The sequence below is a fragment of the Gorilla gorilla genome, chromosome 20 (assembly GCF_029281585.2).
Source record: "Gorilla gorilla gorilla isolate KB3781 chromosome 20, NHGRI_mGorGor1-v2.1_pri, whole genome shotgun sequence".
Taxonomy (NCBI): Eukaryota; Metazoa; Chordata; class Mammalia; order Primates; family Hominidae; genus Gorilla; species Gorilla gorilla.
In genome coordinates, this window is record NC_073244.2 from 40344354 (window position 1) to 40415345 (window position 70992).

Here is a 70992-nt window from a genome sequence, read left to right on the forward strand (position 1 = left end):
GTCTAGCAAAGGGGAAACAGAGCTGTCAACAGAGCCACTCGATGATGGAGACAAGCTGAGGAGGCTTCCTTGAGAAGGGGAGCCTAGACCTAGTCTGTATTTAAAAAAAAAAAGAGAGAGAAGGAAAGAAAGAAAGAAAGAAAGAAAGAAAGAAAGAAAGAAAGAAAGAAGGAAAGAAAGAAAGAAAGAAAGAAAGAAGGAAAGAAAGAAAGAAAGAAAGAAAGAAAGAAAGAAAGACAGACAGACAAAGAAAGAAAGAAAGAAAGAAAGAAAGAAAGAAAGAAAGAAAGAAAGAAAGAAAGAAGAAAGAAAGGTAAATAAGGGACTGTGAGACTAGGTGCCGACCAGACCTGCTTCTTTTGGATCCCATCGATTGGTTGAGTGCTGCCAGAAGGAGCCAGTAAGTGGGGCGGGGTCGGTGCGGGGTGCAGATATAGAGAAGGGGAGAAGGAAAACAAAGGTGTGATTTTGGATGAAGTCCCAGACCCAGCCTAACCCCGTGGGAATCTCTGGAGTATAATTGCACCTCAGAGTTTGACCTGCACGAAGGCAATGATGCTGGGCTTTTTTTTTTTGGAGACGGAGTTTCACTCTTGTCACCCAGTCTGGAGTGCAATGGCGCTATCTCGGCTCATTGCAACCTCCGCCTCCCAGGTTCAAGCAATTCTCCTGCCTCAGCCTCCCGAGTAGCTGGGATTACAGGCGCCCACCACCACTCTCGGCTAATTTTTGTATCATTAGTAGAGACAGGGTTTCACCATGTTGGCCAGGCTGGTCTCAAACGATGCTGGGCTTTTCTTCTCCCAACCAGTGGTTGACTATGGGCTGCTCTGAGATAGACAGGTACTTCTCTGCATGCGTGGGAGGAGGCTCTAGTGCCCAAGAGCAGCGTACAGGAGGTTGCAGGTTGCAGGTGCAGTCTATTAGCAGAAAGCACACAGATGCTTTGGGATAGCTGCATGGAGTTGATAAAAGTGATCCAAGAGGATCAAGGTGGATACAGCCTCCAATCTGTAAACGCCATGTGACTTGACCCTGACCATAAGATGTGGATGGAACGAGATTTGCCAAATTCAGATCTGAACATATAAACCCCAGCACAATTAGCCACTTGACCTGCTCTCTTTCCAGTTAGTGTAAGTCCTCTAACTTAGTTCTTCCTTTTCAAAATCATTTTAGCTATTCTAGATTATTTTACTTGCACATAAAATCTTTAATTAGCTATTTTTGATTCTTTTAGTTCCACATAAATTTTTAAACTAGCAGATCAGTTTCTGCAAAAAAAAAAAAATTTGAATTTTGATTGGGATCATGTTGAATCTGTAGATCAAGTTGGAGACAATTGACATCTTAATAAAATTGAGTCTTCTGATCCATGAACATGGTATATTTCTCCCCATTTTTTTAGATCTCTTTAATTTCTCTCAACAATGTTTTGTAGGTTTCAGTCCACAAGTCAGGTACATCTTTTGCCAAATTTATCTCTAGGTATTTCAAATATCTGATGCTATTTCATTATTCTAAATTTAAATTTCTTATTGTTGATCATATATAGAAAGACAATGTACTTGTGCATACTGATCTTTTTCTTGCAACATTACTGAACTTATTTATAAGTTCCATAGGTTTTTTTAGATTAATTCCTTAGGATTTTTTCCATAGGTGAAGATGCTATCAGCACTATCAGCAAACAAAGATGGTTTTGCTTCTTCCTTTTTAAACTGTATGCTTGTTTTTTTTTTTTCTTTTCATGCCTTATTCCACTAACTAGAGACTCTGGAATAATGTTGAACAGATGTGCTAAGAGTGAACATCTTGTCTTGTTACTGGTCTTATGGGAAAAGCGTTTTGCTTTTTACTGTTAAGTATGATGTTAGCAGACTTTTCATAGAAACGTTTTATCAGCCTAAGAAAATTTCTCTCTATTGCTAGTTTACTTAGGATTTTTATCATGATTGGATATTGGATTTTGTCAAGTGATTTTTCTGTATCTGTTGAGATAAGCATATGATTTTCCTTTTTAGCCTGGTAAAAGTGAATCACACTGATTTATCATCAAGTCTCTCCTTGGTCATGATTTTTAAGTTCTGTTGGAACCAACTTGCTAAAATTTTGCTAAGAATTTTTGCATCTGTGTTTATGAGGAATCTCTGTAGTTTTCTTTTCTTATAGTGCGTTTTTCTGGTTTTGAGATTAGTGGTAATGCTGACCTCATAGAATGAATTAGGAAGTATTGCCTCATCTTTAATATTCTGGAAGAGTTTGGGTAGAATTGACATTATTTCTTTCTCAAATGACTCAAGCCACCTGGGCTTGGAATTTTCTTTGGAGGAAGATTTCTAACTCTAAATTTAATGTCATTAATAGATATAGGGCTATTTGGGTTATCTATCTTTTTTTTAATAAGCTTTAGTCATTTGTGTCTTTCAAAAACTTTGCCCACTTCATCTAAATTGTGGAGTGCTGAGTGTTTTTCCTGATTACCTGTGTATTACAAGGTCTCTCCATTCTGACTATTGGGAATATGACCCAGCCCAGCCCTTGTGATTTCCAGAAATTGTTCTACCTTTTTCTTTCCAGCGTTTTTTCACTGGCCTCAAGCAGCTTCCTCATATGCAGGCATTGATGGGTACTCAGCAGAAGACCTGAGTGGGACCAGCAGATCTCTGAGCACTCTCCACACCACACTGTCTCTGCAACTCAAAGAAACCACTAGACTCTGTCTGGACACCCAGGCACACCCCCATCCCTGTCCTGGAATCTCGCTCCAGACAGTGAGCTCAGGCAATCCAGGCCTCGTCCCATTTGTTTCCTTTCTCTCATGAGTCACTGCCTGATGCTGCCTTTTGATCAATGTCTAAAAACAGTTGTTTCAAATATTGTATCTGCTTTTTTAGTTGTTTATGATGGGCAGGTAAATCCAATGCCTGTTACCTTATCACAGCCAGAAGCAGAAGGCTACTCTGGACATTTTGAATTTGAGGTTCCTGCAGAATACCAAACTGCAGATATCTAGCAAACAGTTGTAAGTAATGAGAGAGGTTGCGACCAGAGATAAATTTTGGAAGCAAATGCGTAAAGCTGTTAGCTAAAACACAGCTGGAGGGAGCTTCTAGTAGAGGAATGATGGTATCTTAAAGACAAAACCCACTGGAGCAGGGTAGACACAAAGGAGAACATGATGTGGAAAAGCAGAAGAAAGCGAGAAATACATGAGAACTCACTGAAGAAGGAGGTCATGGAAACCAGGGCTTGGAGAGTTTCAAGAAGCTGAAAGTATCCACAGTGCCTAATGCCCCAGAGACTATGGGCACGATGTTGGGAAGGCAGGCTCCAGGCACGATGCCATCATGCTGTGAGTGCACCTGTACTGTTGCTTCGTGTGTGCTGGCCCCACTGGTTTTGCTAATGTGACAAACTGGTCCCCTCTGCCAGAGAAGATTGAGGTGGGGTGAGTGAATGAGATGGGAAGAATGGCACAGACCATACTTTCACAAAGCTTGGCTGAGAAGGGAGGGAGAGTAGTAGCTAGTAGTAGTACCAGAAGACCAGGGCAGGCAGTGGCAAAATTTCTTAGTTTCAAAGTCTTAAGCCTGTGAACAGTCTAAGGAAGAAAAGGGAATCGGCAGATAGAGCCTGGGACAGGGAAGGAAGAGAGTTGATGGGGCAAGATACCATGAGATGGGAAGGGGGAAGAGTTTTGCCCTGGGCGGGAGAAAAGAAAATGAGTGCCAAAGTAGAAAAGGTTTCAGGTGAGATAACAAGTCTGTGATCCAACTACCACTCTCCGTATTTACCAAGAGAGGTTGACAACACACAGGCAGGTCACATGCTAGCCTGAAGGCAGCCTAGCCACAGCCTCAGATTGGTTCCCACTAGCTCAAGCCTGCAATGCTGAGAACTGTTTTCATAGCTGGTGGCAGGAAGTCCCATAAATGCACTGAGGTCACAGGCATCTGTGCACAGTGCTCAAGACCAGAGTTTAGGGCTGCCTTGAGTCACCCAAGTGTTGTGACTCATACAAGACACTAAAGAAATCCATCTTCCATAGCATCTGTACCTGAAGCATTAGGTTCCACATAGCAGAGGGGGAAACATCTCGTTTCTTTTTCTTTTCTTTTTTTAACTTTTATTTTAGATTCAGGGTGTACACGTGCAGGTTTGGTACATGGGTATATTTTATGATGCTGAGGTTTAGGATGTGATTGATTCCATCACCCAGGTAATGAGCATAATACTCAATAGGTGGTTTTTCAGCCCTTGCCCCCCTCCTTCCCTGCTGTAGGAGTCCCCAGTGTCTATGTTTGCCATCGTTATGTCCATGAGTCCCCAGTATTTAGCTCCCACTCATCAGTGAAAACTTGAAGTATTTTGTTTCCTGTTTCTGAGAAAATTCACTTAGGATAATGGCCTCCAGCTGCATCCAGCTGGAGAGGACCTAATTTTGTTCTTTTTCATGGCTGCATAGTATTCCATGGTGTATATGTATCATAGTTTTCTTTATCCAGTACACTGTTGGTGGGCACCTGGGTTGATTCCATGTCTTTGCTATTGTGAATAGTGCTGCAGTGAACATACGAGTGTATGTGTCTTTTTGGTAGAATGATTTATATTCCTTTGGGTAGATACCCAGTAATGGGATTGCTGGGTTGAATGGTAGTTCTGTTTTAAGTTCTTTGAGAAATCTCCAAACTGCTTTCCACAGTGCCTGAACTAATTTACATTCCCACCAACAGTGTATAAGCAATCAGTTTTCTCTACAGCATCATCAACATCTGTTATTTTTTGACTTTTTAGTAGTGGCCATTCTGACTGGTGTGAAATGGTATCTCATTGTGAGAACCACATGATTTCTACAAAGTATATCTACTAAATCTCTCACGGTTGACAGAACTTGGCAATCTAAACTGCTTTAAGCCAAAGGGGGATTTATAGGGCTGGATTCAGCTGCAGCTGTATCTGGAACTCAGAAATGCCAAGTCCTGGCCTCTCCCTCCATCTCTCAGGTCTGCCTGATGCACAGGTGGCTATATAGTGGCACGTCCCCCAGCTTTACAACAGTTTCAGAGTTGGCTAGGCATGGTGGCTCACATCTGTAATCCCAGCACTTTGGGAGGCTGAGGTGGAAGGATTGCTTGAGGCCAGGAGTTCAAGACCAGTCTGGACAACACAGCAAGTCCCCATCTCTACTAAAAATAAAGAGGTTAGCCAGGTGTGGTGGCGCCCACCTGTGGTCCTAGCTACTTGAGAGTCTGAGGTGGGAGGATCATTTTGGCCCAGGAGATTAAGGCTGCAGTGAGCCATTGATTGTACCACCACACTCCAACGTGGGTGATAGAGTGAGACCCATCTCTAGAAAAGAAAAGCTCCAGAGTTGATCCATCCTGGTTCTGTGTACCAGGGGGTACAAGGTACAGGTACAGATGCCCTGCACGGATCATCCTGAACCAATCACCAGGGTGAGAGAGACTGAGTGTGCTGACTTGGTGAGCCCAGGATGGAATAAGCCTCACCGAATGCATCTGGGCTGAGAGTGGGATGGGGCAGATCCTCCCGCAAAAATCAGACAAGCTATTATTGGAGAGGAAGCAGATGCCAGGAGGCCAAACTGATGTCCCTTGCAAGAAATCTGCAGGGGCCCACCCCAAGGCAACAGCTGTGGGAGGACTGCCCCAGGATTGGAGCATACAGACCCAAGGAAACTTGGCCCAAATGTGCTTTTGTCTTGGAATTTCATCTTCACAGGGTATCTGTGTGAAGGAGAGACATGGCGAGGCTCAAGCTTGGAAGATGTACATGTCATTCTGGAAACACTTGTGCATCATTATATTAGTCTGTTCTAACGCTGCTGTAAAGAACTGCCTGAGACTGGGTAATTTATAAAGGAAAGAGGTTTAATTGACTCACAGTTCCACATGGCTGGGGAGGCCTCAGGAAACTTACAATCGTGGTGGAAGGGGAAGCAAACATGTCCTTCTTCACATGGCAGCAGGAGAGAGAAGAATAAGAGCTGAGTGAAGGGGGAAGCCCGTTATAAAATCATCAGACCTTGTGAGAACTCACTCAGTATCACAAGAATAGCATGGGGGAAACCGGCCCCTTGATTAAATTACCTCCCACCGAGTCCCTCCCACAACATGTGGGGATTATGGGAACTACAACTCAAGATGAGATTTGGGTGGGGACACAGCCAAACCATATCAATCATGTATGCTGAGAAAAACCATTTTCATTAGCTTCCCCTCGACCTTCCATGTTGCTGCAAATGAACCCACAGTTCCATCTCGAAAATTCAACTGGAACTATTCCCTTTGTTAAATAAACTTCATTTAAGGGCTGACTGCCTTGGGCCCTGGGAGAAAATGCATCTTTGCTTTTGCTGAGACCAATCTAGGTCAGCAAAGCAAAAGCTTTGTATTTTTTAGAGACATGAACTGCAGCTTAGATGAAGGCCAGGGGAAGCATCCACTCTGAAGGTGCAAAGTGGAGAACCGCAAGTAGTCACAGTGGGAGCAGGCTCCAGAGGCCTCCTGCCGCCTCCCTTGCCCCTCAGCCAGGAAAGCCCTTTGAAACAGAGCATCCTGCTTTTGCAAGCCGCACCAGCAATATCTTCAGGGCAGTCTCAGAGCGCTCCCTGCTGCCTGGGGCCTGAAGCAGTGCTTTCCAAAGTAGTTTTTGCAGAGGCTGCTAGTTTGTTCAGGAGGGAGAACAGACATGGGGGAACTGAGGTCTCTGTTCTCCACCCCTGTATCCTTTTGCTAGCAGGAGACAGCCATGCAGTAGCCACCTCCAAAACGGTCCCCAGTGACCCCTGCCTCTTGGTATTGTGGTCCTCTCTCACAAGGAGTAGGACTGGCTCATGCAACAATAGAACATTGCAGAAATGGTGGTGTCTTTGGAGAGCCGTTCATGAAAAACACTGCAGCTCCTGCCTTGCTAGCTCTTGGATCATCCACTCTAGAGAAGCCAGCTGAAGATATACTCAAAACCATCCTCAAATCATGGCAAGGAACTTAGGACCCCTACCCACATCCCTGTGTAGGGGCCATCCTGGGACCAGATGCTGCACCCACAGCCAAGCCTACAGATGAACAAACCTCTGGCTGACATGTGGACTGCAAGTTGGAAAACCCTGAGGCAGGACTACTCAGTTAAGCCATTCCCAAGTTCCTGACCTGCAGAAACTGAGATAGGAAATGTCCTTTTAAGCCACTACATTTTAGGGTAATTGGTTGTGCAGTAATAAATGGTAACACTCCACTTCCAGATGCAGGCGAACAAGTCTTGTCTCCTTGTTAACCCCTGGTACTTGAAAGACTTGCTCTCACTCAGTGCCCTGATCTCACCCTGCTGGGCTGAAGCTTCCTGAAGGCAGGGACCAGGTTGTAATTAATCATTCTTCCTATGTCTATGTCCCTAATATCCCCACACACTGTAAATGCTGCATGAACACTTACCAGATTCACTTGAATTTCTGTCTTTCTGGATGAGAGAAATCCTGGGAGCACAGCTGTGCTTCCTTCTCCCAGAAATTTCCTTCCTCAACTCAAGATGAGAAATACAGCTTTTTAATTAACAGAAACCATCTCAACCCAGATCTCAAGTCATTTGATGTGATTCGGGGACTGCTTCTTGCAGAGACAACAGTTACTTGCAAAAAAAGCCCACAAGTCAATGCAATTGATTTCAGGAAATTGGGTCCAGCAAGCAGCCTCCACATCCAGGAGGGACCTCACTGCAGCACGGATGGGCGGCACGTGTCTGCTCAGCCAGCTCACTGTCCCTGCTGAGCCACAGGCTTCCAGCCACCTGCTGATCAGCAAGGACTTCACATGTGTCCTCTACCTGCCTGCCACTCTGCCGAGGTGTCCAACACAGAGCCCCAGTCCCCAAGAGGCTTTCATTCAGCTAAGCAAGATGTTCATGCAGAAAGATCAGCTACACTCAAATCTGAATTCACCCAGGATTGGTTAGCGTGTCATTGACTAAATGGTCTTGGAGAACTGAGAAAGGGATCTTTGTTCAGGGAAAATATACCACAACCTCGCCTCAGGGCACAGGAACCTCAAGGAGTTCATGGTCTAACGGGGAGAGCTTTCCACAGAGGGAATTTCAAAGGGTGTGCAGGGAGTGGCTGGAAAGGAAGAAAGGATAATCCAAGTTGTTGAGTCTTCATAAACAAACAGCCCAGAGAGACAGGGGTGACAAGGAGTCTGTCATGACCCAGCATGAAGTGTAAGATGGAGTGACGAGACATAAGTTTGGGGCACAAGCCATGGGGATGTTGGTAGATAATTCATAAGTGTCTCACATTTCTGCATATCTCATGAGCAGAGGCACTGTTGGCCCTTGTGGTAGACTATCTTTTCAAGGCTATTTATACAGTGAACAGCTTTGGAAGATAGAGACAGATTTGCAAAGGGCAGGCACACTGACAGCCCACTATTTAAAAAGTAAGGGACACTAAGAGTTCCTTGCCTGGAACGAAACCCCTACATGGGCAGTTTCCCTCAACCCTCTGCATTGCCCTGGGGAATTGGAACTCAGAGACTCAGTACACAAAAATGCTGGTACTCTACTGCTTTTGCTGTGAGAATAAAGCCCTTTGTTTCTGACCCAGGAGCCTTGTGTCTTCCGTCAGCATCCATGAAACTGTGGCAGACTCACCTGTCAGCAAGAAGGGTATAATCACAGATCTGTCTCAGTTCCTGATAGGAGAACCCTGAATTCCAGGTTTTATCCTGCTGGTCCTTGAGTGGAGAAATTACATTTGCCTTTAGCTGTAGAAGGGTGTCATTGGCGCCTGTAATCCCAGCCTTTGGGAGGCTGAGGCAGGAGGCTCACTTGAGGGCAGGAGTTCAGGTGAAACCCTATATCTACTAAAAATACAAAAATTAGCCAGGCGTGGTGGCAGGTGCCTATAATCCCAGCTACTCATGAGGCTAAGGCAGGAGAATTGCTTTAACCCAGGAGGAGGAGGTTACATTGAGCTGAGATCACACCATTGTACTCCAGCCTGGGCGACAGAGTGAGAGTCCATTGGAGGGACATTTGTTGGATTTTTTCTTTTTTTCAAAATGTGCAGAAATCTGTTAAGGATAAAGTTAAATTCCTCTGACCTTCTTTTCTGAGCAGGAATTGAGTGAGGAGTCTACTGGCTAGAAAGAGGAGAAACCTGGTGTGCCTAAGAGAAACTAGAGAAGGAGAGCCCGAGACTCAGGGCCCAGGGCCACTGCCTGGAGAGCTTGGCCAAACTTGCCTCTCAGCTATAGCTGACAGCCTCCTAGCCTAGATCATCACCTTCCTCTGCGGACATGGGGGTCTGAACCTCCCTAGAAAATGTCTTAGGAAGCTCAGGAGGCCACAATAAAATACCACGGACGGGGGCTTAAGCAACAGAAGTTTATTTTCTCACAGTCCTGGAGGCTGGAAGTTCAAGATCAGGGAGCCGGTGGCCATTGTGTCCTCCACGGCAGAGAGAGCAAGCACACACTCTGCTGTCTCTTTTTTTTTTTTTTTTTTTTTTTTGAGATGGAGCCTCACTCTGTTGCCCAGGCTAGAGTACAGTGGCACGATCTTGGCTCACTGCAGCCTCTGCCTCCTGGGTTCAAGTGATTCTCCTGCCTCAGACTCCTACATAGCTGGGACTACAGGTGCCCGCCACCATGCCCAACTAATTTTTGTATTTTTAATAGAGACAGGGTTTCACCATGTTGGCCAGGCTGATCTCGAACTCCTGACCTCAAGTGATCCGCATGCCTCAGCCTCCCGAAGTGCTGGGATTACAGGCATGAGCCATCACACTGGCCCTGCTGTCTCTTCTTAAAAGGACACTACTCTCATCGTGAGGGTCCCACCCTCATGGCCTCATCTCAACCTAATCATCTCCCAAAGACCCCATTTCCAAACACCACCACATTAAGGACTAGGGCTTCAACATAGGAATTTGGGGAAGGGGCACAATTCAGCCCATGGCGGGCTGTCCTGATGCCTAAAAGCTCCCAGGACACTCACACCTACTGACTTATCCCACAGCCCCAAGGGACCCCTTACGTCCTCAAGCCAAGGGGAACCTTCAGCACCGGCAGGCTCAGCCTCCTGCCACTGGGTGGGGAATGGCAGCATTATTGAGAGTGCATGAAAAATCGCAAGGAGGCAGAAACCCGCCTCACCTCTTCCCTCAAGCACCCAGTGCACCCTGAGGGTCAAATTGGTGACATCATCTGAACACATTCCCTTTTGAGCTCATCTAAACCTAATGTCTTACCTTTTTGGTCCCACTACAAATAACACCTGGTTATTACAACAATAATTTCTGCTGGAAAATCCCCTACCCTGTTGCAGTCAAACGGGCAATTGGAAAATGAAAATATTAGGGTGCCCTAGACCCAGGAGTCATAAGATATTCTTCCAAGACAATCAACATCAGACAAATGTGGTAAAGAGGTGAGTTGTCACGGGTACGGGATCTCCCCAACTTAGTGTCTGATAATCTAGAAGTTTCAGCAAAAACCTGCTCCTAGAAAAGCTGCCAGAGCAATGGCCAGGCTGGACTAGAGTCCGTGATTCCAGCTGGACCCACTGTCTGTGGCGGCCACTCCTCGTCTGAAGGGCATTGTCTCAGGTCAACGCGGCAAACTCCACAGCAGAGGCGCTGACACCTGAGAATCCTACAGCCCAGCGAGTGAGGCTGTTCTGATCCACTCTTCCTGGCCAGCTGTCAAAACACTCTGCACCTGCTCTCAGACCATAACAAGTATTACTCATGAAGGTGACAGTTCCTCAGGCCCACAGTAATAAACACACACACACACACACACACACACACACGCATTTAAAAAAATGCAATAGGTCAACAACACTCAATCTAAAACCCTAGGGGCTGGGCCCGGTAGCTCACGCCTCTAATCCCAGCACTTTGGGAGGCTGAGGTGAGTGGATCACTTGAGGTCATGAGTTCAAGACTAGCCTGGCCAACATGGCTAAACCCCACCTCTACTAAAAATATAAAATTAGCCAGACATGGTGGTTCATGCCTGTAGTCCCAGCTACCTAGGAGGCTAAGGCATGAGAATTGCTTGAACCCAGGAGGGGGAGGCTGCAGTGAGCCGAGATCACACCACTGCACACCAGACTGGATAACAAAGCAAGACTCCATCTCAAAAGTAAATAAATAAGTAAATAAATACATACAAATAAAAAATAAAACCCTGGAAGCCTTTGCCGTTGGATTATTTCTGACTCTCTCTATATTTGATGTAGTCAATTTCCATCTTTCAATTTAAAGTTTTCTCACAGTGGTGATAAAACATTGGGTTTGGGAAAGAAAATGCCTGCTGCAGGGGAAGAAGGAGGAGGCTGTTCTCTGGAGCACAAGGAGCCGAGGCTGCTCAAAGTTCTGCTGTGTCATTTTTCCTCCTCATTGCTGCCCAGTGAGCATCAAGCATCACTGGTATTAGGGGATAGGAACGGCTTTTAAACCTCTGTCTTCAGGGCCCGTCTGCCAGGTGCAGTTTCCAGCTTCATGTGTTGAGTAGGTTGGTCAAATCAAATCTCCTGGACCCCCTCCGAGGATGTGGTTGCCCTGGGCCCCACACAGTGATACATCACACAGCTTCATCCCTTCCAATTAGCGCCCGGTACGCGAATTGCTGTACTGAGAATTAACATCATTGATCTTCATCCAAGAATATGGCCAACAAGGCATAATTTTTTTCTGATCAATGTTGCTGATCAATGACCTAATATAAAAAAAGGAAAAAAGGAAGGGCCTCCCTGGGCATCAGGGTGGATTGATGTGCCTCTATGCATGCAGTTCCCATAGACCTCAGGGCCTGTTCTCTGCTGGGGATTCACATTAATAACAGACAGTCTTTCAAGCACAATGAGAAACTTGTGCTCCATGCTTCCAAGGAAATCCCATGTTTCTCCAAGAGAGAGGGGAAATCAGGCACCTCCTATGGCAACCAGCCTCGGGGCAGACAGAACTCAGTGCCTGCCACAGCTAGGTAAGGCCCGGTGGCCCACTTTATAGAAGTGGCAGGAACCAGTGGGCTCCCCACATCCACCCCCTCTAGGCCACTGTCTTTGTGCCACAGTTTATTGGGATCCTTTGTGGGAGGTGGACCAGGGAATAATAAGGAAAGAAAACAATTTACTTCTCCCCAGTTATATCCAACCGAGGTAAGTCAAGCTCTCTGGGAGTCTGTCCACGGCAGAGGAAATTCTAGCTCCAGGTTTCCATTGTGAAGGCAAAAGGGTGAAATTATCCACGTGTTACCAGTCTCAAGTCTCCCTGCTTTTTATCTCCTCCCAGGGCTCCTACTGCCCCCACCCCCTGCCCCCAGCACAACTCCATTAGTCATGCCTCAGCTGCCCAGCAAGAGGCTCACCTTGTCACACTGCAGGGTTTATTTATTACCCACGCTGGGGGTATTTGCATTTCAAAATAAAACCCTGCAGAAAGCAGTGCTCCATCTAAAGGATGACTCTCCATTGTTTGAATGTCAAGCACTGCGGTTCACTGGAGCAGGGGCTCCCAGCTTGGTACACCGTTGGGGTTGGGGGACCAGCATTTATGATACCCTGGAATGACACTGCTTAGGAAGCCACCTTTTTGGTGCCTTTCGGTTGATTTCAGGCAGTCATTCATGCACTCTTTCTCGAACACTGTCTGTGCATCTGCCCGGCACCCACACTACGGATGCACGATGGTGACAGGCAGCACTGTGACAACAGCATGGCAGAGTTTACCATTCCTGCCGTCCCCTCTGCTTTTGGCCTCTCCTCCACAATTACTTGCTTTTCCTTGATAAGGAGGAGGGAAAATTGCAATCTAGTCTCCTAACCCAGATGTCACCAACAAATATCACCAGATAGTCACTAACCTCAAAAAATAAGGCTTAATTGGTGGCAATTTTGCTAAGTAACTTCAGTTCCTTTTGTCTCAGTTTCTACCTTTATATGGAAAAGGACACTTGTCACATGAAATTCATGAGCTCATGTCTATACCTCACTGCCCAGTGTTGTATTATTTACTCTGCGGTATGAGTGTCTCTTTCCATTGTAATAACAAGGTCACTGGGCAGAAAATCACTTCATAGAAAAAGGGGTAAAGGACACCTCCAAAAGAAAAAAAAAAAGGAGTGGAAATCAATCCCTCACCTTCCTCAAAGCAGCCCTGTCTCATAACAGCCACAATCTAGCCGTGAATCCTGCCATCTGGAAGCACCCCCTCCTCTCCTTCTGCCTCGCTGACACACCATCAATTTCCAAATGTCATCGACAATCCCGCCTCTTCCCCAGGGTCTCGTAATTTCTCTCTCCTTTTGCCCTCTATCTTATTTAAACCACTTGACTCTGTCCTGTCTATTCTGGAGGTGTTGATCAAAAACCAGTTACATTGTTTATAGAGAAATGCCCTCAGCTTCTGGATGTCTGCAGTTTCTAGTCATAATGGCTGTGATTCTTTGAAGTGGCCAGTAAACCAGATTTTTGACAGGTGTGGAGGGAAATAATTCCCAGACTGAGGAAAGAAGCCGCAAGCCATTGTCTCATTCCTTGTGTTAGAATGCCATCAAGTGACAGACCAGAGAACACCGCTGCAAACCTTGGGCACCTTTTATGTCTAATATTCCAAGACCTCCCTGGGGGAGAAAATATGTAAACCAATAAATATAAATGCCAAAATAACCCATCATGGTCCAAATGGCCAAATTAGTATTAAAGGCAGTTCTTGTCCAGGTGTCAAGAAGCCTTATTTGTTTATTTATTTATTTATTTATTTATTTAGATCAAGTCTCACTCTGTTGCCCAGGCTGGAGTACAGTGGCACGATCTCAGCTCACTGCAACTTCTGCCTCCCAGGGTCAAGCAATTCTCATGCCTCAGTCTCCCAAGTAGCTGGAATAACAGGCGAGCACTACCACACCCGGCTAATTTTTGTATTTCTAGTAGAAACGGGGTTTCACCATATTGGCCAGGCTGGTCTCGAACTCCTGACCTCAAGTGATCTGCCCGCCTCGGCCTCCAAAGTGCTGGGATTACAGGCGTGAGCCACTGCACCCGCTCAGAGTTCCTTACATTCTTGAATAGAATATAAGATGGTAGAAACCTAACAATCTGATAATTATAACCCAATTTTCAGTGTTGCAATGCTGGGTCATGTTTTATTATTTGGTTCCCGAAGGGAAGAAGCCAGGGGCAACCCTCAAAGCCACCAGGGCTCCAAAAGGAAAGGCCAACGGGGGCCGCCAGGTGTGGTGCTAAAGCTGTATCCTCCATCCAGAGGCTCACGGCTTCTGGGGATCCTCAAGAAGCCTAAAGACCCAAGAGAAACAGGGGAACTTCCTCAAGCTCACAAAGAAAGCAGCTGCACCCCAGCCCCGGCCCCTGCTGCTCCGCAGATAAGTGCCAGGTATGAAATGAGGGCCGGTGCTCGGAATTGTGCATTGACAGGCAGGGTTGAAGCCTCAGGAATGAGGTAATGGTGAATGCCTGCACACACAGATTTAACATTTTTCATTTTTTTTCCCCTCTTAGAGACAAGGCTCACTCTGTCATCCAGGCTAGAGTGCAGTGGCTTAATCACAGCTCAATGCAGCCTCGAACTCCTGGGCTCAAGCGACCCTCCCGTCTCAGCCTTCTGAGTGGCTGGGACCACAGGACTAGTGATAGCATGGAGAAGATGGAAATGACACTGTGTCCAGACCAGAAAGGGGACATTCTACAAGCTGACAATCTCCATGTCCCAGCACTTCAGACAGCTGAAGCCCCTGAAGCCTCAGACAGCTGAGGGCTCCTGGCAGCGAAGCAGCCTTCAGGCCCCAGAGCACCCAGAGAGCTTCTCCCAGGGTCCCTCTCTCTCTAGCACCAGTGGTACCTGGGCTGCAGGGAGGTTGGTAGGGGTCCCCAGGGATTCCTTCATGTGATAAGCTAGACACGGGGCCCCAAAGAGGCTTCAGGGCTTCAGGAAGATAAATATTTATCAGATGATTACAAAGGAAGAGTGTGGCTGGGCAAGGTGGCTCACGCCTATAATCCCAACACTTTGGGAGGCCCAGGCAGGCAGGTCACTTGAGGTCAAGAGTTTGAGACCAGCCGGGACAACACAGTGAAGCCCTATCTCTACTAAAAGTACAAAAATTAGCACAGTGTGATGGCGCATGCCTGTAGTCCCAGCTATTCAGGAGGCTGAGGCAGAAGAATCGCTAGATCCCAGGAGGCAGAGGTTGCAGTGAGCTGAGATGGCATCACTGCACTCCAGGCTGGGTGATGGAGCAAGACTCTGTCTCAAAAAAAAAAAAAAAAAAAAAAGCCAAAAAAAAAAAAAAAACGAAAAAAACATAGGAAGAGGGTATATGGTCTGGGGAAGTATTCTCAGTAGTTATAAAAGTGTTAAGTCTGCCTGGGTGCAGTGGCTGATGCCTGTAATTCCAGCACTTTGGGAGGCCAAGGTGGGAGGATTGCTTGAGGCCAGGAGTTCAAGACCAGCCTGGACAACATAGTGAGACCCCCAATTTTACAAAAATGTTTTTAATTACCCAGGCGTGATGACATGCGCTTATGGTCCCAGCCACTCAGGAGGCTGAGGTGGGAGGATTGCTTGAGCCCAGGAGTTCGAGGCTGTTGTAAGCTATGCTCAAGCCACTGCACTGTAGCCTAGGAAACAGAACAAGACCCTGTCTCTAAGGAAAAAAAAATTGTTAAATCGGAACATGCAGGTATTTGCCATCACAGGGAACATTGAAAGTATTTTTTAGCTTTGAATTTCCATGCCTCTGCTGAAAATTCCTCATCTGCTCACCTGTTTGACCCATCTTTCCCTCTAAGTTTGTTAATCTATTTATAATAGTATTTTAAAGGCCTCGTCTTCCAGTTCAGCATCTGGGTCACCTACGCTTCTGCTCTAGTGACTTTCTTTCCTTGATTGTGGGTCACAGTGTCCTGTTTCTGTGGGTGTCATATACACTGTTTTTTACATTTCAAGCTGGATGTTGTATATTAAAGAACAGCAGAGACTGGAGAAGACCAAAGGGTCTTTCCATCTCCCAGAAAGGGCACCCCTTTTCCTTTCAGGAAGCTTTGCTGAGGGGTTGACCTCTGCACGGAATCAGGTTTAAATAACTCCAGATCCCCTCTGGCTTCAAATCATTTTCGTTTTTTGAGACAGGGTCACACTCTGTTGCCCAGGCTGGAGTGCAGTTGCAATCATAGCTCACTGTAGCCTTGACCTTGACCTCCTGGGCTCAAGCAGTACTCCCACCTCAGCCTCCAGAGCAACTGGGACTACAAGTGTGTGCCACCATGCCTGGCTAATTTTTTATTTTGTTAATTTTTTTGTAGAGATGGAGTCCCACATGTTGCCCAGGCTGGTCTCAAACTCCTGGCCTCAAGTGACCCTCCCACCTCAGCCTCCAGAAGTGCTGGGATTACAAACGCGAGCCACTGCTCCCAGCCTGGCTTCAAGTATCTTGAAGGGGAGGTGTGTCCCCTGCCTGCAGCATGGCTTTGGGATTCAGGCACCACAAAGCCAGATCTCTGTGCTTCCCTGCTGTGCCCCAATTCCAGTTTGGGTGATTTTACATCAGGTCCTTTCTCTCTCTTACTTTCCCATACTTTGACCTAAACAGACTCATACAAATATAAACACACAGCCCCTCGGTCTGGAGTCAATGGCTGCTTTCCCAGAGTTAAGCACAGGTCAAAATAGGCGGCGGGAGGTGCTAGCTACATGCACACACTCCCATGCAGCCTGCAGTGACTTTCTGCAAACCCTTCAAGTGTCTCAGCAAACCTGAGAAATGCAGTGAAGAAGCTCTCTTAGGACCCAGAGAGCCCTACGTTTATCCAGACACTCCATTAGCCGAAACTACGCTTTCCTCAGTGCAATCAGCTCACAGAGTAACACCGGGCCAGGGAGCTGGAAGAAATCTATAGTTGCATTTTATACATTTGGGATCAAGCTAGCCTTAAAGAGTGACTTTTGGAGGCTGAAAGACTAGAAAACTTGGATTTCAGAGACGATATGTGACCAGACACACGAAGTTTTAAGAGTCCCCGCTGTCAGAATTCCAAATGGTTAGTCTTAAACTGACATAGGGCGCAGCGCTGCCTCTTTACAAAGAGCTGATACGCTGTCTTCCAGCAATCACCAGTTCTTTGATTCTTGTAGACAAAGTGCCTATTACCCAGCAGGAGAGGGTTTGACCAGCAGAAGTGTCCAGTGTTAGCACTGGCACCTTACCGCCTATCTCTGTGGCACTATTAGGCCTGAGGAATGATTGAGGGCTGATGTCGCTGTGCCCAGGCTCTCCACCACCACCCTCACCAGCCCTCCTCGTCAATACACAACGTCTGGATCAAGGGCATAGCAGAGCCAGGGGAGCATGTAATCTTGAGCCTCAGGGACTATTCTGTCCTAGTGAGGACACAGATAATGATGGCTACCATCTCTCAAGCTGTATTACCTGTGCCAGGCCCTGTTTAAACATGCATCGTCTTGCTGAGTACTCCAGGCCACCCTGGGAAGAAGGTGCTGTTAGCAACCCACGTTATAGACAAGGCCTTCCTGTAGAAAAAACATACAGGCCTCATCCCTCTCAAACGTACCTGATATAGACACCCAAAAAGCAAGAAAAATACTGTGTATATTTATATACACACACAAATACACACAAACAGATGTGCATATATGTACATATATATACTGACTTCATTGACTTGGTGGATTAAAATTTTCACTGACAATAAAGGCTTCCATGTTCTTATTGCAGGTTTGCTGGTATTCAGGATCATGACCTTTGAGCGGTAAAAAAAACCTACTAGAGGCCAGGTACGGTGGCTCAGGCCTGTAATCCCAGAACTTTGGGAGGCCGAGGCGGGTGGATCATTTGAGGTCAGGAGTTCGAGACCAGCCTAGCCAACATGGTGAAACCCTGTCTCTACTAACAGCAAAATTATAGCCGGGCGTGGTGGCAAGCACCTGTAACCCCAGCTACTCAGGAGGCTGAAGCAGAAGAATCCCTTGAACCTGGGAAGCAGAGGCTGCAATGAGCCAAGATCGCACCACTGCACTCCAGCCTCGGCAACAGAGCAAGACTCCATCTCAAAAAAAAAAAAACAAAAAAAAAAGATATTAGAAATAATGTTTTTCTTTAATCCGAAAGTGGAGGAGAGGGGATACACGAAAAAATACTTCTCCACTATATTGTCAGAGGCTATTAGATAAATGGTTTCTGTAAATTTAGTTGTGTTTATTTACAGAAGTCCTAATTTTCATGGATACCCACTTAGTTAATAGTTGAGGCTTAATCTTTTTGAGCTTACATATGAGATTTTTCTTGAATACTCAGAATAGCAGCCTGAATGTCTCAGAGCAACAATCAAAAGAAACCTGTACAAATACAACAAAGTGTGAATTGTAGAATCAAAGAGCATAGGGTGTTCACTGTTTAAATGTTTCCATTTTTCTGTATATTTGAAGTTTTTCATAATAAATTGCTGGAGGTGGGAGGGGAGTCACCTGCAATGATTCCATCAAACATTGACTTCTCGTGGAACTTTCACAAAGCCACTATTGGGAAAACACATGTGTATCCATGTTTGAAAGTTTATCATTTATAGCTATAAAAAAGAAAAAAATTAAAGTCTTTTCACCAAATGCAATTTAGAAAAGAGAAACAAAAGGAAAAATCTCCCATAACTTCACTTACCCGGTTATACAATCTTTTAGTATATTCATGTAACTATTGTGTATATATTTGGCTTTATTAGTTTGTAAGCTTTTTTAAAATTGTATGTAATTTGTTTAATGGCTGCATGGTATTCCATCATGTTATAGAAATGTGTTAGCAGTGGCAGAGAACCGAGTTACCCCAAGTAACTGGAGACTAATCTGTACGCGTTCGCAGCAACTTCAATCTTTGCCTTGTCAAAAGAAAGAATTTGACTGAGGGGCATAAAGCAGAAAAAGAGACCAAGGCAAGTTTCAGAGCAGGAGTGGAAGTTTATTAAAAAGCTTTAGGCTGGGCATGACGGCTCACACCTGTAATCCCAGCACTTTGGGAGGCCGAGGCGGGGGGATCACGAGGTCAGGAATTCGAGACCAGCCTGACCAACATGGTGAAACCCCATCTCTACTAAAAATACAAAAATTAGCTGGGTATGGTGGCGCGTGTCTGTAATCCCAGCTACTTGGGAGGCTGAGGCAGGAGAATCGCTTGAACCTGGGAGGTGGATGTTGCAGTGAGCCAAGATCGTGCCACTGCACTCCAGCCTGGGAGATAGAGCAAGACTCCGTCTCGAAAAAAAAAAAAAAAAAGAAAAGCTGTAGAACAGTAAGGAAAGGAAAGAAAAGGAAAGTATTATACAACTTGGAAGGACAAGCAGGCAACCTGAGAAACCAAGAGCGCAGCCTGACCCCTTGACTTGGGGTTTTACACGTTGGCCTACTTCCAGGATCTACTTCCAGGATCTTACATTACTTCTCCCCACTCCTGAGATCTTACAGGAAGCTGCTGATCAGTTTCAGGTGTTTTCTATCTGTTAGGAGCCTGCCTGTTCCCTAGCGCCAGCTGTGGCCAATTACTTTAGAGAAACAGTTAACCACCTGACCATCACCTGATGGTGGCCCAACACCCCTGGTGTGTGTAGCGGGGAGCCTTCTCCTGCCCTGCTCATACCTGACTACCTACCTACTGTAACAAATGTACCATACCTAGGAACACTTTATAAAAACAGATTACTGGGACCCACCTTATAAAAACAGATTATTGAGACCCACTTGATAAAAACGAATCTCCAGGTATGATACCAAGAAATCTGAAATGAAAGCTTACCCTGTGATTGTGATCCTGTATTTGATCTGTGGATCAAGCAAATTGTGTGCTAACTAATCAGGTAAATTAATGCATTTAATAACGCATTAATTAGCATAACTAATTACCTAATGAGCACAGTTAATTTGCTTGATCCACCATGATCAAATATAGCACTGTTTTTAAGTTTTTGCTATTATAAACAACAATCACAAACATCCTCACAGGTATCTCTCTGCATACAGAAACAATTATTTTCTGAGAATAATCAAGTGGTTTGTTTGCTTTTTATTTAGTTTGTTTGTTTGTTTGCTTTTTAAAAAATATTTTAGGCTGGGCGCAGTGGCTCACCCCTGTAATCCCACCACTTTGGGAGGCCGAGGCAGGTGGATCATGAGATCAGGAGTTCGAGACCAACCTGACCAACATGGTAAAACCCTGTCTCTACTAAAAATACAAAAATTAGCTGGGCGTGGTGGTGTGTGCCTGCAATCCCAGCTACTCAGGAGGCTGAGGCAGGAGAATCACTTCAACCCAGGAGGCAGAGGTTGCAGTGAGCCGAGATCACACCATTGCACTCCAGCCTGGACAACATAGCAAGACTCCGTCTCAAAAAAAAAAAAATTTTAGTGATGAAGGAACTATGGAGTAATTGCAACTCAAGGATTACCCACCCCACCACCATCAGGGAATTAAAGGGGAGACTGGCAGTTATCCAGGGATCCCAGAAGGAGTCAACTGGGAGTTAAGAGTCCTAACAACCCTAGAAAAAAACTTTCAAAGACACAGGTCTTCTCATTAATCTCCATAATCACAGAGGTCTTGCCTAAAAGGGCCCCCCTTGAGTATACAGCTCTGAAACTGGCTAACATCTTCTGCTGTCTCATTTGATTTTAAAGTTCACATTTGTGAAGGGCTCTATTGTACAACATGGTGACTATAGTTAATAACAGTGAATTTCAGTTAATAACCTGAATTTCACTGAGAGTAGGTTTGAAGTGTTCTCATCACAAAATGAGTGTATTAGCATCGCTCATAGCTCATTTAGCCATTACACAATGTATACACATTTCAAACCATATTGTATACCATAAATACATACAATTCTTATTTGTTAATTTTAAAAATAATAAAAGTTCTCTATCAGTCCCATAAATTACAATTTTCAGGCAACTGCAAAGGCAGCGTGTTTTGGTTTAAATGTTGTCTTTCCAAATTTTATACGTATAAAATAAATGCATAAGTGTACTACATATGCAAAAACTAATACATAAATTTTATAAAGTCAATGCACTCGGGGTCACTGGGATGAACCAATTTCAGTGCCTGCAGTCTAATGTTTAAAATCAAAATGGTACAAGGTCACCACCAAAGAAATTGTAAGCCAATGTTTCTCAAACTAAAACCTTTGGACATACTCCCAGAATCCCCTGTAAAGAAATGTATACTGTACTCAAAGTTGAGAACCACTGACTTAGCATACAGGGACCGTATTTCTTTTCTCTCCCACCCAGCACAGGCCCAGTGCTCAGCAGAAATTGGGGCTCCACAGTTCTGCCCAACACTGGGTCACTCCTGAGAAGTCTGCACCAGGCCTTCCTGCACCTTTCCACTAAGCAATGGAGTTTGTTTATTCATTTATTTATTTATATGGAATTTATTTATTTATTTATTTTGGAGACAGGGTCTCACTCTGTCACCCAGGCTGGAGTGCAGTAGCGCAATCCAGGTTCACTGCAGCCCTAAACTCCTTGGGCTCAACTGATCCTCCCACCTCAGATACCCGAGTAGTTGGGACTACAGGCACGCACCACCACGTCTGGATAATTTTTTTAAAATGTTTTGTAGAGATGGGGGTCTCCCGATGTTGCCCAGGCTGGTCTCGAACTCCTGGGCTCAAGAGATCCTCCCGCCTGCGCCTCTCACCGTGTGAGCCACCTTTGATCTTATTGCTATGATTTTTTTATTGATAAAAACTAATATTCTGAGTCTCAAGAAAGCTTTCTGAAACTATCAAAGGGACCCAGGCGGCGCATCACTACCTGTGAGGCCGACCCCACTCACAGCACAGACTGCAAGTGAGGCTTACAGATGGGAAGTGCCCTAAGCAAGGTTAAACAGCTAGTTAGCAGCAGACACGGAACTAGAACCTAAGCCTGCTGCCCCAGCTTCGGTGCCCGTGCTCACAGCGGAAGCTGCCTCGGCTCATCCGTAAGGGCGCTGATCAGGGACGACAAAGACCTCACCCCACCGTCCCCGTCCCATTTCCGCCCTCCCAGATCCCCAACCTCCTTCGAGTCCTCTCCAAGTCGCCTCGCCTCGCTCCACTCCAGGCCTTAGCAAGCATTCCACATGCCTTTACCCCAACCCTACTGCCTGTCCCCCAAAAGATGCAGGCAGAAAAGGCCCCAGGAAGCGAGCCCACTCCTCCCCACTGCTCAGCAACACCCCCTACGACGTTCTCAGTAGCCGAATTCCTTTCCAGGCGCATGCGCCCCCGAGGTGGGCGCGCGCCGGTGATGTCACGCATAGCGCCATCTCCGAGCTCCGAGAGTCTGCGACAGCGGCTGCCAGTGCGTCATCAGAGAGCGCCGGAAGCGGTCCGAGAATGAAGAGTAAGCGGGGCCGCGAAGTTGGAGAGGGTTGGGGACGTTAAGGGTCGGGGTCTTGGTACTCGTGGGTGAAATGGGTCCGGGCTACCTGTTGCTGCGGAGTCCTAACAGAACCGCTACAGGAATGGGCCCACCCTACCTAAGAAAAACTGAGGGCTGGAGCACGGGTTAGCCTGGCTCGACCTCAGCTAGGGAGGGATGTCAGGGCTGGAGGCAGGTTCTCCCGGAGGCTGCTCAGTGGTGTGCGATGCTAGAGGAGGGTTCCAGGCCTTGGCTCAACTTGGCCACTACCTCCCGGGGTGACCGCGGTCAAGACCCTGCTCCTTTCTGCGAGCTGGTTTCACACTCTGAACCTGATGCAAAGCGCCGAGAGCTGCTGGGGAATTATATCACTAACCCAAAGCTTTGGTCCTTAGGGGTAGAAGACATGTGCCAGGAAGGGGCGTGTAGACACCGTTAAGACTGGGCCTTCAATCAGAATTTTTATTTTTCATCTCTGCCACTTTCTACCTATATGATCAAGTAGATTGTCTCAGCATGTCTGAGCTTCAGTTTGCTCATGCACATAAGTGTGATGAGAAAAAATATGTGTACCTTGTAATGAGGTTTCTGGCAAGTAATGGATGTTCAGTAATTGTTAGATGTGTATTGTTGCAGAAAGACTTCCAAGTCTGTTACTAAGCACCTGTAACAGATGAAGCAAAGTTATCAGGCCCCGCAAGTTGCTCTCTACAGTTTATAATCCCCATCTTCCATTTGAGGGAGAACTAGATGCTATATATAAAATTTGCAACCACATTGGTTTGCTTGATCAAACAAACATACCTGGCTGGGTGTGGTGGGACACGCCTGTGGTCCCAGCACTTTGGGAGACTGAGGCAGGGGGATCACTTGAGACCCAGAGTTGAAGACCAGCTTGGGCAACAACATAGCGAGACCCTGTCTCTACAAAAACTGGAAAAAAAAAAAAAAAAGAATTAGCCAGGTGTGGTGGCACACACCTGTAGTCCCAGCTACTCAGGAGACTGAGGTGGGAGGATCACTTGAAACCAGGAGGTCGAAGTTGCAGTGAGCTATGATTGTGCCACTGCACTCCAGCCGGGGCAACAGAGCAAAACCCAGTATCAAAACAAACAAACAAACAAACAAAAAAAAAAACTTGTAACCACCTTGCATCAAACATTCTCAGGGAAGTACAAGAAAGCTGGAATTAAATGTACAGAGTATAGTGTAAATTACATTTTCTAGCTATTTAGCTCATAAACCAGGCCTTAGTAGTCCCATTCTTATTCCATTCACACCTGTACTCTGTCCCCAGTGCCATGGTATTCTTCTTTCAAAAAATTAAGAAACAGAAGTGTGGAATTTATTTTAGAGGTTGAAACTTTATTGACCAATGTATATTTTGAGTTTAAAGGAAGAACTGTTGTATTTTATCAGTTCAGGACACCATCGATTATGTGACACATTATAATTTCATATTAAAATGTGAAGAATCTTTTTAAACATCTTACAGTTAACAAAACCTATTTCTAACCATCTACATCCTAGACAGCTATATCATATAACTTTTAATGAGTTACCTTGTTAGCAAGTGCTCAAGCTTCTAACTTGGGGTATTTTAAACCAATGCAACTCAAAATGTGATTCACTGACCTGCAGTAGTATCTGGGAATATGTTAAACACTCAGGATCTAGGGTAGGAGACCAATAATCTGTATTTTAATAAGATCCCAGAGATTTTTACACATGTTAAATTTTGAGAAGCATTCTTTTTAAACCATGTGCTTGGAACTTCTAGCATAGATGTGGCCAGAGGGTGGGATAAGAGGCATCCAAGAAAGCTTTGCTCTTCATACCAATCTCATCTTCTCCTATCTCTGAATAAGCAGTTGTTCTGCTATAAGTGTAGTTCTTTTCTTTTCTTTTTTTTTTTTGAGACAGAGTCTCACTCTGTCACCCAGGCTGGAGTGCAATGGCATGATCTCGGCGCATTGCAGCCTCTGCCTCCCAGGTTCCAGCAATTCTCGTGCCTCAGTCTCCCATGTAGCTGGGAATACAAGTGCAAGCCACCATCCCCGGCTAATTTTTGTATTTTTAGTAGAGACGGGGTTTCACCATGTTGGCCAGGCCGGTCTTGAACTCCTGACCTTGGGTCAGGATCCTCCCGCCTTGACCTCCCAAAGTGCTAGGACTACAGGTGTGAGCCACTGCGCCTAGTGGCGTAGTTATTTTCATAGTTAGAAAAGTCTTGGGTCTTACAGCCATACCCAACAAGAATTGATCATTTCTTTTTTTTAATCCCCCAGGTGTGATCTACCATGCATTGTCTCAGAAAGAGGCAAATGACTCCGATGTCCAGGTCAGTTCTTGGCAGGAGGTCCAGGAGCAACAGAGGTGATGGCAAAGATGGCTCAGTAGCTTCTGAGCCCCCAGCACTGATTGAGATGTCCTTCCCCACATCATACTCCTCATTTTTCTGGCAGACATCTAAGGCTGGATCAAAGTCTGTAGTTCTCATGACCTGTTCCCACGTGCCAGCCTCCTTTTCTGTTGTGCCAAAGTCAAGTTTGGTAAAATGAGGCTTTTCTTAACCTTTTATCATTTCCCACTGTGTTGGGGACACCAGGCTGTGCCCACGTGGTGGGCAGCATCATTCAACCTTGTCACTGTGCCCTCTGCACTTCTGCAGAAGGTGTGCAATCACATATCATAAGTGGAATTTACAGATTATATCTGCCTCGGCCTGCTTTGTCAGTTTCGCAAAAGTTCCTCTTGTGGCTCATAATGAGAGCATTACCTTGAAAGCAAGATTTTGAAAGACCAGTATACCTTTATTTTGCTTCTCCATGAAAGACGAGCCACTCAGGTATTTAAGAGAATCAGATCATTGTCCTATTATAGTCACAATGATGAGAGTGAATTAATTTTTAGTTAGCATCTACAGGTGCAAAGCTGAAGCAGAGTTCCCACCATCATACTGTGAGCTCCCTCAAAGGCTATGTGTACCCTATCTTCCCATCCCCATTGCTCTCCCACAGAAGGAAGGCTGTGTTACTAATGACAGATCAGCATCAGTCTGTCAGCCTCAGTCTTAGCATTTAGCACCTGGCTAGTGCAAAAAGAGCTCAGGAAACAGCCCAGCCAGGAGACAGGCCCTCAGGAGAGAGAACTGCCCAGGTCTGTGGCAGGCATGAGGGCAGTGGCATTGCCACCAAATGAGGAATCCATTATTGGAACTCCAACTTGAGAGGTAGTGAGCTTGGAGGGTTTCTTGTTTGTTTGTTTGTTTGTTTGAGAATTGCACACAATTACGACAGTCATTTTTCCCAGAAGTCCTCTCTAAGAGCCTGTGCTCATTCATGGTAAGTTGACGCCCTGCTCTCAGTGACACCCTTCAGAGAGAGAGAGCCTGGGGCCTGAGATGCTCTTGACGGTACCTTCCTCCAAGTGATGGTCTGCGGGGTGGGAGCGGACCTTTTGGAGAGTGGCCACACCATGTCCACAGAGCTGGAAACCCAGTTAAGGAGTATTGTCCTAAGGGCACAGTGTCAGGGTCCCTGCGCCCTGAGGCTTGGCTGACCCTGGAGCCCTAGTTTTGCTGTTTTCTGTAGTGTTAGGATCACTTCCTCCATAGCTTAGTGCTACTCTGAGCTCACTTTCATCTGGTCATGCCTGGTTGAATATCTTTGTTATACATTTCTCAAGCTTTCTCTTCTGCCAAGGATGAGAGAAGTCTTCTTCAAGATAGAAAGGTTTTGGTCCTTTCAGAATAACCTCAGAAAAGTAGGGCCAGAGCAGGAAGTGAGCGTTTGACATGCTGTTGTGTGTGACAAACGGTCATGAATTGGTGTGTGAGTGTGACTTACATCTCAGCAGCTGTGGGTAGCAGATGCATGGCAGATGAGCAGGTTGTGAGCCTCAGTGGGTAAAGGGATGGGCCCCATTTGCTCTTGCAGTAGCTGCCGGGAATGGCGGGCAGGATGTCTGGGATCCTGGGCTGCCCAGACCGGAGCAGTGAGCGCCGCACCCCCTTGTCCGCCTGCAGCCTTCAGGAGCACAGCGGGCCGAGGCCTTCGTGAGGGCCTTCCTGAAGCGCAGCACGCCCCGCATGAGCCCGCAGGCCCGCGAGGACCAGCTGCAGCGCAAGGCGGTGGTCCTGGAGTACTTCACCCGCCACAAGCGCAAGGAGAAGAAGAAGAAAGCCAAAGGCCTCTCTGCCAGGCAAAGGAGGGAGCTGCGGCTCTTTGACATTAAACCAGAGCAGCAGAGGTAACCTGAGCTCCCCACGTCTTTCTGCCCGCGGTGCTTACCCTTCTTGGTGTGTGAACTTGGCTGAGTGGCTGGGGAGGCAGCCTGGCTCCACCCAAGCTAAGGGCGCCTCTCTGTCGTCTGCCACAAGAGGGCAGCCTTCCTTTACCAATCTGGGCTGTGTTCAGCGAGGCGGGTGAGACAGGACTCATTGTCTGGCCTCTCTCCTCACCTTCACGAGTAAGACCCGTGCAAGTACATCTGTTGCCCGTGGCAACAGGCTGTTTGTCCTTCGGCTTTGTTAGACAGAAAAGAGGAACTGATATGTTTTTAGTGTGTATTACTTTGTAGCTTTTGATAGAGCCAGACAGTCACCCACTCGGGTTTCATTGCCAAAGCAGGATGTTGCCCACACGTTTCAGAAGTTTCCAAAAGGAATGCATCACTGTCCTGTCCTGTGGGAGGATGTCTTCCTCCAGCCGACCCTCCATCCCTCCTTGGTGACGGGTCTGAGTGTGGGTGTCTTGGGGCTGTCTGTAGGCTTTTGCTTGGAGATCAACAGCCAAATAGCCTCCCACGCTCCAGAAGACGCTTAAAGTATGCCACGCTGTTCCCGGCCGCACTCAGGAGATCAGCTGGGCCTCAGGTGGAGAAGGGGCTGCTGCCTCCCAGGGTTTGCCTCCCGGGTGGAGCCCAGGTTGGTTTGAGCTTAAGGTCCTCATTTCTCTAACCTAAGGCTTTGTGGTAACGGATTCCCCACAAGGTATCAAGACTGGCGATAATGGCCCAGAAGAAAGCTGCTGGGATCCTTGCCCCTGCTCCCCCCTTCTTCTCCCCACCACTTGCTTGCCCACCTTCCAGACCAGCCTGCTGCCTCACATGAGGACCTGCGTGACAACCAGCAACCCCTGCTTTGCTGGGGGCTTACTAGGTTCAATTTCACGTAACAGAAAACTTCAAAATAACAGTAGCTTCAACAAGACTCACGTTTATTTCTCTCTCATGAAAAGAAGTCCAGGTGGACACCGCCCTGGGCTGGTGTGGTTCTACCAATGAGGAAACTGAGGTTAGAGAGGTGAAGGTTCTTGGTCTCAGTTATCAGCTCAATTGCTCATCGTAGGATTTGCACATAGTTCCTAATGATCCCAGGTTGCAGTTGTTGGCATCAAGTCAAGCTCTGTGCTATTTGGACATTGTCATCCCAAGCTCATGTTGTCTAACTTTTTCCCTGTTTCTGACTTTGCTGCAGATACAGCCTTTTCCTCCCTCTCCATGAACTCTGGAAACAGTACATCAGGGACCTGTGCAATGGGCTCAAGCCAGACACGTAAGTTGCATTCCTGAAGCTTTGCTCTTTGGGGTGGATCTCAAGCCTCTGATCATTGTAAATGCAGCTTCAGGAACCAGCGTTGGTATTGCCTGGCTGCAGATGGTTAAAGACCTAGTTGCTTCTTTTGGAACTTTTAATCATGATGTAAACCAAGGGCTTCTGTTTACCCTGCAGGCAGCCACAGATGATTCAGGCCAAGCTCTTAAAGGCAGATCTTCACGGGGCTATTATTTCAGGTAATTTACCTAAGAGCGTGTAGCACATGGCCATCCAGAGGTTCACTCTGTCACTCTGTGGAGAGCCGGGGCGTGTGTTCTGTTGGACACACTCTTTACCATGTGGATTCCCTGAGATGGCCTCCGGTCACCATCATCCCCGTCCTAAGGGTGGGAGATGCTTCTCGCTGGCTGTCTTAGCCAGTCCGGCCATTTGCTGGACACACCCTAAGTGGTCTCTGTGTACCTTCTCCACACAGGGACCCCTGTTGGTACCCTAAAGGGCACAGTGGCTGCGAGCACTCACCCATGGCCTGGGATCTTGAACACAGAATCCCTTTCATCCAATGCTGTGGTTTCAAATGTGAGCTACACCTGACAGCCTCCAAGGTGACATCTCCAGCATAGGCCTGTCCCCTGAACTCCAGGCTCAGGCATCCAGCTGCCCACTTGACATAGCCACCTGGATGTTCAGGGGGCATCTCAGACTTTACATAGCCAAAGCTGCCCCCGATTCTCCTCACAGCAACCCCTCCTGGTCTTTTCCATCTCAGTTAATTACTCAGTTATTTACACTGGTTGTTCAGGCCAAAAACCTAAACAGTGTCTATGTTTCTTCTTTCCTAATCTCCTCTAATCCTTCGGAACATCCTACTACTTAAATTCAGCCACTGTCATTCCCCAGATTACCTCAGACACAGCTCCTCACCACACCAGGCAGCCAGAGTGCCGGTTATATAGAAATCAGAGCACGTTCCTTCCCTGCTTCAAGTCTTCTGGCAACGTCCCATCGTATGGGAGTAAACCTGCCTCTTTGCTGTGGTCTAAGGCCTCCCCGCTCCCTGGGGCAGCAGGCCTCCCACACTGCCTTCCTCCTGCCCTGCCTCAGGGCTTCGCCTCTGCTCCTTACCTCTACCCGGGAGTTCTCCTGTGTGTGCACAGTCCAGCTTCTCATTGTTCAGCCCTGCTGCAATGCCACTCCCCTGAGGGTCTACCATTGCAAACCATAACCCTCCACACATTGCCCTGTCCCTACTCTTCATAGCACTCGTTGCTGTCAGAAAGTAGAATGGTGTGGTTCACCGTGCATCACCCTGCCTTGCTAGAACCCGGGCTCCGTGAGAGTAGGATCCAGGACCGCCTCTTTCCGTGCTGTGTCCCTGGCATCTCCCGAGGATGGTGCAGGCATTCCGCAGCTGCTTGGTGACTCTGTCCGCTACGCTGAGGCTCGGGTCAGGACGAGGGAGGGGCTGCTGCTTGTGATGGTGGCTCATCTCGCAGTGCTGGCTGCTGGGCAGCTCTGCAGCCAGACTCACGTTCCAGCCAGCATCCTGGGCAGTGCATGGTGGTGTTTGTGCAGATCTGGCAAGGGAGACCTGGCTGCATCAGAGCAGCCAGCCCGTGGACCCTGATGGTGCTGGGCACATATGTGACCTTTAATTCCAGAATCCTGCCCAAGACCCCTGTGGCCACAGACCCTCCGACGACACCTCATAGAAACAGTCCAGAGGCTGCAAAGCCCCAGGGGAAGCCTGGATTCTCGTTGGTTACATCAGGGCCCAGCTGTTGAGCCCCCACCCCCTGGGTGCTCTCTTCTTTCGTCTGCTAGCTCAGAGGGTGGGATCACCACCCCCTACCCCTGAGGCCTGGTTCTCTGTGGTTCCCCCAGCACCACAGAGGCCTGAGCCTGGAACTGTCCTTTTTCTTTGCAGTGACAAAATCCAAATGCCCCTCTTATGTGGGTATTACAGGAATCCTTCTACAGGAAACAAAGCACATTTTCAAAATTATCACCAAAGAAGACCGCCTGAAAGGTATGTAGGTGTTTCCGAGGGCATTGCTTGTGGGCTGTGGTTCCCAGCTACTGCGTTAGCCTTTTCCTCAAGGCTCCAAGAGTTTGATTTGACCCCTCAAGTCAGCGCAGATTGCAGATACTTGCTGAACCTGCATTAAAGCCTGCAGAGACCATCCCCTGCACCCGTGGCTCCCCCAAGAGGTGTGTGTCAGTGCAGCCTGCAACCCCGGCCAGAAATGGCCAAGGGGAAGGAAGACCTGCTTGGCTGTGCCTCAGGGGACCTGGGTCTGTTTGGGCCCCAGGAGAGGGCCTCCACCTGCCCCAAAGGCTGCTGCTCCCAGAGGAATGTAGCCAAACAGGCAGCAGGGTAGAAACAGGAGCGGCGCCTGTCCCTGGAGTTCTGAGCTGTGTCCTTGGCGATAACACTTGGGTTCCATCCGTGGCCAGCATTGCTCTAGCAGATACTTTGGGTCGGCCAGGATTTCTACACCCCGCCTTACCCACAAATCCAGAGATATCAAACCATAGTTAGAAGGTTTTGTTCCTTTAATTTTTTTTTTTTTTTTTTTGGAGACAGTCTCGCTCTTTCACCCAGGCTGGAGTGCAGTGGCGCAATCTCGACTCACTGCAGCCTCCACTCCCGGATTCAAGGGATTCTTCTGCCTCAGCCTCCTGAGTAGCTGGGATTACAGGCACGCGCCACCACGCCCGGCTAATTTTTGTATTTTTAGTAGAGGCAGGGTTTCACCATGTTGGACAGGCTGGTCTCAAACTCCTGAACTCAAGTGATCCACCTGCCTCAGCCTCCTAAAGTGCTGGGATTATAGGTGTGAGCCACCGCGCCCAGCCTTCTTCCTTTAATTTTTGAGCTTGTTTTTTCTTGTTGCTTCCCTTATTTTCCTACGTATCCTTCTACCTCACATTGTAAACCTCGGAAAGTGGTATAAGAGTTTCTCCACAGAGCATAAGGCCAGGAGCCCATCTGAAAGTTAATGTGGGAAAACCAGTTTCTGGCAGGTGTTCTGGGACTTTCTGGTTCTGGGAATTTGGTCTATAGCCTTTGACCCTGAAGATTAGGTGCCAAGTTACATTTAGCATGTGACTAGATTGACCTGTGGCAGAATAACCACAGGCAACCCTAATGCCCCTCCGCTTGTGGGTTTCCCGTTTCCTATTAGCTTATTTTTTTCATTCAATGTGTTCTGAATAATATTCTACCTAAAAGTAAAATATTAATAAATAAATATTTTTCCTCATCTTTTTTTCTCCTGCCCTTTTTTTTTTTTTTTTTCAGTTATCCCCAAGCTAAACTGCGTGTTCACTGTGGAAACCGATGGCTTTATTTCTTACATTTACGGGAGCAAATTCCAGCTTCGGTCAAGTGAACGGTCTGCGAAGAAGTTCAAAGCGAAGGGAACAATTGACCTGTGAATTCTTTGCCGTCTAAGGCAGTTGTTTATGACAGCTGAAAACTGGACACTCCCTGAATGTCCACCTTTCAGTGAAGAGGTAGTTAAGCCAGTTCCATTTATAGACGACCTCCAGCCAGTGACGCTCCGAGGTGAGGATGTTGAACAACATGGGAAGGTCGCAGTGTACTAAGTGAAGAAGTCAGAGGACAGAGGAATTTCTCTTTCTAGGAGATTTTCATTTTGTGTGACTCCCATGGGGAGGAACAGACTGGCAGGAAGCACACTGGGGTTAACACTGGTTGGCTTGAATAGGATTATTCGATTTTTTAAAATACTTTTCCATGTTTTCTGAGTGCTCTATGATAAATCAGTTGCATCTGTGATAATACAATACATATGTGGACATAAACAGGGATCAAATAAAGGAGGTATTGCTGCAGTCCAGCCAGGTTGAAAGGGAAGGGGGGTCCCCAAAGGTCCATTGGATGGCAGGTGTCTACAGAGGCACGCCTTTGGGTGGAACTCTGACCCACCTAAGGTTTACTTTGCTATTTCAGGAAGGTTGAAGAGGATTGAAGGGTGAGTTGCTAAGTGACTTAGGGCTTATTCACTTCAGGAATCGCAGCTGGGGTGGACCCCAGGAGCAGAGCACTGCGTGCAGCTGTGCCCATGCATGGTTGCCCCAGCGTAGTGAGATGGGACCTGCCGCAGCATGCCCACTCCTGAGCTGCCAGGCTGAGCCATGGAGGACTGAAAGGAGGTCGCCCGGCATCACCTCCCGAGGTGAGACCTGCTGCAAAAGCCAAGCCAGCAGCATTGACGCCCTTTGATATCTTCGCCATTTTTGCTGCTGAAAGACTTGGCTTTTCAGTCTGACCTTGGCCATCTGTGACGATGTGTCTGTAAAGGCAGTGGGTCAGGCCCTTCCATGCAGGGCCAGAGGAAAAGCGGGCCCAGGGCTGCAGTGAGAGCGGGGCAGGGGACCAGCCTACCAGATGGGTTGGAAACATGGCTCAGAAGGACCAACTACCCCTTCCCTTTGAGGAGCAAGTCTCTGCCGATCAGCATGGCAAGGCCAGGAGCCCTCCTGGCGAAAGGCAGGCCACAAATCTGTTCTTCCCCAGGAGAAGTAGCAGTGCCGGGGCTTTGCGTTCCTGGTAACTTCCACCCAAACCACGCCAGAGAGAAACACCGTAGTGGAGAAGGGAAGTGGGAGCGCTGACTGCTGTGTGCCAGGAGAGTAGAAAGGCCCAGGTCTGTGCCACCACCCCTCCCCAAGGCTCATAGTGCACCCAGAGTCTCACAGGGACCAACACGGTGCCTCGGTCCTGCTTCCATCTGTGCAAGTGTCCTCTGCTCACCAGGGTGTTCTGAGGCAGCTCAAGTGCTCTCCCCCAAGCAGCACGCAGTCACCGCTGCCAGTGATGAACACATGCACAGGCTAGGCACGTGGAGCCCAAGCACACTGCCACCTCGGACACGGGGCCCGGCCCAGCAACTGCCTTGTGGTGTGGCCGTCCTCATCTGCCACAGGAAGACAGACTTCGAGGGACCCTTTGCCTAAGGCCTCGCTGACTCAAGGGTAGAATTGAGATTTGGACCTAATAGTCAGGCTCCAGCACTGTGCTTTGAGCTACAGGGTGGCTGCAGGATGAGACGGATGCAGTTCAAAGTGCAGGATGTGCTGCCTTTATTACCTGCTTTCCGGCTGAGCAAATCCCTGTCTTGAGTGGGAAGTGGCATCTATTCCCCCAGCCATCTGAAAATGCTGTGTTCATAACCGAATAGGTGCTGTAGCTTCCTAGCCATCCTGCTCTTACCCACCCCTCTGCAATGTAAAAGGCGTCCACTGTTGTGTAAATACACAGTTGCTTTCCAGAAAAGTTGTTGGTACCACTTGCCATGTGAAATCTGTTTTTCATTTAGCTCAGACTCAAGTTCCTGTGTGAGTGGCGGTTTAATTTGTAGATACCTCTCCCTCTCCCCCAAGGAGACATGGTGAGGGTGCTCACCGGCCACTAAGCTACTGCTGTGCCTGCCTGTTTCTAGGATACACTGTTGCCCCCATGGCCCACCCAGGGGTCATATCTCCCAGGTAGAGGAGGGAAAGGGGAGGGCCCAGCTGGGCAGGACATGGTTCCTGATGAGGAACAGCTGCAGAAAGCATGACCTGAGGCCCAGGGGCTGTGGCAGGGGCCAGGGCTGCCATGTCTCCACAGGCTGCGGCACAGCATGTCATGGAGGGTAATGTGGTGCTTTTTGGCCCGATCTCTCCCATGTCCACTGTCCAAGGAGCAGGACCCTGGCAGAGCTGAGGTCTTGGCCGTGTGGTCCCACGGGAGACAGAGCCACATTCGACTTGTGTAAGCCTCCATGCACCAGAGAAAGTGCCAAAGAGGAGAGAGAGAGTGGTTAGCAACTCAGGACAGGACCCAGAGGCTGCAGGACTGGGAGACATCAGCCCAGCGACCCACTGTTCAAAGAGTGGGGCCCAGGGGCCCTTTACATCTTCCCAGTGCCCAGCTGCCACACAGGGTCTGCAGAGGATAGGCCAGAGCCTCGGGGGAAAGGATGAGGTTCTTGGAGGAGAAAGGACAGCGTGGGCCATGGCTGATGTATCCATCTGCTCTAATCTTCATAACAAAATGCCACACACGGGGCTGCAGCATTTTCTCACAGCTCTTGAGGCTGGAAGCCAAAGATCAAGGTGCTGGCAGGGCTGGTTTCTGGAGAGGCCTCTCCCTTCTTGTCCTCACATGGCCTTTCCTCCCTGTGTGCAAGGAAAGTGATCCCTCAGGTCTTTTCCTTGTAGAAGGACGCCAGTCCTATTGGATCAGGCCCTGTTCTTATGAACTGAAAGTCTCCAGTCACAGTGGGGGCAAGGGCTTTATCATATGAATTTGGAGACCCAAGTCAGTCCACAGCCACCCCGAAGCTTTCCCAGCCAGGACAGCCTGGTTGTGCCTCCCAGAAAGACTCCAACAGCTACCTGGCTCCCAACCTCAGACACTAGCCAGGCCTTCTCTTTCCCCCATATGGGCTGCTTCTACCACTAGCCAGTCCAGCCAGCCCCAATGCTGGCCCCTGAGCTGCCATCACCACTGGATTCTGTGACATGCTCATACAGGAACTTGGGTCCAGGGCTGCTCCCTCCAGTACCCAGGGCCCCTGAGCTGCCCAGTTCCCCTTCACTTTTGCAAACAGCTGAACTCCTCCCGCTGGGGCCAGGCACAGTCTGGATGGTGGAGGAAATGCGTGTGCAGGTGGGCAGGATGGGCAGAGAAGTCTCCCTGGAGCAGGGGCTCCGGCTCTAGGCAGCTGTGGGTGTGAAGAGTGTATTCACACCAAGGCTCAGGGCGGGAGCTCGCAGAAGCATCGTGGAGGACCCAGGAAGGCAGGGGAAGCCTGCGAGGGTCTGCCCCCTGGACTCAGGCAGGCAGGAGGAGAGGCCGGAAGGGGTATATGGCTGCCAGGAGTGGAGAGATGGCAGAGATGCTGGAAAAGCCCTAATCCATGGGGCAGGAGGTGGAGTTCTGCTGATCCATTCACGGAGTTCTGAAGTCTTGGGGACCTTGGTGCCGCCATCTGTCAAGTGGGGCCATTAGACTAGACCCAGCGTTCCTGGAATGGCATCCTGGAACTTCCCATATCAGAGTTAGTGGGTGCACATTCAGAGCAGCCAGACCCTGGGCTGCACCTCAGACCTACTGAATCAGCCTCTGGAGGTGGGACCCAGATAGCTGTGTGTTTACCTAAGACCCCAGCTGATCACTGATGTTTGAGGACGCTGGGCTCCAGATGGCGTCTAAAGTCTCTTCCAGCTCTGAGGTCTGGACTGTGATTTCAGACTTGGGACTCTCAGGCCAATGTTTTCTGGAGGCTGGGAAAGATCATCAAATGACTGATCTCCCAGGTTCCAAAGAGTAAACAGGAACATCCCTCCACAAAGCCGTAAATTCTGGTAAAAAACCTTGCTTTCTGGACAATGGCTTTAGCTTTAATTTAGTTTGCATTTGTTAGCTATAATGTCTAATTAAGACATCTGTTAAATGTCTATAATATTAATTTAATAGAAGGAGTTCTAATAGAACTGTATTGGAATTGTCCATTTAATTAACCTCGTGAGCCTTTAATGGCTGTCTTAAATACACATCATTAACAAGAGTGCTAGACAAATTAAAATTAGAGTCAATAACATTCTTGGTAATTTTTCCTGAGCTGTGAAGGACAAGCCTTGCTAACTAGACAGGCGCAGAGATAGGCTGTGTTCACAGGAGGGTGGGCGCTGCTGTCCTAGAGGGCATCTGAAATGGACAGGCCCCAAGTGGGATTCAGCTATTCTGTGTCTTGGTCCACTTTGCCCATAAAAGATAACCTCCAGTCATAGGAGGCAGGTCTCAGGAGCAAAGACCTGCCCTTCCCTGTGCCTTTTACAGAAAACGTTTGCTGGGCCAGGCGTGGTGGCTCACGTGAGCCTATAATCCCAGCACTTTGGGAGACTGAGGCAAGAGGATTGCTTGAGCCTGGGAGTTTGAGACCAGCCTGGGCAACATAGCAAGACCCCATGTCTACAAAAAAAAAATTTAAAAATTGAGCTACACATGGTGGCATATGCCTATAATCCCAGCTACTCAGGAGGCTGAGGTGGGAAGATCACTTGAGCCCAAGAGGTTGAGGTTGCAGTAAGCCATAATTGTGCCACTGCACTCCAGCCTGGATGACAGATGAGACCCTATCTCTAAAAAAAACAAGAAAGAAAGAAAAAGAAAAAGTGGCCTGATCCATCAGAGCTCCTGGAGGAGGGACTGGCTTAGGAGGGAGATGGAGGAGGATATAGGACCTCACCCAGAGACTCACAAAACACCGGATAGATGCACAGACTGGGTGAGATGCAACAGACTGGGATAGGGAAGGATTGCCTGGGACAGGCCGGGGAGCAGGATGAAATGGAAAACATTCCATTCTTTTGCCTCCACCACCCCACTAAGCCATTCTCACTCAAGTGACTGCGTCTCTCCAGAGCCAGTGGTCAGTTCTCCACCTCTGCCTTGCCTGGCCTCTCATCGGCATTTAACAGGTCATCCCTTCCTTCCTCCTGGAACACCTCTTATCCCCACACTCCCGACTTTCCTCCTGCCTCCCTGGCTACTCCCTCTCAGTGTCCTTTGGGAGCTCCTCTGCAGAACTTCTCAGTGTTAGAATGCCCTGAGCTCTGCCTTTGGACTTCTTTCCCCATTCCCTCCATAGCTGTCTCGTACACCACTTCAGATCCACCAGACCCACATGTGTAACTTGGTTTACTGTCTGCCTCCTGCCAGCTAGAACGGAAGTTCCTAAGGACAGGACTCTGTTTTCCTCGCTGCCATACCCTCACTCATCCAGAGCGTATCTGACTGTATTCAGTGTTCTGTGACTGTTGAGGAAATGAGAAAGCTGCCCACCAGGCTCCACCTGGAGGTCTAACAGGCAGCCCAGCATGGTGGGCTGCACACAGCATGACGGACTTCCCTTCTCTTCCCTTCCTTCCACCCGCGCCTCTGCGGAGGCCCCTCGCCTCTTGGATGCTCAGGCGGGAAACCAAGGAGCCATCCTGATTCCTCCCTTGCTTTCATGCCCCCACCAACCTTTCATCACAACCTGGTGGCCCTCCTTGCAACCCTCCCACCACCTGCTGCTCCAGCCCCCTTCCACCCACCTGCCAGCACCCAGCCACAGCCACAGCCCCCCGCTGGCCTCCCTGCATCCACGCCTGGCCTCACTGTAGCCCGGGTGACCTTTGTGAAACATGACTCAGAGGGTGCCTCTCCCGCTGAAAACCCACAAGTGACTTCCTGCTGCACGCAGAATGAGAGCCAGCCCCTGACCGGCATCATCAAGGCCCTTCCAGATCGGACCCCAGCCCACCCCTGCCATCGTGGTCCACCTTCCCACTGCACCCTGTGCCTCTCTACACCCCCAAGCATGCGATTGTCCCCGTGCACATCTGTGCCTGCCATTCCTTCCTCTCGGGCTTTCTCCTGACCCCTCAATCTGCAGGCAGCCTCCCTGCGTTCAGCTCTGCACACAGGGAAGGCCCCATCATCCTAGCTCTGCAGCCCCCACCCCAACCAGTCACTCTGTCACATTACTCTGTCTGATATTTCCATTTCCTTTTTTTGAGACAGGGTCTCGCTCTGTCACCCAGGCTGGAGTGCAGTGGTGTGATCATAGCTCACTTCAGCCTCAACCTCCCTGGCTCAAGCGATCCTCACACCTCAGCCCCTCAAGTAGATGGGACCACAGGTGCATGCCACCATGCCTGGCTAATTTTTGTTTGCTTGTTTTTTTGAAGAGCTGGGGGTCTTGCTGTGTTGCCCAGGCTGGTCTCAAACTCCTGGCCTTAAGCAATCCTCCTGCCTCAGCCTCCCGAAGCGCTGGAATTACAAGCGCGAGCCACTGCATCCAGCAGTCTTATGTTTTCTGTACCACTTCTCAGTCCCCAGTGCAACCATATCTGCCTGTTTCATATCATTTTCTTCCACTGGAATGTGAGCTGCTCGGACGCTGGGACACTGCCCATGGTGTTCGCCGCCATAACATTGTAAGCCCCCTGCAGGGGAGAACACTGCCTTGCATATAATAAGTGCTCAGTAAATATTTGTTTTCTGACCCAAAAAGAAAAAATGAGCCCAGGATGTGCCTCTAATAATGTTGAATAAGGGTTGGCACACAGCAACTGAAAGTGATGCTGGTCGGTGACCCCCGTCTGGGCCAGATGAGCCCGTGTGGCTTGCCCAGGGCAGGGCAGCTGCACATCCTGAGTCCAACGTGCCACCCCCCCTTCCTTGTCGGTGGGCACCCCTGGTAGCAGGAGCCCCGGGTGAGAAGGCAGCCCTGTGCCACTGGGCCCTGGCACCCCAGCTGTGCAGACCGAGGAGGTTATGCTCCATCAACAGCTGCGACGTGCAGCGCGTGTGGCCCGCGCTTCTCTGCCCCTTTCAGTTTCCCCCATGAAGCCCCAGGGTCTGGCAGGAGCAGCTATGGCTGGCGCTGCATAGCCTGGCCTGGAGAGGCTGAGCCCAGCAGGAAACCTGAGTCAGGAAACCCAAGTTCAAGGCCCAAGTTCCCCGAGACCTTCGGTTCCAACCACGGAGAACGTGAAGAAAGGGAGTGTGGTGTTTATTGCAGGCACATTTGATCTACACAAATTAAACTGTATCCTCTACCAAAAGAGAGGGAGGGAGGGGAGGAAAGAGAAAGGACGCTGTAGAGAGTGCTGCCAGTGGCTCTGTCCTGCCTGTAGAGTGCTGCCAGTGGAGGCTTGCCTTGCAGCGAATGTGAGATGGAAAGCATCCTCAGTTGCCCTGCTCTCCCAAAAAAGTGTGCGATTATAATGCTTTGTATAAAAAACACAGGCCCCAAACAGGTGCTGTGCCAGAGGGGCTTGCGCTGGCTCATGAGAGCTGATGTGTGCACCTCCTGCAGACGGCACATTCATGCCGGCACCCTGCAACCCTCATGGTGGGAACATTTACACAGCAATTTACACTATGCTACAAACCAGGGCTTGTTACACATGTACCAGCATCCCATCACTGCCCTAAATGCAAGCCGGCTGCTCTGTGTGCAGAACAGGCTGTGTTAAGTCATCTTTAGGGGGCTACCTAGCCCCGTGGAAGATGGGCCTCTGTGGCCTGGGAGCTGGAGACAGAGCGCTTGCTGGCTAAGGCAGGGGAGACTGCAAACAGAGGATGTGTGTTTTCTCAGGGCATATGTTATACTTCAATTTAAAATGTTTGTAGAAGAACCATTTGAACTATTATGTGGGTTCTTAATAAATATCTGAAATCATTTGAGCATCTCTCCAGCAGTCTCATTTCTTAATGGTAATGCCAGGCCAGGCATGATGGCTCATGTCTGTAATCTCAGCACTTTGGGAGGCCGAGGCAGGCGGATCACTTGAGGTTAGGAGTTCAAGGCTAGCCTGGCCAACATGGTGAAAACCAGTCTCTACTAAAAATACAAAAACAAGCTGGGCGTGGTGGCAGGCGCCTGTAATCCCAGCTACTCAAGAGGCTGAGGCAGGAGAATTGCTTGAACACAGGAGGCGGAGGTTGCAGTGAGCTGAGATAGCACCATTGTACTCCAGCATGGGGGACAGATCGAGACTCTGTCTCAAAAAAAATAAAAATGGTAATGCCCAGGTTACCCTAAGTGGCTCTTGCTTGAAAATCACAGATTTAAAGCAAGGAAACCCACATTCCTAAGAAATGCAGTATGTCACCAAACTCACAATTTTAATAGCTCCCTCCTTTCAAAATACGGGCTCTTCCTCTACCCCAGAACTCCAGGGACCAAGTGCTCTGCAGCCCTGTCACTAGGGCGTGGTTGCCACAGCTCTCCTGGTCCCGCCCTGTGAGGTCTCCAATTGAGTAGTGAGTGAGTGAGTGGTGATGACAGGACTCTGGGGCCACAGGGCGCGGTGGGAGGGGAACAGGGCCTGTGGCAGAGGCCCCTGGCAGGTCTGGAAGTAGGCTGGCTTCCCTCAGGACCTGACCTTAAGACAAGCCGGAGAGCTGAGCTGGAGTCAGGCAGGCTGAAGCCTCCTGCAGAGGAGCTGGGGTAGGAAGTGGGGCCTGCAGGGGCATGGTGCTGAGAGGCAGCTGGAGGCTTCAGGCACCAGGCAGGGCAGCAGGAAGTGAGGAAGACTGGCAGTGAACTGGAGAGGCCAAGGGCCGGAAGACCAGCTAGGAGGTTGTGGCCGGTGCTAGACGTCTGCGGCTTAACCAGGGTGTCAGCTTTGCGGATGCACGGAAACAGGTTTGAGAGGTGCACACAGCACCCACGAACAGGGCCTCAGGGACAGAGCCCCTTCAGCCTCCGTCTGGGTGTCTACTCACAGCCCAGTGCCCTGAGGGGTGGCAGCCCCACTAGGCGAGTGGAGATGGCTCCAGCCGTCCAAGCTGCTGAACAAGGGGCTGTGGACAAGGCCAGTGTGGCCAAGGAGGCAGGGGCTGCAGCTGAGGTCTTCTCAGGGAAAAGGGGAGCAGGCAGGTGTGGAGACACCCTTGGGCAGACAGAAATAAGGAGGAAGATGGCAGAGCTGGGTCGCAGGGGTGGGGAGCCGTGTGGGCATACCTCCGGGTGTTGGGCAGGCTGCAGCCTTGTCTGGCTTAGCTTTGTGAGTTCAGTCAAGGGTGAGCCTCTACCCATGCCTTGACGTCCTCATCTGTAAAATGAGCATCAGGAATACAGCACAGCCAATAAAGTTTGTGTGTGTAGTATCACCCAAAAACTCAGAGGGTTCCGACAGAATACAGTACCATCTTCCAAACATAGGGCTCTGGCATTCTCCCAAGCTGTCCCCTTGGGCCAGGTGTGGTGCCTCATGCCTTTAATCCCAGCACTTTGGAAGGCTGAGGCAGGAGGATCACTTAAGCCTGGGAGGTTGAGGCTGTAGTGAGCTGTGATTGCACCACTGCACTCCAGCCTGGGTGACAGAGCAAGACCCTGTCTCTAAAAAGAAAAAAAAAAAACCCACCCACCTGTCCCCTCCATGGCTGCATTCTCAGTAGGACCCCAGAATACCCCCAGGGAGTCAGCACTGGTGGCTGGCTGAGGACACTGAGATGAATTATCCCAGGATCACACGGCCAGTGGGTGAGTCACGTGGCAAGGCCCCTCTCTCCAAATCAGCTGTTCTTCCAGAACTTGAGGAAGACTTCCTTTCACCATAAATGTAAAGCCCGTTGCCTGCCAGGGTGGGAACAGGACTATTTTTTGCATGGCATGAACCCCTGCCAGCTCCTGGCTCCTGGCGGTGCTTGCCGCAGAATTTACAGAATGCAATAACTATTGAACACCCTATTATCCGGCTGCCTAATTAATGTAAATGATAGTTATGGTCCCCACACCGTGGCATATGTTTCTCGGAGGAGGCCCTGCCAGCCGCCTGGGCCCCATTCCAGGGGTTTTTATGGTAGCAGCCCCATTCTGGCTTCGTTGAGTAAGAGGTAAGTTGTGGCCCTAAATAATGAAGACAGAAGAGCTAATGGGCTCGGTGAAGAAGGGCAGCTCAGGTGCTGGTCTCCGAATCAGGTGACAGACCCTGCACTAATGTGGCAGGCCAGGTCTCACTAACGCAGGCCTCTGTAACACCTGTTTCAGCATTGACTGAGTGGCGAAGTTAAATATTAAAAGCTGATAGAGCCAGTGCCCTATACAAAGGCTGGAATGTAACAAAAGCCCACCAAGAGTTCTGCCCTGGCCTTTCCTGGGCCTTGAAGCATGACAAGGTAACAAAGGAATTAACAGGACCCATTTTAAGATTAAACAAGTTGTATCGGAGGCCTGAAGAAACTCCCCAGACCTCCACAAACAAGTTTACTGGGGATCTGAAGGAACTCCCCAAACCTCCATAATTTAGCAGGAGACAAAATAAGGGTAATCACCCCAGCACCTGGACCCATTTAGACTAAGTAAATTTACTGAGGCTTCAGAGGAAGATCTTCAGGACTCAGATCTTAGTTCTAGATTAAAAGAAGTTGGGCTGGGCGCGGTGGCTCAAGCCTCTAATCCCAGCACTTTGGGAGGCCGAGGTGGGTGGATCACGAGGTCAAGAGTTCGAAACCAGCCTGGCCAACATGGTAAAACTCCGTCTCTACTAAGAATACAAAAATTAGCTGGCATGGTGGCGTGCGCCTGTAATCCCAGCTACTCGGGAGGCTGAGGCAGGAGAATCACTTGAACCCGGGAGGCGGAGGTTGCAGTGAGCTGAGATCGCACCACTGCACTCCAGCCTGGGTAACAGAGCAAGACTCCGTCTCGAAAAATAAATAAATAAGTTAATCACTTATGTCTTTAGATGAATGTACACTTACACATAAACATATAGCTTAGAAGGTATATAAACTCTGAAACCCGAATTTTGAGTTGGTCTGGTGATATTTCCTAGGCCTTCCTCCCCATAACTGGTTACAGAAATAAAAGCTCCCTTCCTCCCCAGTTCATCTGCATCTCGTTATTGGGCCGTGAGAAATAGCAGCCCAACCCTCAATTTGGCCTGAAAACACTAACAGACAGGGTCTTTCCTTGCAGACCCAAGTGCTCCACGGACCCCCGTTGCAACAGTCCCTAGGACTCTGGAACAGAGACACAGAGGAGGTGTTTCTCCCAGAGTGCTGTATGCAGAATAAAATCCTGTGAGGCCCGTGTGGCCTGGCCCCTGCCCTCCTCCAGCCTCACCTCATGCCAGGCAGCTGCCTCCTCTCCTCTGGCTCCCGGCGAGTGGCCCATCCTGGCCAGTCTTGCCCTGGCCTTCGCTAGTTTTAGCACAAACCAGAGCAGCTGGTCACCCTATTCCAGCCCCACCAGCTAGGCTTGGTCTCAGGGCATGGGCCCAGGATGGTCTTCCCCATTCTATGTGTCTTAGTGCACTGGGGCTGTTATAACAAAAATACCAAAGACTAGATGATGGATAAAGAATAGAAATTTATTATTCACAGTCCTGGAAGCTGGGAAGTCCAAGATCAAGGTTCTGGCAGATTTGGTGTCTATCAAGGGCTCCTTCCTCATAGACACGTCTCTTCTCACTGTGTCCCCACTGGGTGTGGCACACTGGGTGTGGCAGAAGGGATAAGAGAGCTCTCGGCCGAGCGTGGTGGCTCACGTCTATAATTCCAACACTTTGGGAGGCTGAGGCGGGTGGATCACCTGAGGTCAGGAGTTCGAGACCAGCCAGGCCAACATGATGAAACCCCATCTCTACTAAAAATACAAAAATTAGCCAGGAGTGGTGGGTGTGCCTGTGGTCTCAGCTACTTAGGAAGCTGAGGCAGGAGAATTGCTTAAACCTGGGAGGCAGAGGTTTCAGTGAGCCAAGATTGCCCCATTTCACTCCAGCCTAGGCGACAAGAGCAAAACTCCGTCTAAAAATAAATAAATAAAATAAAACAAAGAGAGCTCTCTGTGGCCACATTTTTTTTTTTTTTTTTTTTTGAGACAGAGTCTCACTCTGTTGCCCAGGCTAGAGTACAGAGATGCAATCTTGGCTCACTGAAACCTCTGCTTCCTGGGTTCCTGGGTTCAAGCGATTCTTGTGCCTCAGCCTCCCGAATAGCTGGGATTATGGGCATGCACCACCACACCTAGCTAATTTCGGTATTTTTTGTAGTGATGGGGTTTCGCCATGTTGCCCAGGCTGCTCTCAAACTCCTGACCTCAAGTGATCCACCCACCTCGGCCGCCCAAAGTGTTGAGATTACAGGTGTGAGCCACTGCTCCCGGTCTGGCCTCTTTATAGGGCGTTAATCCCTATAAACACTCCATCCTCAGGACCTAATCCCATCCCACGGCCCCCACCTCTTAACAGCCTCACATTGGGCATTTGGTTCAATACATGAATTGGTGGTGGACACAAAATATTAAGTCGATAGCAGACTGTTAGCTCCTCAGGGGGCAGACCGATGTTTTAGGCCTTCCCAGACCACCCTAAGTCCACCAGTCACCATCTCCACAGTGCTGGAGAGAGAAGCTGACTCTCCATGGCTGGTCTGCTTCCGTCCTGTGGGAGGAGGCTGGGCCCTGCGTTGGCCACCCACCCCGGCCCTCCCTCTGTCACAGTAGCACTTGCAGGAAGAGGTGGGGCTGGCCTTTCTTAGAAAGAGCCTGTGTCCAAGGCCAGGAACAGTGGCTCACGCCTGTAATCCCAGCACTTTGGGAGGCCGAGGTGGGCGGATCACCTGAGGTCAGGAGTTCAAGGCCAGCCTGGCCAACATGGCAAAACACCATCTCTACTAAAAATACAAAAAGAAGCCGGGCCTCGTGGTGGGCACCTGTAATCCCAGCTGCTCGGGAGGTTAAGGCAGGAGAATCACTTGAACCCGGGAGGTGGAGGTTGCAGTGAGCTGGGACTGTGCCACTGCACTCTAGCCTGGATGACAGAGGGAGACTCCGTCTCAAAAATAAAAATGAAAATAAAGCCAACAAAAAAGAAATAACCTATGTTCAACTCAGTGCTGCTCAATCCTGGCTACCTGTTACAATCACCTAGGGAGTTTTTAGAACACCAAAGCCCAGACTTCACCCCCCAGAGTTAATCCAGAATCCCTGGGGTGGGGCCTTGCCATCAGTATATACATATATAGACAGAGAGAGGGACAGGGTCTCACTCTGTCACCCAGGCTGGAGTGCAGTGGCGTGATCTCGGCTTACTACAACCTAATCTTCCCGGGTTCAAGCGATTCTCGTGCCTCAGCCTCCCAAATAGCTGGGATTACAGGCATGCGCCACTACACCCGGCTAGTTTTTGTATTTTTAGTAGAGATGGGGTTTCGTCATATTGCCCAGGCTGGTCTCAAACTCCTGACCTCAGGTGACCTGCCTGCCTCAGCCTCCCAAAGCACTGGGATTACAGGTGTGAGCCACCGTGCCTGGCCAGCATCATATATTATCGGTGTATTTTTAATCTACGTGGCCTAGGGCAAGTCACCTCTGGGAGCCGGAGCTTCCTTGCTGTAGAATGAGGAGTATCCACCCTGTGCTGTGGGAGTAATGGGGGCCGGGCACAGGGTAAACACATGCCATTTGCTGTCCTGGTGCTTTCTGTTGTTGAATAGACAGTTCAGAACCTCCAGAAACCACCCTGAGAATCTCAGGCTTTGTAACAGCAGTGCCTCACCCAGGTCTCCGAGGTGACCACGGCCACTCACAGGGCTGCAGGCTAGGCCAGGTGCCCCTCCACCAAGGACCCAGACACCAGGAGCCTGGATTTGCCACCACTTTCTATGCTGTGTTATAAACACAAACATGTGTCTGCCTCCTTGACTATAAGCTCTGATGAATTCACCCCTGAGTCCCAGGCTCAGCGCAAAGGCCAGCTCGATGCAGGGGCTCGGAGAATGAGTAAGTGAATCAGTGAATGTGCCCGCAGCTGGTGTGATCAGGAACTTTTGGGTCATTTCAGGGCCGTCTCTGGGGCAGGATGGTGCTTCTGAGAAGGGTCCCTGGACCATCCCACCCAGGAGCCATCACAGGCCGGGTTTCTGTCCCAGCATGCCTTGCAGGGTGTGCCTCGGACTCACATTTCCATAGAAATGAAAAGTAAAATACCAAAGTGCATCGCACATGTGTCAGGTCGCTTCTATTTCCTCATATTTTATTTTCATTATATGTGAAAAATGGAGGTCTCGGCCAGGCGCAGTGGATCATGCCTGTAATCCCAGCACTTTGGGAGGCCAGACTGGATGGATCGGCTGAGGCCAGGAGTTCAAGACCAGCCTGGCCAACATGGTGAAACCCCATTACTTCTAAAAGTACAAAAATTAGCCAGGCTAATTTTACAGGAACTTGTAATACCAGCTACTCGGGAGGCCGAGGCAGGAGAATTGCTTGAACCTGGGAGGTGGAGGTTGCAGTGAGCTGAGATCATGCCATTGCACTCCAGCCTGGGTGACAAGAACAAGACTCCATTTCAAAAAAAGAAAAAGAAAAAGGAAAAATGAAGCTCTCTAGACAGCAAGGGGCACTGCACTGGTCTATTCCAGGAAGCTCTGCAACAGCACCAGGCCTGAGGGACAGTGACAGGTAGATAAATAGAAAAATGCTGCTTAGGAGCAGGGTTGCAAGCCCACAGGATCAGATTGTCAAGTTTGGAGCTGAACTCCAGCCTAGGGGTATTTTTTGTTTTTTTGTTTTCTTTTGAGACAGGGCCTGGCTCTGTTGCTCAAGCTGGAGTGCAGTGACCCGATCATGGCTCACTGCAGCCTCAAACTCCTGGGCTCAAGCAATCCTCCCTCCTCAGTCTCCCAAGTAGCTGAGACTACAGGCACACCTGGAAAATTATTTTATTTTTGTTAGAGAGGAGGTCTCTGTTGTGCAGGCTGTTCTCGAACCCCTGGGCTCAAGCGATCCTTCCACCTTTGTTTCCCAAAGCGCTGGGTTTACAGGTGTGAGTCACTGTGGCTGGCCCCAGCCCAGGTTTTCCTACTCCACTGCCTTGCACCTGGCTCACCCCCCCTCTATAGAAGCCCATGATCCCTTCTGGTTCAGGAGCACCATGGTGGTGTGTGGCTTCTCTACACTGTGTCCCATGTGGACACTCAGATCTGCCACTCCAGGAGACACTGACTTTGGCCTGTGGCCATCGAGTGCATCTGTTGGAAGGATTTTGTTTGCAAGTGACATAGAACCGAATGTAAACTGGCTAAACAAAAAGGGAATTCAATGAACCCCATAATTGAAGGGTCAGAATAGAAAGCGCGACCTTCAGGAATGGTTTGATCCAGAGGATGAAATGGCATTTCAAGACTGCTTATTTCTCTCCATATCTGGCTCTGTGTTGCCTCCTTGCTCAGCAGGTTCTCTCTTCATAGTGGCAGGATGGTAGCTCCAGCCTCACATTCTCTCAGGCTAGCTGAAGGCTGGCTGGGGAAAAGAGGAATGTTTTCTCCCAGTAGCCCTTCCTCCAGTGTCAGAATTTCTTCATGCTGATTGGATCTTTATGATCAGTTCCGCATTCCTGCACTGCTGCTGGAGCCCCAGGGCACTGATTGGCCACATCTGCATCATAGGCTTCTGTCCTGGAAACAGAGTTCTGGAAAGTGAGTGTCAGGAAGGAGGCTGTTCCTCTAAAGGAAATCAAGGTACTTTTTTTTTTTTTTTGAGGTGGGGTCTCACTCTGTTGCCCAGGCTGGAGTGCAATGGCATCATCTTGGCTCACTGCAACCTCCGCCTCCCAGGTTCAAGCAATCCTCATGCCTCAGCCTCCCAAGTAGCTGGAACTACAGGTGTGCACCACCATACCTGGCTAATTTTTTTGTATTTTCAGTAGAGATGGGGTTTCACCACGTTGGCCAGGCTGGTCTCGAACTCCTGGCCTCAAGTGATCCATCCACCTCAGCCTCCCAAAGTGCTGGGATTACAGGTGTGAGCCACTGCACCGAGCCAAGGTGCTATTTTTTAAAAGGAGGAAGCTGGATGCTGGGTGGCAATAATAATAATAATGTATCCATTCCTCTGAGCTCCCGAAGTAACAGGTGCAGCCTAATGAGGGGTCCTTGGGGAGGATTGGTATTGTGTGGACCCACATGAGCTGCAGCTGCATTTCCCAGCATGTCCTTCCCCATGCAGTTCCCAGTTCGCATGGGTTGCGCCACAAGAGACATTCCCTGAGATTTGGGAGGCGGAAGTGATGCAGCAGCCATCTTCTCAGCATTCTGGAGGTCCAAGGCCTCCCTGGTACTCTGGGAGACTGCATAAAACACCCATTCCATGATCCCATCTGAGGTGAAGGAGTTGGGGTATTGATCCACCAGTGCCACTTGGTAGGGGCCATCCCAGAAGGTGTTGATCCCCTGGCATTTCCTGATGACCATGAGGTAGGCACAGTTGCACACTGGAGCTTTGCAGAATGCCCTCAGGTAAAAAGATGCAGAAACTTTAACTTGCAGGCTATGGGCAGGGCACCAGCAGTGCCTCCTACAGAGCACTGATTAAGTCACTACTGAGTGCTCTACAGGTAACCCCTTCAAATCTTAGCAACAGCTTCAAGAGGCAATTAGCAACATCCAGATTCACCTGTGAGCCTCAGGAGCTTGTCCTCCCCTGGGAAGATGGAACAGCAGGGATTTGAACCCAGGATGTCTGAGCCACTGCTTTCCCCAACAAAACTACACAAATTCAGTGGGGTCATTTCAGGCCACCGCCAGGCCCTGCTAACTCCTCAAAGAAGAAAAGCCAGGCTGGGCGCAGTGGCTCACACCTGTAATCCCAGCACTTTGGGAGGCCGAGGTGGGTGGATCGCCTGAGGTCAGGAGTTTGAGAGCAGCCTGGCCAATATGGTGAAATCCCATCTCTACTAAAAATACAAAAATTACCTGGGCGTGGTGGTGGGCACCTGTAATCCCAGCTACTCAGGAGGCTGAGACAGGAGAATTTCTTGAACCTGGGAGGCAGAGGTTGCAGTGAGCTGAGATCACACCACTGCACTCCAGCCTGTGCAACAGAGCGAGACTCCATCTTAAAAAAAAAAAAAAAGAAGAAGAAGAAGAAGAAAAGCCAAGAGACCCCTGGACCACCAGCCTTTCTGTGGTCACCCTCTGGGAGTCCCTGCTCCGGTACCCTTTGGGTGCCCACCATGATCAACAGTCAAGTCCTCCCCTTCTGCGACAGTGGCTTTTTGCCGTCTTCTCTGGAATGTTTTTCTGCAGATACTAATGAATGACCCTTCAATTTCCCAGGAAGGGCTGCCTTTTTTTGAAGTGGTTTAAGATCTCTGCTCTTGATTGCAATCTTCCAAGAGCTGATTTTGGCCACTTGGCTCTCATTTCTGAAGTGATGATGGGGATGAGAGGGGAGGAAAGCAAGTGGAAGAAAAGTGTGTGGGCTCAGCTAGTCTATAGGAATTGTAATCCCAGGAGACAATTGAGAATTCTAAAAATAGAGAAAAGAACTGTTTTCTTTTCAGCTCTGTGGACAAGTTATCCCTGGTTTGTACCCCAATATCAGCCACACTCATCTTGCACAAATCATGACTTCTCATGTAAAGGTTTGCTACTTTTTCCCAGTGGTTTTTCATAATTTCAAACAAAATTATTTCTAGAAGACTCATCCCTTATTTTTAATATTAAAGTCTGTAGGATGGCCGAGCGTGGTAGTTCACACCTGTAATCCCAGCACTTTGGGGGGCCAAGGCAGGCAGATCATTTGAAGCCGGGAGTTCAAGACCAGCATGGCCAACATGACAAAACCCATCTCTACTAAAAATAAAAACTAAAAAAATCAGCCGAGCGTGGTGGCACGCACCTATAATCCCAGGTAGTTGGGAGGCTGAGGCACGAAAACTGCTTGAACCTGGGAGGTGGAGGTTGCAGTGAGCTGAGATTGTGCCACTATACTCCAGCCTGGGCAACAGAGTGACGCTTTGTCTCAAAAAAAAGAAAAGAAAAAGAAAAAGAAAAAACGCTATGGGAAGCTGGCTATGGTGTGCACCTGTGGTCCCCACTACTCAGGAGGCTGAGGTGGGAGGATTGCTTGAGCCCAGGAGTTCCAGGCTGAAGTTAGCCATGACTGTGCCACTGCACTCCAGCCTGGATGACAGAATGAGACCCTATCTCTAAAAAAAAAATAAAATTTAAGTCTATTAGAAAATGTGACTTGAGTTGGACAATTTCATAGCACATGTAATTTTTAAGAAGTCCTCGCTTCTAAATAGCATATACCTAGATAAAGGCATAATTGAAAAGTGGAAAATAAAAGAATATATCAGCCAAAAATCTCACTGTGTATTTCTAGTTTGACTTAAAAAATGTATTATCCAACATAAAAGTTAAGAACTTAAAAATTAAAAACTTATTTTTTATCAAAACACTGCCTTAAGTGAGAGAAAAGTCAAGCCATAGAGTGGGACAAGATATTTACAATATACATATCCAACAATCAATTCATATCCAGAATCTATTTTTTAAAGTCTTACAAATCAATAAGGAAAAAGCAGATAAGTCAATGGAAAAATGAGCAAAAAGATGCAAATGGCCAATAAACGTAGGAAGAGAAGCTCAACCTCATTTGTCATTAAAGAAATTCTATTTAATCACCTGTCAAGTCAACTCAAAAAAATAAAAAAAGAAAAAAATGATAACCAAAACCACATTACATTATTATAAACCCACAAAAACAGCTAAAACGAAAAGGAAAAACAATGCAAGGGCTAGCAAGAATTTGGAGCAACTGAAAGCCTCATACCCTGTGGGTGGACTGGGAAATTGGTACAACCACTTTGGAAAACTATAGCAGTATCTATGAGAGCAAAGACATGCATTTCCTCTGGCCCAGCAATTCTGCTCTCAGATATTTACCCATCAGAAGCAGGTCCCTATGTTCACCCAAAGACATGGGCCAGAATGTTCCTAGAGCATTATTAGTCGTGTCCCATGTAAAGTGCCTGGATGTTCAGCCTGGACATATAGACAAATGGAGTGTAGTTCATTTATGAATGGAAATTGATAATGGAATATTCACAAACAGAAATCCATACAGCCATGTGAATGAACAAGCTATTGCCTCACCAACAATGTGGACAGTTCTCACAAACACAGCATGGACAGAAAGAAGACAGACACACAAAAATACACACTCAATGGTCCCATACACATAAAGTTCAAAAATGGGTGGCATGGTAAAGGGAGGCAGAGAGTGGTAATCCCCAGGGAGCTGATGCTGGGGAGGGTGCCTAAGGGAGGCCTCCTGGGCGGGTCAGAAGGCTCTGCTTCTTCCTCTGTGCATGGATCTATGCACATTTTAAAGATAAATAAATACAAAACCGTACTGCCTTTAAGGCCTCTTCTGCTAACCTGGAAAGCCCAGCTGGGTTAGCCCAGGGGGGTGCAAGAAAAGGACCCCTAACTTGCAATTCAGAGCCAGGAATCACACTTATGGCCACCCTGTGTCTGACCTTAATGAGAGAGGCTGTGGCTTTAGGTCCTTAGCAGCTCATCTCAGGAAAGAGACTTTGTTGTCCTGTGTCCCAGCTGTCTTGTCACACCTGGGCTCTCACGCAGCTCATGCTACAGCTCAGTTTGTTCCCTAGGTCAGAGCTTTGGTGACTGTCACCCAGGCCCCTGTCCAAGTTCTGGCCTCATGGCACTAATCCCCCACGTAGCCAGTGGCTAGCTGTGCAATCTAGAGCCAGTTAGAAATGTGGCTTAAGGTGATCTGAATCCTTCCAGAACATTAGCCCTGCCCCCTGTAGAGTCCCTGAGAAGAGAAATGCCCCACGAGTGACAAAGAAGGCAAAGTATCTCCTCACTGTGTGCTGGAGTCAGGCCCCAGGCCCCAGCACAGAGAGCTCTGATCCACCAAGCTAGAAGACCTAGAGCCCAGTGGAGGCCAGGGCAAGTGCCTGCCTGGGGTGTGAGTGTCTTCCACACCATGCAGGATTCCCTTCAGGTTCTGGGGAACTGTCAACAGAGCGGAGGAGCTCCTATTCACCCACAGACACACACACACCCCGTCATGCACACACAAGTGCACACCCATACACATCTGCAAGCATAGATACAGGTCTGCTCATACACACATGCACACACGTAACACAAATATCCTTTACACTAGACACACACGTGCTCACAGACACCCATGCAACGGTGTGCATGCACACACGCATGCACTTAGAGATGCACACACACTCATGTAGCACTTGCCAGACACTATTCTGAGCACTTTCCATATATTAACTAATTTAATCCTTATAACCACTCCATGAGGTCCAGATATCAATCCCACTTTGCAGATAAGAAAATTGAGGCCCAGAGAGGTTAAGTCACTTGCTCAGAGTAATGCATTTGAAGCCTGGCAGCTTGGCCTTAGAGTATGTACCTTTTTTTTTTTTTTCTGAGTCTCGCTCTGTCGCCCAGGCTAGAGTGCAGTGGCGCCATCTCAGCTCATTGCAAGCACCAACTCCCAGGTTCAGATTCTCCCACCTCAGACTCCCGAGTAGCTGGAACTACGGGAGCCCACCAACACACCCTGCTAATTTTTGTATTTTTAGTAGAGGCAAAGTTTCACCATGCTTGCCAGGTGAAACTCCTGACCTCAAGTGATCCACCTGCCTCGGCCTCCCAAACTGCTCGGATTACAGGCGTGAGCCATTCACGCCTGGCTGAGTATGTGGTTTTCTATGCAAATCTCCATTCACAGACAAATGCACAAAGACACTTGGGCCTTTGGACACACACACTCCCACATGCATGCACACACATGCACAGACACACGTGCACACTTGCGATCAACCCTCCCACACATATAAGCACACACACTTCTTTCTGCTGCCTCTCCCCTCACTTCCTGGCCTCTCTGCCTCCCACTGACTCCTGGTAGAAGGAGTGAGAGCCCCTCTCCCCCCGGCCTTGCCAGGCAGCTGGGACTCCTGGCTCCTTGTCTGAAACAAACCCAGCGCCAGCACTGTCTTCCTCGTGCCCTGCAAGTGGGAGGGAAGCCCCAGCTCATCCAGCTCTGTTGGCTACTCTGGTTCCCTCATCACCTTGTGAGACAAATAAGACCTGTTCTCTGTGTTCAATGGGGAAACTGAGGCCCAGAAGGAAAAACGAGTGGCCCAAAGTCACCCTGAGTCATGGCAGGGCTGGGCTGTGGGTATGCAGGCCCCTGGTCCCAGGCCAGGCTCTCCTAGGGCTCAGACGATACCTTTGAAGAGCCAAGCAGGGGTGGGTGCAGCCCAGAGAAGTGGGCCTCCCTCTGACTCTCTGGCCTTAGGCACTAAAGCCTTGCCCAGGAGCCCAGAAAGATAAGTGCCTTTCTACCTGGCAAGGCCCCAGTGGGAGTGGTGGCATTCTGAAGGGGCTGTCACAACTCTCAGCAGTCATGCTAAAGCCCCAGGTCAGGGGCTGAGGGATGACTTCCTGCCTGACGTGCCCCTCTGCCACATCCCTCCCTCTCTAAGAGTTCCCCAGGGTCTGGCCCCACAGGAAGACTTTCTATTTCACACCAGCCTAACCCCAAGTGGCACGGCGGCCGGCACAGCGACTGGGGCCACACATCTCAGCTTCCGCTCCTGAGTTCTGGACTTCTCCCACACCCTTTGTGTGGCTGGAGGTTTTATGAGAAGGCCAAAAAAGAAAAAAGAAAAAAATGAAAAACAAAAAAAAATAAATTACTTGGGAATTTGTTTTTAATTAAGCAATAAGCCTCGATGGGGCTTGGCTACTGCCTCATAAAACTGCTCCCGGGGTGTGGGGAGGCATTTGGTCCAGATGAGTGCCTCAAATCAGCCCGGAATGTGATGAGATGATTACTCCCCGGAGTTCGTACAAGATGAGCTTCCCCAGTGCTGTCTTATTGCTATTATAAAAAGTCTGCAGGCAGTGGGGGAGAAAAGCCGTGGTGCTGCTTGGAGAAGAAGAAAACACCAATGCTGGCTGTCAGGGCCAGAGCTCAGCCCCCCACCCTTCCTTCACCACATCTGCTCACATGGCGGAACCCATGGGTGGCCCACAATGGAATGGAGGCTGACATCCTTAACAATAAATGGGTCCCTGTACACAGGGAGTGGGATGTTTCAGCAGAGACACAAACAAGAAGGATGCGAGGGACTCTTACTTGGAGATATTTTCTCCTCTCCTGCCAGGAGCAACCAACCGCGCTCACTCCCAGGGCAGCTCAATTCATCTCACTAATGCTACAACCTACAAGCATGCATGGCTAGGAATTCTGAGCCTTCTCTCTCTCTCTCTCCCCGTCCTGCCCCCAGTCAGCTTACCAGGGGAAGGAATTTTTGCTTTCTGGGTCATGCGATGGCCTATCCTTCACTGTGCTAGGTCTGGATAATAAATGAATGAAAAAGAAAACCCAAGACACTAGAGAGGTGAAATTGACCTACGTAATAAAACGGCTGAGATGGAACAAGATGAGAAAGTAAGGAAATGGAAAGCTGCCCTGGCTGAGCACTGGAGAGAATTTGGGAAACTGGGAGACAAGAATGGGGAAGAAAAGGACTCTCGAAGATCCATCGCCATCAACTAGGAGGATGGAACAAGCAGATGGAGAGGAAGGAGTTTTAAACATTTGCTGAGCCTTAAGAATATATGTTTTCTTGTGGCATTTCTTCAAGAAACAGAGTACAGACTTATAAATACTTTCAATTATTTTGTGATGTAGCTCGATCCTTCTCTGACTATGATACACACAGGGACTAGGCTATTTGAGACCCGGGTTATATTTGAATTAAATTAGCAAGCATGGGCCGGGCCCGGTGGCTCATGCCTGTAATCCCAACCCTTTGGGAGGCCAAGGCGGGGGGATCACCTGAGGTTGGGAGTTTGAGACCAGCCTGACCAACATGGAGAAACCCCGTCTCTACTAAAAATACAAAATTAGCCGGGCATGGTGGCACATGCCTGTAATCCCAGGTACTAGGGAGCCTGAGGCAGGAGAATCACTTGAACCCAGGAGGTGGAGGTTGTGGTGAGCCGAGAGAGATCACATCACTGCACTCCAGCCTGGGCAACAAGAGCAAAACTCCGTCTCAAAAAGAAAAAATCTAGCAAGCATAAAGACAGGAGTAGGAAGATTTACGGAATGCAGGAGGGTAAGGGGGTAAGGGATAGAAACCCCTATGAAAAGCTAAGGGCCGGGCGCAGTGGCTCATGTCTGTAATCCCAGATAATCTGGAGGCCGAAGCGGAAGGATCACTTGAAGCCAGGAGTTCAAGACCAGCCTGGGCAACATAGCAAGACCCCTGTCTCTACAAAAAATATCAGTTATCCAGGTGTGATGGCATACACCTATGGTCCCAGCTACTTGGGAGCCTGAGGCAGGAGGATTGCTTGAGTTTGAGGCTGCAGTGAACTATGATTGTGCCACTGCACTCCAGCCTGGAAACAGAGCAAGACTCTGTCTCTCTAAAAAAAAAAAAAAAAAAAGAATTTGAGATGATGTCCAGACAAAGACAGAACATGAATGAATGACCATATACGAACTCGCCAGAGAGAAGCAGAGGTGCCCCAGGTAAGGTGAGGCCTGGTTCGTGCACATGAACAGCCCAGGGCAAGTGCTCTACAGTCAGACAGCCCGGATGCGAGTGTCAGCTCTGCCACTTGGGAAAGTCCTTAAAACTCTTCTCATCTGCAAAGAGATCAACCATGAGATTGGTCATAGAACTAACTTCACAGGGATGTTGTAAGGCTTGAGTGCACTGTCTACGGAAGCACTTAGCACACTGCCTAGCACATTGCAAATGCCCGGTAAGTGACTGGTATTGCTACTTGAGTGGAAAAAACACAAACTATTTTTCCTCTGCTCTCCCCCACGATAATCAACACAGAAGACTGACCAAATATGAGGGGGTTTTCCCCGCACACCCAGAAAGCAATCGGTCCTGCAGCAGACACTAACAGGGTGTCCTTTACTTCAATTCTGACACCATCTACCTGGAGATCCCACAGGTGAGGGGTCCATCCCCAACACTGCCCCCACTTCTGGGGCCAATTGCAAACCCCAGTTATTCTTCCTGTGCTGCTGCCCTGCTGACTATAAATCGGGGTTCCCACAACCCCTTCCTGGGGTTCAGTTAATTTGCCAGAGCAGCTCACAGAACCCAGGGAAACACATTCACCAGTTTATCACACAGGCTATTTTAAAAGAATAAACAGCCAGATGAAGGGGTATGTACAGCCAGGCTGGGAAGGGTCCCAAGCACAGGAGCTTCTGTTCCCGTGGAGTTGGGAGCACCACCCTCCCAGCTCATGAATGCACAGTGTTAATGAATATATAGAATATCAGCTTTCAATTAAGCTGACTTCTGCCCATAGAGCTCTTTAAAAAAAAAAAAAACTTTTCAGAGCTCAGGCACAGTGGCTCATGCCTGTAATCCCAGCACTTTGGGAGGCTGAGGCAGGTGGATCACTTGAGGTCAGGAGTTCCAGACCAGCCTGGCCAACACGATGAAACCCCGTCACTACTGAAAATACAAAAATTAGCTGGGCGGGGTGGTGGGCACCTGTAATCCCAGCTACTCGGGAGGCTGAGGCAGGAGAATAGCTTGAACCCGGGAGGCGGAGGTTGCGGTGAGCCGAGGTGGCGCCTTTGCTCTCCAGCCTGGGCGACAGACAGAGCGAGAGTCTGTCTCAAAAACAACAACAACAACAACAAAACAAACAAACAAACAAACAAACACGTTTCAGGTCAGGCACGGTGGCTCACATCTGTAATCCCAGTGTTAGTAGTGGAAGTTATCCGTGTTCCCCAAAATATGTTACCGGCGGCGAATCCGTGTGGGCCTGCAGCAGCCTCAATTCTTGCCTCCCCAGCAGAAAGAATTCGAATGAGGGGCGGAAGGCAGAAGAAAAGACCAAAGCAAGTTTCAGAGCAGGAGTGGAAGTTTATTAGAGCAGGAACAAAAGTAAAGAAAGTACACTTGGAAGAGGCCCAAGCAGGCGACTTGAAGGACAAGTGCAGGGTTTCACCTTTTGACTTGGGGTCTTACACGTCGGCATACCTGTGGGGTCTTACAGCACTTCTACCCTGATGTTGCCGGTGGGTTGGGCTGTCCACAGGCGCAGGGGCCTGCTAGCGCTTGAGAGAGGAGCATGCGCAGTGTGTTTACTGGAGTTGTACGCATGCTCACTTAAGGCGTTCTCCCCATAATCTAGACTTCCTAGGCGAAGGTCATAGACCAGTTAAACACCACCATTTTGCCTCTTAATATGCGTGATTGAGCCCAGCTGCCCAACTCCTGAGATTTTTTTTTTTTTTTTTTTTTTTTAATGATTGGGGATTTCCAATCCGCCCTGCTGACTCTTTTTTCTTTCTTTCTTTTTTTTTTAAGAACGGAGTCTCTCACTGTCGCCCAGGCTGGAGTGCAGTGGCGTGATCTCGGCTCCCTGCAACCTCGACCTCCCGGCTTCAAGCGATTCCCTTGCCTCAGCCTCCCGAGTAGCTGGGACTACAGGCGCATGCCACCACGCCTGGCTATTTTTTTTGTATTTTTAGTAGAGATGGAACGGTTTCACCGTGTTAGTCAGGTTGGTCTTGATATCCTGACCTCGTGATCTGCCCACCTCCCAAGGTGCTGGGATTACAGGCGTGAGCCACCGCGCCCGGCCCCAACTTCTGGGATCTTATCGAGAAGCTGCTGATGACCAGCTTCAGGTTTTTTCTATCTATAGGGAGACCGCCTTTCCCTGGCACTGGCTGCGACCAATTATTATTTTAGAGGGATAGTGTAACAACTGCCTGACCATCACCTGATGATCGCCTGACATTCCTGGTGGGGTGGGGTCCTCTTTTGCCCTGCCATCCACTGTAACACCCAGCACTGTGGGAGGCCAAGGTGGGAGGATCACTTGAGCCCAGGAGTTCAAGACGAGCCTGGACAAGAAGGTGAGACCCCCATCTCTTAAATAAAGAAAGAAAGAAAACTTTTCAAATTTCTAATTATCAGTTTTTACCCAAGACAAATTTCTGGCTTTTTCCCTTTTTTACCAAAGGTACCCTCCTACTTCACAAGATCCAGAACCACCCCAAAAGACATCTCAAAGAAAAGAAACGGCTGGGGACAGTGGCTAATGTCTGAAATCCCAGCACTTTGGGAGGCCGAGGTGGGAGGATTGCTTGAGCCCAGGAGTTCGAGACTAGCCTGAGCAATACAGGGAGACCTCATCTCTACAAAAAAAAAAAAAAAAAAAAATTAAAATTAGCTGAGCGTGGTGGTGTACACCTTTGGTCCCAGCTACTCGGGAGGCTGAGGTGGGAGGATCACTTAAGCCCAAGAGGTGGAGGCTGCAGTGAGCCATAAGTCTGCCATTACAATCCATACTGGGCAACAGAGCAAGACCCTGTCAGAAAAGGAAGAAAGAGAAGGAGAAGAGGAGGAGGAGGAGAAAAGAAGAAGGAGGAAAGAAGAAAAAGAGGAAGAAGAGGAAGAGGAGGAAGCGGAAGAAGAAATGGAAGAAGAAGATGGAGGAGGAGAAAGAGGAGGAGAAGGAGAAGGAGGGGAAAGAAAGGAGAGTTTTGGTAGCTGTTAGGGTCTCAGCTTCTCAGCTAACCATCTACACACAAAGGCTCTAAAGTCCCGTATCTCCCCACAGACAGGAAATCAAAAGCTATCTGTGGAAAAGGATCAATAACAAATGGATACCCCCAAAGTCAAAGGTCATACAAATATCAAACTAAAAGGGACTGATTCCCTGACTGGAAAGCAAATCCAGGCCATGGCAGAGGGAGCATGGAATTTTAGCTAAACTACAAGGTGGAGCAGCCTTCACTGTTGAGTCCCACAGGGGACCCACCGTGGGTGGTTTAGCAGACAAAGGATTGTAACTTTGTTTTAAGTGAGATTTTTACTCTTTAATTGAGCTGAGAGAGTTGCTAAGGCTAGCCATGACACTATATTCTTCCTTTCATTTAATCTTCCCATAAATACAAATAAAGCAATTGTTTAGAATGAGAGATCTCTAATTTTTTTAAGATTTAGGAGTTTTTCTCATTGAAAGGATCCATCTTTTGGCCACTAATGAGAATTTCCTAGGGTGTACTTCTTCCGATAGTGACTCAATCCAATAGCCTCTTCATGGAAACCCCAGGGTGTGATTTTCCAGGTTTAAAACAAGATGTTTCCTGGAGAAGGCAATATCAAAGATTTCCTCCAAAAAAATTCACTCCTCAGAATAGTCTAACATAGAAAAAGACTCTTTTTTTTTTTTTTTTTTTTTTTCCTGTGAGCCAGCATCTTGTTCTGTCACCAGGCTGGAGTATGGTGGCATGAGCACAGCTCACTGCAGCCTCAAACTCCAGGGCTTAAGTGATCCTCCCACCTCAGCCTTCCAAGTAGCTGAGGCCACAAGTGTGTACCACCATGCCTGGCTAATTTTTTTTATATTTTGTAGAGTCAGGATCTTGCTATGTTGCCCACCTGGTCTCAAACTCCTAGGCTCAAGTGATCCTCCCACCTCTGCCATCCGAAGTGCTGGGATTAGAGGCATGAGCCACCACCATACATAACCACAAAAGACTCTCGTTGCCACAGATGGTTAAAGATGGTGTTTGCACGTAAGATGCCTGCAGTAACCCACAAATTTGTGGAGAGCCACCAGACACAAACTCGTTAATCTGTGAAACCAGGCAGGCCCTCCTAGGATTGGATTTTCCCAGGACTAACGAGGCAACAAGGGTTGAGACAACGGAAGTCACCTAGGATGAGATCTCTTTTTTTTTTTGGTGGTGGTGGGGGGTGCAGGGGGGAACAGGGTCTCCCTCTGTCACCCAGGCTGGAGTGCAGTGGCTCAATCTCAGCTCACTGCAGCCTCCACCTCCCAGTTGCAAGTGATTCTCATCCCTCAGCTTCCCATGTAGCTGAGATCACAGGTGTGCAATACCACGACCAGCTAATTTTTGTATTTTTAGTAGAAATGGGGTTTCGCTATGTTGGCCAGGCTGGTCTCGAACTCCTGGCCTCCAGTGATCTGCCCACCTCGGCCTCCCAAAGTGCTGGGATTACAGGCATGAGCCACCGTGCCCAGCCAGGATGGGATCTCTTAAGATAAACTTTCCTGAGAGCTTGACACATTCAGAACAAGATATGTGCTGCTTAAAATCTTAACATGTCTCGGACTTCCAGCCATTTTCAGACTGGCCACCTGACATGACCTATTAATATCAGTCCCCAGAGGCAGAGACAAGAGAGTGTTCCCACTTGGTCATAAGTCAAGCTCTCAAGAACATAAAACAAGATGAGAAGGAACCTCACCTGGTTTTTATTTTGGGGACCAACAGTGAAGTTTATATTCCAGCCCGACCAGAAAAACAAACTGACCAATCTGCAGGGCTGGCTGAAACAACCAGCTTGAGAGGGTTCTGCATTGTGTCCCCCGCACTGGCAGAGCGACATTTGAACCAGAGTGACTCCATCTTGAATAGGCTCTCTAGGTAAAATAAGGCTGAGACCTACTGGGCTGCATTCCCAGGAGGTTAAGGCATTCATAATCACAGGATGAGACAGGAGGTCGGCAAAAGATACAGGTCACAAAGTACTTGCTGATAAAACAGCATGCAGGCTGGGCGCAGTGGCTCACACCTATAATCCCAGCACTTTAGGAGGCCAAGGCAGGCAGATCACCTGAGGTCAGGAGTTCGAGATCAGCCTGATCAACATGGTGAAACCCCATCTCTACTATAAAATACAAAATTCAGCCGGGCGTAGTGGCAGCTGCCTGTAATCCCAGCTACTCGGGAGGCAGAGGTAGGAGGATCGCTTGAACCCGGGAGGCGGAAGTTGCAGTGAGCCGAGATCGAGCCATTGCATTCCAGCCTGGGCCGCAGAGCAAGACTCCATCTCAAAAACAAAACAAAACAAAACACCAGCATGCAGTAAAGAAGCCGGCCAAATCCCACAAAACCAAGATGGCGATGAAGGTGGCCTCTGGTCTTCCTCACTGCTCATTATACGCTAGGTATAATGCATTAGCATGCTAAAAGACACTCCCACCAGCACCATGATGGTTTACAGATGCCATGGCAACGTCAGGAAGTTACCCTATATGGTCTAAAAAGGGAAGGTGCCCTCAGCTCCGGGAATTACCCAGGCCTTTCCTAGAAAACTCATGAATAACCCACCCCTTGTTTAGCATATAATCAAGAAATAACATAAAAATAGGCAACCAGCAGCCCTCCGTACTGCCCTGCCTACGGAGTAACAATTCTTTATTCCTTTACTTTCTTTTTCTTTTCTTTTTTCTTTTTTTTTTTTTTTTTTGAGACAGAGTTTCGTTCTTGTCACCCAGGATGGAGTGCACTGGCGTGATCTCAGCTCACTGCAACCTCCACCTCCCAGGTTTGAGCGATTCTCCTGCCTCAGCCTCCTGAGTAGCTAGGATTACAGGCACCCGCCACCATGCCCAGCTAATTTTTGTATTTTTAGTAGAGATGGGGTCACCATGTTGGCCAAGGTGATCTTGAACTCCTGGCCTCAAGTAATCCACCCGCCTCCCAAAGTGCTGGGATTACAGGTGTGAGCCACCACGCCCGGCCTTATTCCTTTACTTTCTTAATTACTTTCACTTTACTCTATGGATTCATCTTGAATTCTTTCTTGCGGGAGATCCAAGAACCCTCTCTTGGGGTCTGGATCGGGACCGCTTTCCGGTAACACTATGGGACCCCTCGTTATGACAGAGCAATAAAAGAAGACAAAAACAAAGGAAAGGACTATTTCTGGGAGGAAAAAAGATCAAACAATATTAATATTCCTACCAAAAAGTACACCAGAGTTGCCACACCCAAGACTAGCCACACAAATCCTTTTCTCCCATCAATCAAAATTTTGCAGAGGGAAAAACGACAGTCATTTTTACTATTTGCTTGACTGGATTTTACAGAGAGAGAGGCTGGGAGCCCGGCTGGTAAGAAATTCTTACCCTTCTGCCAGTTTGTCAGGTCCTGGGTTTCCTTCACTGCAGCTCCCAGGAGAGCAGAATGGTGTCAGTCTCCTGCTCACAGTGCCAAAACTGTAGGGGCCAAGGGACAATTTCTCCTTCTCCCTCTGAAGGTTTGCTGGAAAATCAACTGAACAGGCAGATTAATTAGAGAAAAGGCATGCACATGTATTAACATGCACGCGGAGGAGAACCACAGAGTGATTACCCTACCCACCGTGCTGTACAGAAGCTTATATGCCATGTTGGGGTTACAGAAAAAACAGGCAGAGGGGGCACTCAGAGCATGTCCAAAAATGGCTTATGGCAGCAAATCAGGTTATAGCGGCAAATCAGGTTATAGCGGCAAGGAGGGATTGGAGGGGAAGAAGAGAAGTCCTGGCTAGCATAGGTGGGCTTGTTATGCAGATGAAGCCTCCCAGGTAGCAGCCCTCAGAGAGAATAGATGGTGTTTCCTAAAGACTTTTAAAGGCGTCAGATTCTTTCCTAGATTTGGACAGGGAAGAGACTCAGAGAAAACCTGGCTGCATTAGTGCAGATATTTTTTCTACAGATGCAAATCTCCCGCGTAAAAGACAGCTTTGCCACTTCTGTTCGCAGGCCCTCTGAACAGTCATCTCAGAATATGTCAAAGAAGTGTATTTTGGGGTGAAATATTTTTATTTCCTTCACCCCTAAAGAGAAATTCAACCCAAATCAGCCAAAAACTGTGTTGAGCCACTACTGTGGGTGTGCACAACGGGAACGGAGCCCAATTTCCTGTCCCCGGGCCTGATAGCCAGGGAGCCAAAACCACAGAGAGAAATTGTATCGTGCCAAGAGATACAGCAGGAACACGAAAGAGCATGGGCGCTTTGGGAGTGTGTGAAAAGAGTGAGAAGTGCATCCAGCTCGTGCAGCCTAGGAGATGCAGCTTGCCAAGTGGAGTGAATGCTGCCTTTCAGTGCTCTCACCTCTGCTGGGCATGTTTGTGCAGTGGCCAACTTGCTCAACCGTATGCAATGACCTTGAAAAGAAGTCTCCTCTCTAAGCTTAGAACTGAGTAATGTCTCAAACCAAAAGAGAATAAATACATGCTGGATTTGAGTTTGATGAGACGCTGCCCATTGAGAAAATCTGTTCTATGCCTTATGGGATTAATTCAGGAATAAGTAAATTGAGTAAAGAGATTTGAACTCCAGATATTCAAAGAGCCCTTGACAAGGTGAAACCCTGCCTCTGATTGAGACTGACTAGAGCTGGGGTCCTGTGTGACCTTGATGCTGATGTAGGGGATGTGGGGGAGGACAGGGAAATCAGGGCAGTCTTAATACCAGAGTAAGAAAACAAGGGATTCACTTTTTTTTTTTTTTTTTGAGACGGAGTTTCGCTCTTGTTGCCCAGTCTGGAGTGCAATGGTAGGATCTCGGCTCACTGCAACCTCTTCCTCCTAGGTTCAAGCAATTCTCCTGCCTCAGCCTCCTAAGTAGCTGGGATTACAGGCATAGTGCCACCACACCTGGCTAATTTTTTTTTGTATTTTTAGTAGAGGTGGGGTTTCACCATGCTGGTCAGGTTGGTCTTGAACTCCTGACCTCAGGTGATCCACCCACCTCAGCCTCCCAAAGTGCTGGTATTACAGGTGTGAGCCACTATGCCCAGCCTGGTATTCTTTTTTTTTTTTTTTCCTTTTTTGAGATGGAGTTTTGCTCTTGTTGCCCAGGCTGGAGTGCAGTGGCGCAATCTCGGCTCACTGTAACCTCCACCTCCTGGGTTCAACTGATTCTCTTGCCTCAGCCTCTCTAGTAGCTAGGATTACAGGCGTCCGCCACCATGCCCAGCTAATTTTTTGTATTTTTAGTAGAGAAGGGGTTTCACTATGTTGGCCAGGCTGGTCTTGAACTCCTGACCTCAGGTGATCTGCCCACCTTGGCCTCCCAAAGTGCTGGGATTACAGGCATGAGCCACCGCGCCCGGCCGGCATTCACTTTCTTAAACAGGATATAGATATTCCAAAATCACACCCTGGTCACAATGCAGGAAACAGTAATAAGAGTAACTGATCCTTACGCATGGTTGCTATGTGCGTATGCTGCCTTAGACAGTTCCCAGGTGTTAATTCATCCACTCGGAGCTCTGCCCATCTCTACCTTGAAGAAGCTGCTGTTCAGTCTTTCACTTCATGCCCAGTCCCCTGGGCCTCCAGATGCTCAGAAACCCTCAGTCCTGTCTGAGGCAGACTCCAGGCTTTTAAAAACCCTAGATGGCTAAAATGAAGTAGCTAAAAGAGATCCCAGTGCCTGCCTCCGGGACAAGAAGAAAGGAGAGGTGAGGGCAGAGAATTCACGACAAGCCTTTGGGGACCGATGTTTCATTTGGTTTTTTTAACTTTCAATTTAATTTGATGAAACATCTGAGGATTCCTTGTTGCTGTTGTTTTTTCTGTTGTTTGTTTAGAACAAGTATTTTATTATTTATTTTTATTTATTTATTTTTTGAGACCAAGTCTTGCTCTGTTGCCCAGGCTGGAGGTGAGAGGTGGGGGCCGTGTTAAGAACTAGGCTCAGGCAGGTGCAGTGGCTCATGCCTGCAGTCCCAACACTTTTGGATGCCGAGGTGGGAGGATCACTTGAGCCCAGGAGTTCGAGACAAGCCTGGGCAAGATAGTGAGATCCTGTCTCTACAGAAATAAAAATAAAAATAAAAAAATTAGCTGGGCATGGTGGCACACACGTGTAGTCCCAGTTACTTGGGAGGCCAAGGTGGGAGGATCGCTTGAGCCCAGGAGTTTGAGACCACCCTGGGTAACATAATGAGACCTTGTCTCTACAAAAAATTTAAAAATTAGCTAGGTATGGTGTGTGCCTGTAGTACCAGCTACTCGGGAGTTTGAGTCAGAAAGATTCCTTGAGCCCAGGACTCAACCACAACTGTACCACAGCACTCCAGCTGGGGCAACAGAGCAAGACCTCATCTCTTTTTAAAAAGCTTAAAAAAGGAAAAAAGAAAAGAGGACCAAGCCCATTTCTGGAATCTTGTTTCTCTTAATTCTAGTTGCCCCTTTTGAAAGATTTTTAGCAAGATAGTTTGCCCTTGCTTTGTGGGGCAATTTCTATGCCTGGGTTGTTTCTTGTTTTGTGTATTTTTTCTAGTTTCACTCTATTTCTTTTGATATAAAAGGTTTGGGAGTTTTATTGTTTGGGTGGGTTATGTTTTTTTATTTTTGTCTTTGATTTTGTGATTTACTTGTTTTTACTTATTCAGGGTCCTCTTTGGGAAGGTTTAGGGGAGGGAGGCTCCGAGGTTGAGCTTCCTCCTCTGCCTTCTTAGCCAGGAAATTCCCTCCTGTGGCTTCAGAAAAGAGAAGGGAAGTTCTGACCCCCAGCGTCTTAGGAAAGCTGAAGAATCCCTTAGGAGGGCATTAGAGGAACTTGCCCAAAAACATATTAGGAGAGAGAGAGGTTCAGGCAATGACAGATTGTGCTTCCTTTTTTCTTTTTTTTTTTTTTTAGATGGAGTCTCGCTCTGTCGCCAGGCTGGAGTGCAGTGACACTATCTCAGCTCACTGCAACCTCTGCCTTCTGGGTTCAAGCGATTCTCCTGCCTCAGCCTCCCAAGTAACTGGGACTACAGGCACACACCACCATGCCCAACTAATTTTTGTATTTTTAGTAGAGACGGGGTTTCACTATGTTGGCCAGGCTGGTTGAACTTCTGACCTCGTGATCCGCCCACCTCGGCCTCCCAAAATGCTGGGATTACATGCATGAGCCACCGCGCCGGGCCTTGTGCTTGCTTTTCTTCCCCCCTCTTGTAACAATAGGTAACTTGGAAACTTTCCAGTGTGACCTTCATTCGTGCCTAGATGGCCACCAAACCCCAACTCCAAGGCCTTGCCAGTTTTTTAAAATTCTAACACATTGAATGAAATAATGGCATTCCCAGCAACCTGGATGGAATTGGAGACCATTATTCTTTTTTTTTTCTTCTTTTTTTTTTGAGACAGAGTCTCGTTCTGTATCCAGGCTGGAGTGCAGTGGCGCAATCTTGGCTCACTGCAACCTCTGCCTCCTTGGCTCAAGCGATTCTCCTGCCTTAGCCTACCGAGTAGCTGGGATTACAGGTATGCGCCACCACGCACAGCTAATTTTTGTATTTTTAGTAGAGACGGGTTTCACTATGTTGGCCAGAATGGTCTCGATCTCTTGACCTCGTGATCCACCCACCTCGGCCTCCCAAAGTGCTGGGATTACAGGCGTCAGCCACTGCTCCCGGCCATTATTCAAAGTGATCTAACTCAAGAATGGAAAAGCAAACATCATATGTTCTCATTCATAAGTGGGATCAAAGCTATGAGAGCACAAAGGCATAAGAATAATTCAGTGGAGTTTGGGGACTCATGGGAAAGAGTGGGATGGGGTGAGGGATAAAAGACTACACATTGGGTACAGTGTAGATGGCTTGGGTGAAAGGTGAACCTAAATCTCAGAAATCACCACCAAAGAACTTATCCATGTAGCCAAACACCACCCGTTCCCCAAAAACGATTGAAATAAAAAAAAACCTCAAATACTAAAAATAAAATATAAAATTCTAACACATTAAACTTTTGAAACATGTGCACACACACACACACAAATCCTAATCAGCAACCATGTAAAGAACAAATGTGGGAAATGCTGCATATGCTATGAGAATTTCAATTACAAATGACAACATTATACATTTTACTAATATTTGCTTTAAAAATTTTAAAATTTACATTAAATGTAATTCTTTAGTGTACAATTCTATTTGTTTTGGCAAATACATAAAGTAGTGTAACTACTCTGTCAACAAAGAGTCAAACTTGGCCGGGTGCGGTGGCTCACGCCTCTATCAGCACTTAGGGAGGCCAATGCAGGGGATTACTTGAGGACAGGAGTTTGAGACCAGCCTAGCCAACATGATGAAACCCCATGTCTACTAAAAATATAAAATATTAGCTGGGTGTGGTGGCGTGTGCCTGTAATCCCAGCTACTAAGGAGGCTGAGGCAAGAGAATCACTGGAGCCTGGGAGGCAGAGGTTGCAGTGAGCTGAGATCACACCACTGTACCGCAGGCCTGTGTGACAGAGCAAGACTCCATCTCAAAAGAGTTTAAAAAAAGAATCAGACTCTGTAAAATATTTTAACAGATTTATTCTGAGCCAAATATGAGTGGCCAGTGGCCTGTGACACAGCCCTCAGGAGGTCTTGAGAACATGTATCCAGGGTGTTCAGGGCCCAGCCTAGTTTTGTACATTTTAAAGAGACAGGAAACATCATGCAAGATATACATTGGTTCAGTCCAGAAAAGTGGGACAGCTGAAAGTGCGGGGACTCGAGCTTATAGGTAGATTTTTAAATTGTCTGATTTGCAATGGGTTTAAAGAGTTATTATCAATAGAAAGGAATGTCTGGGTTACAAAAAGGGGTTGTAGAGATCAAATTTTATCACGCAGGTGAAGCCTCCAGGTAGCAGGCTTCAGAGAAAAGAGATTGCAAATGTTTCTTAGCACACTTAAGGTCTGTGTTGATGTTAAGTTGGTACAAAAGTAATTTGCCCAGCCTCGGCCTCCCGAGGTGCCGGGATTGCAGACAGAGTCTGGTTAACTCAGTGCTCAATGGTGCCCAGGCTGGAGTGCAGTGGCGTGATCTTGGCCCACTACAACCACCTCCCAGCCGCCTGCCTTGGCCTCCCAAAGTGCCGAGATTGCAGCCTCTGCCCGGCTGCCGCCCCGTCTGGGAAGTGAGGAGCGTCTCCGCCTGGCCGCCCATCGTCCGGGATGTGAGGAGCCCCTCTGCCTGGCTGCCCAGTCTGGAAAGTGAGGAGCGTCTCTGCCCGGCCGCCATCCCATCTAGGAAACAAGGAGCGCCTCTTCCCAGCCGCCATCACATCTGGGAAGTGAGGAGCCTCTCTGCCCGGCCGCCCATCGTCTGAGATGTGGGGAGCACCTCTGCCCTGCCGCCCAGTCCAGGATGTGAGGAACGTCTCTGCCCGGCCGCCCCGTCTGAGAAGTGAGGAGACCCGCTGCCTGGCAACCGCCCCGTCTGAGAAGTGAGGAGCCCCTCCGCCCGGCAGCCACCCCGCCCGAGAAGTGAGGAGCCCCTCCGCCCAGCAGCCACCCCGTCTGGGAAGTGAGGAGCGTCTCCGCCCGGCAGCCACCTCGTCCGGGAGGGAGGTGGAGGGATCAGCCCCCCGCCCGGCCAGCCACCCTGTCCGGGAGGTGAGGGGCGCCTCTGCCCGGCCACCCCTACTGGGAAGTGAGGAGCCCCTCTGCCCGGCCAGCCGCTCCGTCCGGGAGGGAGGTGGGGGGGTCAGCCCCCCGCCCGGCCAGCCAACCCGTCCAGGAGGGAGGTGGGGGGGGGGTCAGTCCCCCGCCCGGCCAGCCGCCCCGTCCGGGAGGGAGGTGGGGGGGCCAGCCCCCCGCCCGGCGAGCCACCCCGTCCGGAAGGGAGGTGGGGGGGTTAGCCCACCGCCCAGCCTGCCGCCCTGTCCAGGAGGGAGGTGGGGGTTCGGCCCCCCGCCTGGCCGGCCACCCGGTCCGAGAGGTGAGGGGCGCCTCTGCCCGGCCGCCCCTACTGGGAAGTGAGGAGCCCCTCTGCCCGGCCAGCCGCCCCGTCCGGAAGGGAGGTGGGGGGGTCAGCCCCCCGCCCGGCCAGCCACCCCGTCCGGAAGGGAGGTGGGGGGGTCAACCCCCCGCCTGGCCAGCCGCCCCGTCCGGGAGGTGAGGGGCACCTCTGCCCGGCCGCCCCTACTGGGAAGTGAGGAGCCCCCCCCGCCCGGCCAGCCGCCCCATCCGGGAGGGAGGTGGGGGGGTCAGCCCCCCGCCAAGCAAGCCGCCCCGTCCGGGAGGTGAGGGGCGCCTCTGCCCGGCCGCCCCTACTGGGAAGTGAGGAGCCCCTCAGCCCGGCCAGCCACCCCGTCCGGGAGGGAGGTGGGGGGGTCAGCCCACCGCCCAGCCTGCCACCCTGTCCGGGAGGGAGGTGGGGGGGTCAGCCCCCCGCCGGGCCAGCCAACCCGTCCAGGAGGGAGGTGGGGGGGGGGTCAGTCCCCCGCCCGGCCAGCCGCCCTGTCCGGGAGGGAGGTGGGGGGGCCAGCCCCCCGCCTGGCGAGCCGCCCCGTCCGGAAGGGAGGTGGGGGGGTTAGCCCACCGCCCAGCCTGCCGCCCTGTCCAGGATGGAGGTGGGGGTTCGGCCCCCCGCCTGGCTGGCCACCCGGTCCGAGAGGTGAGGGGCGCCTCTGCCCGGCCGCCCCTACTGGGAAGTGAGGAGCCCCTCTGCCCGGCCAGCCGCTCTGTCCGGGAGGGAGGTGGGGGGGTCAGCCCCCCGCCCGGCCAGCCACCCCGTCCGGAAGGGAGGTGGGGGGGTCAACCCCCCGCCTGGCCAGCCGCCCCGTCCGGGAGGTGAGGGGCACCTCTGCCCGGCCGCCCCTACTGGGAAGTGAGGAGCCCCCCCCGCCCGGCCAGCCGCCCCGTCCGGGAGGGAGGTGGGGGGGTCAGCCCCCCGCCAAGCAAGCCGCCCCGTCCGGGAGGTGAGGGGCGCCTCTGCCCAGCCGCCCCTACTGGGAAGTGAGGAGCCCCTCAGCCCGGCCAGCCGCCCCGTCCGGGAGGGAGGTGGGGGGGTCAGCCCACCGCCCAGCCTGCCACCCTGTCCGGGAGGGAGGTGGGGGGTCAGCCCCCCGCCTGGCCAGCCGCCCCGTCCGGGAGGGAGGTGGGGGGGTCAGCCCACTGCCCAGCCTGCCGCCCTGTCCGGGAGGGAGGTGGGGGTTCAGCCCCCCGCTTGGCCAGCCGCCCCATCCGGGAGGTGAGGGGCGCCTCTGCCCGGCCGCCCCTACTGGGAAGTGAGGAGCCCCTCTGCCCGGCCAGCCGCCCCGACCAGGAGGGAGGTGGGGGGGGTCAGCCCCCTGCCCGGCCAGCCACCCCGTCCGGGAGGTGAGGGGCACCTCTGCCCGGCCGCCCCTACTGGGAGGTGGGGAGCCCCTCTGCCCGGCCACCACCCCGGCTTGGGGGTGTACCCAACAGCTCATTGAGGACGGGTCATGATGACAATGGCGGTTTTGTGGAATGGAAAGGGGGGAAAGGTGGGGAAAAGATTGAGAAATCGGATGGTTGCCGTGTCTGTGTAGAAAGAGGTAGACATGGGAGACTTTTCATTTTGTTCTGTACTAAGAAAAAATTCTTCTGCCTTGGGATCCTGTTGATCTGTGACCCTACCCCCAACCCTGTGCTCTCTGAAACATGTGCTGTATCCACTCAGGGTTGAATGGATTAAGGGCGGTGCAAGATGTGCTTTGTTGGACAGTTGCTTGAAGGCAGCATGCTCGTTAAGAGCCATCACCACTCCCTAATCTCAAGTACCCAGGGACACAAACACTGCGGAAGGCCGCAGGGTCCTCTGCCTAGGGAAACCAGAGAACTTTGTTCACTTGCTTATCTGCTGACCTTCCCTCCACTATTGTCCTGTAACCCTACCAAATCCCCCTCTGCGAGAAACACCCAAGAATGATCAATAAAAAAAAATAAAATAAAAAAATAAATAAATAAATAAATAAAAATGGAAAAAAAAAAAAAAAAAAAAAAAAAGTAATTTGCCATGACCTTTAATGACAAAAACCACAGTTACTTTTGTAGCACCCTAATAAATGCTGGTCAGCTTTTCCTGAATTCCAAGAGGGAGGAGGGTATAATGAGGCACGTCCTCTCATCATGGCCTGAACCCGTTTTTCAGGTTAAGTTTGGAGTGCCTTGGCTGAGAGGAGGGGTCCATTTAGACTGTTAGGGGGCCTTCGAATTTTATTTTTGGTTAACAACTCCCACAATCAAAATACAAAAGAGTTTTCCATCATCCCAAACTCCCACCCGCCGCCCCCACCCTCCCCCCCACCGCCCCATGCTACCCGTGGTGGCTACCCCACCCCCAAGCAGAAGCTACTGCTGGTCAGTCATCCATCCTGACAGTTCTGCCTTTTGAGAGTGCCATAGAAATAATAACATAGAATATGTAGCCCTTGGAGTCTGGCAGTTTTTCTCTTAGCATAATGTGTTTGAGATTCATTCTTATTGCTGGGTTAGTAGTTTGTTTCTTATTATGGTTGAGGTCCTCTTCATTTCATTGCTTGGATACCATATTTTATTCATCCATTCCACACTTGACGGCTATTTGGGTCATTTCCAATTTTTGTGGGGTTTTTTTGTTTTTTTTTTTTTGTTCTTTTTGCCCAGGCTGGAGTGCAGTGGCATTATCTTGGCTCATGGCAACCTCTGCCTCCTGGGTTCAAATGATTATCCTGCCTCAGCCTCCCTAGTAGCTGGGATTACAGGCGTGTGCCACCATGCTTGCCTAACTTTTATATTTTTAGTAGAGACGGGGTTTCACCACATTGGCCAGGCTGGTTGGTCTCGAACCCTGACCTCAGGTGATCCACACCCCGTCAGCCACCCAAAGTGCTGGGATGACAGGGATGAGCCACCGTGTCTGGCCTAATTTTTGTTTTTTAGCCATAAAGCTATTAAAAGCATTGGTTAACAGGATTTTTTGTGTGAACAGAAGTTTTTATTTATCTTGAGTAGCCATCTAGGTGTGAGATTGCTGTATCATCTGGGGAGAGGAGGTTTAACTTTGTAAGAAATTGGCAAACTG

At 49.2% G+C, this 70992-nt stretch overlaps 1 protein-coding gene across 2 annotated transcripts; it reads left to right on the top strand.

Annotated features, from left to right (window-relative positions):
- Positions 1-21904: 21904 nt before the first annotated feature.
- POP4 (POP4 homolog, ribonuclease P/MRP subunit) lies at positions 21905-33315 on the top strand. 2 transcript variants are annotated; one of them, XM_031004419.3, is made up of 7 exons: positions 21905-22432; positions 24739-24791; positions 26478-26701; positions 27930-28007; positions 28185-28246; positions 29938-30039; positions 31315-33315. In XM_031004419.3, the coding sequence occupies exons 1-7, from the start codon at positions 22426-22428 to the stop codon at positions 31449-31451; spliced, it is 663 nt and encodes a 220-aa protein (XP_030860279.2). In that variant the 5' UTR covers positions 21905-22425; the 3' UTR covers positions 31452-33315. The 2 variants fall into 2 exon arrangements, with proteins under 2 accessions (XP_030860279.2, XP_055226642.1); XM_055370667.2 differs by lacking the exon at positions 21905-22432 and having other exon boundaries at positions 24744-24826.
- Positions 33316-70992: the final 37677 nt, after the last annotated feature.

Coding starts and splice junctions, on each gene's coding strand:
- POP4 (XM_031004419.3), top strand. Junction 24,792..26,477: donor CAAATGACTCCGATGTCCAG/GTCAGTTCTTGG, acceptor GTCCGCCTGCAG/CCTTCAGGAGCACAGCGGGC. Junction 28,247..29,937: donor TCACGGGGCTATTATTTCAG/GTAATTTACCTA, acceptor TTTTCTTTGCAG/TGACAAAATCCAAATGCCCC.